We start from the raw sequence: 72,089 nt of genomic DNA on the forward strand, positions 1-72,089 counted from the left end.
CCGTATCCTGCCAAAGAGGTTATGACATCACGTGATGTTATTCGTATGGCCTAAGACCAAACCATTACTGATTTATGGAGGAGGTTTCGTGGAGACACACAAAATGGCAAATTTCATGTATAATGGAAAGGACAGTGGTCTTTCTGACAGTTTTGTCATATTGTGATGATTACTGTGAATCAACATTTGCAATCGTCTTGGGCAAAACAAGTTTCTTTACATGCTAATATTAAGACTGAATCTGACATTTGGAAAACAGGACGGCATGAAAACGCCCAAAACCAGTATTAAATATTCATTCTTGCTGAGGGAAATAATGCTATGTCTACACTTTCTGTATTATATGAAAGATAAATGTTTTCTAATGTCCAAAACATCATTGGATGCAGTTAATAGTTAATGGAATTGCCAAATAAAATCCACGGACTTAAAAGTGTAGGCGAATTAGAGAATCACTCACAAGTAAAAGTATTAATTTAAAAAACTACTTAAAAAGTACAAAGTATTCATAAAAGCTACTCAAGTACAATATTGAGTAAAAGTAATTAGTTACTTTTCCACCCCTGGTAATAACTAACTCTAGTATCCACGAGTTCTTCTTAACTTGGGTTGTATGAGCGCTGTCATTCAATATGACACGTTCTCTGTGTGTTAGCTAGCTTCGATGACGGATACCTTATTTGTTAGCTAGGTAGCCATTTAATGTTAGCTAGTGTTAGAACCAGACAAAAGCTAAAAACCTATACAAAAGTCAAAAATGTATGCTAAAAAAATAAACTACCCTACACCAACCTACAAAAAAGGAAAATATATATTTTTTGAAAAAATTCGCTACGTTTAAATCTCTCTCTCTCTCTCTCTCTCTCCTTCACCACAAACTGTCACCCACGAAGTAAACTGGAACTCGGCATCCGTATATAAACAATGTCGCACGAGCTTAAGAATCATATGAGTCAAGGGGGCACGAGATGTGGATGGCGTAGCAACTGGACAGGACACTGATGGTTATGTACACATTAATAGGGGCTGACAATGGAGGTAGACCTGTAATTTTGGTTTGGTGTAGATAGGTGAGGTCAATCAATGGAGGCTGCAATCTTTTCTTTTTATATGGTATGCCCCCTGGTGTTATTAGGATAGCCTTGCAAGAGGTGGACTCAGCTGAGTCCTAGGACAACTTGGAATGAACTGAGAGAGTGGAGTGAACTTTCTGGCTTGTTTGGTCATTTCTTGTTCATAGAGCTTGTACTTTTGTCTATTGCAGCACAACGCCTAAAATGGAGAGGGAGAGAAGGAGCTACAGCAGGCATCCTGTGAAGCTTTTCTCTACTAATATGAATGAAAATCAAAGGTCAGCCAGCTCCCTCACACCTATACGGTTGCCAACTCCCTGGGGGGGGGGACAAGGACACCCCTCCCCACACTAACGATTTTGCGTTATCAGTATCATCTGCTCTTTTAATTTTGATATTGAAGTTGGAATGTTGGTTTATGTATTATTTTATGGTTTTCCATGCACACAGCCAACACTGACATGGACCTCACTGCTGTATGCTAGCACTGAGGAATACCAAATAAGCAATCAAAACACAGTGATATGCTACAACAGCAAGAAAGCTTTTAATACACTTATGATAACATATACAGTGTGGAAATGTATTTCAACTCATTTTATTCTAATGTGATGCCTTACCTCAATTTTTGTTTCCTCCTCAGAAAATGATCTGTAACGCCATTCTACGGATCCAATTCCCCTTCAACTCCAGTGGTCAATGACTGTTGCAGTAGGTCGCTCCACGAGGACAACTGCTGCAGTGGGCTGGTTCCCCCAAGCACCACTGGATAGGCTAGCCCTCCTCGAAGACTTTCCAACCTCTTTCACTCAGTTGACATGACATTCGGGCCGAGCAATAAAGGATTGTTCATATGTATTTGATTTTGTACTTTGTACTACTGATCAGTTCAAGGGAATGTGAATGCAGCAAAACGCCAAATTTAACATACCCGTACCGGTTACTGTTCACACTTGATACTTTGTCATTCCCATTGGCATGGAACTTTTTAGCATCACAAAGATTTTTAGTTATTTATTTCCAGTTTCAATGAGCAGCATAGTTGCAGTACCTTTTTTTGACTATTTCCTGCACAGTGTACATTGGACTTGGCAGTAGATCAGTGCATGAAGATGAAGAAACAGCCCCCTTGTTAAAAAAAAAAAACCTGAACTTTTAAGTTTTTCTATTACTTAGTTTTCCCTGGCCCCATCACTTTATAGCAGGGCTGAGCAATTACTTTGGCCCAAGGGCCACATTGGCTTTGGATTTAAAAATTGTCTCAGCTTTATAGTAAAGGTAGTACATTGACGACAATTACCTACCACCTTTACTGAGTAAAAGGTGCAATTTGTATATTTGTATTTGCCTAATTATGGGGGGCGGGGGGGCTCATATAATTTATGATTCAACTGCACAATAGACGTTATAATCATGGTGGGTACATGTCTGTGACTGCCAGTGTCTTGCCCCCCCTCATGCACCATACAGAAACTTCTTTAACAGGTCATGACAAATGCCTGGTACAGACAGTGACAGGAGCAGATACCCTGTACAAATACCTGTACCCTGCATTAAATTATCATACTGTATACACTCAACAATTATTATACATTTTTTAAACTTACATTTTTTTTTAAAAAAAAACATTAATTCATGTAATTATAGGCTTTGGAAAGGTATTTCATTTCATTATTCAGTGTCAGCTCGAAGCCGTGGTTGTAAAAGGATAAAGGAGGTAGTAAAAAGGTGATCAAATTTGACATAGGAATATCTGTAGGCACCCAGTGTTACTTTATTAGTAAACCCTCTGGCAGATGGAATTTGCAGCATGCAGTAAGTATGGGCAATAGAGTTCTTCAGCGGAAGCGGAAGCATGTAGTAGATTGTAGTCTTTCATGTTAGCATTTAAGGACGTCCTGGTTCCTATCGGCTTCCGGCCTCCATTGGGAATGAATAGGGGTAAATTTCAAATAAGCTCCGAGTGCAAGCACGCGCTTAGCGAACCCCCGCAAACTGTCGAGGGTGTTAAAAATAGTCTGTAGGTATGACATGGTTGATCATTTTGTGTCAAACTTCGACATAAATACGATGTTGCGTCCATATGCTAAACCCGGAAGCTTTTGGCGACTACAGAAACGGCGCCAGTATCTAACGGCATGTACGTGCGGAAGGTTGTACCCATGGCAACCAAAGGAAAGTATGTAGTTCGGAAGTTTTAATGATCAGAAAGGGGTTAGCAATATTGAATTATAATCGTCATGATTTAACATGTGAATACACCAACATGATTATACGATCCGTTCCACTAATGAGAAAGGGATGCGGGGACACGCTAATGTTCGTTGTTGCCGTGCAACTTATATTTTTGCCAAACCTGAACCTCTATGGCGTTTTGCAATGTAAAAAATCGCCAGGGAACCGGTAGTCCAAACGCCGCATACAAGTTGACGTCAACGCTGAAGAGCTCTATTAAGTGGATGCCCGGGTTTTTTTTGTTTGTTTGTTTTTTGGTCAGGGGTCATGTGACTAAACGAAACTAAACTGAGTAAATCAGCAAAAGGCAACAATTGTTTGACTACGTGTAGCAGGTGGTCTGAGCAAGTGAAACCCTCAGTAATCTCCACGTTCGTGCAGGACATTTATTTTCCATGAAGTGGGTAAAGCAATGTGGTGCAAACAGGGTGAGACAACACTCAATGCCAATGTATTGAGCATTAGCCGCGTTGAAAGTTTGTCGGGAAAACTGGCGATGATTCAGCGCTGTATGTTCGACCTTTGCTGACGGTCGGCAGAACAACCTTAACCCACAGTGATTAAAACAGCGTTTATTCGACCTTCCACGGCGTTAAGAATTCCACGTCTCACGGCGCCTTTTCGGCGTTGTTTTTTTGACCAACGACGGAAAACGACCATTCTGACCAGAATTCATCGCCTTTTCAACGTCCCTCTGCTATCTGGGAGGCCACGTTGTGTTGACTGAAAATAGATCGCTGGGTTGCTTGTAGATTTGTGTGTCGTGCAAAATGTTGAAGTAAGTGAAACCGTATGTTTATTTCGTTTTCTGTTAACAGTTTTACAGTAAAGAGAAGTGTTAAGAGATGTATTGAGATTGGAAGTGCAAGTGTACAAAGTGAAAGTGCAAGAGAAAAGTCAGTAAGGAAATGAAAGAAAGAAAATAAAAGGACACAGTTACACTTCAGCTTGCCTTCTCTTGAACTGTTCGCTAGCTGTCTAGTTCTGCACCAGTAACGCAGACCGAGGGCAGCATAGTTGTCTATATTAGTTCTTGCTTTTCTCCTGATTTGCTTATGGGTTAGCAAATCGGGCATTATGCCTACTGCGGTGGTGTCACATGCAGACCAACACATTTCAAGTCAGGACTTGTCAACTTGCCAGGTGCATAACTGATTAAGTTGGATGATATATACACATTTTATAACGTGTCCATTCGAATTTCGTGTGTAGGCCGAGAAAGTGTTCTATGGTGGTCAACACACTCATTTGAGGGGGCAGCTCTGAATACAAGATTGCCCCATTCGCTGCTGAAACCTGGCCGAGGCGGAGTAGATGCTAGTAGGCCTACTTCTAGTATTTTGATGTGTTGCTCTCAAACTGAATGACTCGAATGGACTTTTTTGTGATTGTGCATAGTGCACCAGCAGTACCAAAAATATATACTATAGTGGACATCCATGTCATCACTCCTCTTTTTTGGACGTTGTTAACAGACACAAAAGACACAAGGCATCTGTGATGTGAGTGTCCGCAGCTCTCAACCCCTGCGCTTGGGCGCGATGTGAACAGTGAGAGGATACTGCTGTTCTGCACCAGGACCAGGAACTGGTGTGTGAGCAGTGTGTGAGAGAGGAGCACGAAGATCATGTCACCTGCTCCACTAAGGAGGCCGCGGAGGACCGTAATGAGAGAGAGAGAGAGAGAGAGAGAGAGAATGTTTTTTTTATATACTTATGAACATTATAATTTTGAACCATCTGCCTTCACGTTAAAGCTGGTTGGTTTTAATGAAATATCAGGAAGACATCAAAGTGTACGGCTGTCGTCTTCTCAATGTTGACCATTTCCAAGACAGCGCTTCAGTTTTGAGTCTACACTGTATCACTGTATGTTTTCTCATGATGATGATGCGTGTTTTTTTTTTACTGAGGTCCTTCAAGGATAAGCTGAGGGGTTTAAATGATGAGAGAGTTAGGTTCTTTGTAATGGAAAGACACAGCGTCAAATCATGCATTAAGTTATACATTCTACTGACATGAATGAGTTAAAACAAATAAACATAGGGTTTCTCGTGCACACCAGAAATGTTCTTATGCCCGCCTGAAAATTTTCTGGTTCACACGTGCGCGTCACTTTCCCCTGCGCACCTGAGATTGTAGTTTCTGGTAGGCACGACGTTTCTGGTGTGCATGAGAAACTTTCTAGTAAGGTATTTTTTAAAGGCTTTGTTACATTGCCATTGTACACTACATGCACAAGTATTCCCAGTATTTGTGAAGTCACAAGTATATGAATATGTCAACTACTAAGATGATTGTGTAAAATCATGTGTCTTGTGTGAGCAGAAGCAGTCCTAGCACGCGGAGCGTCTGGTGAAAGCGGAGTTTGAGAAGATCCACCAGTTCCTATGTGATCGTCCTGAAGGAGTAGGAGGACCAGAAAAGCCGCAAGATGAAGGACACCGTGGACAAACTGTCTGGTGACATGGCCTCCCTAATGAACGCCATCAGCACCATAGAGGAGGCCATGGATGCGGATGACATACTGTTTCTGAAGGTAGGGACAGTGTGTATTATTGCATTCCATTATACTGTATCACTATTGGCAGACATTTTTGTCCAGGAAAATGTTACAAACCCTGGAGCAATGTGAAGTTAGGTGCCTTGCTCAAGGGCACTTCAGCCATGGTGAGATGTGATTGACGCTAGATCACGCTAGAATTCTTACTGGCCGGACAAGTGGCTGGCTGCATTGCAGAATACCGGACATTTAGAATATCTAACGGACCTTCCATCATATAGCCAAACACACACTCCCTAATGGGTCAAAGTGGCTAGTAAATTGGTCTTTTCTACCAGCAAAACTTAAAATTCATTAGCATTGGGCCAGTTGGCTGGTGTTAAAGAGCCAGCTGCTTGTATGCATGGGGAGCAAAAGCGCGCTCTCTTTCATGAAACGGTTTTGCAAGCGCAATGCCCTTTGTGTTTACTGTTAAAATACAAAAAAAAAAACCTGAATTGTTCCTTGACATCAGCCAGCTGTGTGAGTCAAGTGAAAGGGAAGCAACTTGATTGGGGAGAACGCCGTGGGGGACGAGAGCGCAAGCAACACTATTGCGTGCTGTTTAGACTATTACACGTTCATTTACATAGGCTATTCATAACTATTTTCGTCTTTGTTCAGTTTCATATCACTGGTGTTTTGTGTAACATTCAGTGTTTAAAATGAGCTAATATTATTTACTGATTAATTTTAGTCCTTTTTTTGTCTGACATTTTGGCCGGTCACATTTTATTTTGCTGGTCATTCATGATGCAAAACGGCCAATGTCCGGCCACAGCCGGCTAACGTGAACCCTGCCTACGACAATCTGATTCTACAAGGGGTGTCACGATAACCGGTAATCAGCCACGTTAAAAAGTGCTGACAATAATCATTACAGCTTGAAAAAAAAACACTGTACCGTACCAGATAACCATACTGTACACCATGACACTGTGAGCTTTTTTGACCTCTCCAAGTCTGCTGATGTTGCCACAGAGGCACACTTTGTTGCCTAACACCTAATTTCAAAGCTGTAGTCAAAGTGAATTGCTGAACCAATAACATGTAATTACATACTGTGATCATTTCCTCCTCATAACTTCAGAATGACAAGCAATTCATGTATTGTGCCTTAAAACATAGGGGTTTTCAGCTTGTGTAGGACTATCAATGCTTTTTGTTCAACTAAATTTTTCAAAATTGCAACATAAGCAAGGCGAGCAATGGAAGTAATTGGCTTTGTATTGAGTCGAAGTTGTATTGAGGCAATTAGCGTGACGAGAGCGACAGTTTGTAGTTGAACTCATAGGAATATTATTGCCAGTCCGGTAAAGATAGCTGAGTATGTCGGGTAAACTTCACCGCGAGTTTTACCTCCTGTAAGATGGTCTGGAAAAATTACCTCTTTAAAGTTTCAGCTCATGTTAATCACCCACCCCTTGCCGAGTACGGAGGGTCCTATCGTGCATGTGGTTATGTTTGACTGAATATAGCATTGCCCTATCATGCTCATCCCCCGCCAATCGTTTCCCTTGACGACAGGCCCTGATGACCTTTGGCCGCAACATGGCAGGTGGCTGCATGGCGGTGTCGGACGACCTTCTGACCGCGCACTACACAGAGGACTACCAGGAGCAGCAGCTGCCCGACAACACAGAGCGACTACAGGTATGTAGGGGTGTCACGATAACCAATATACCGTAGCCCGTACACCATACTTGGATCCATGCTAATTTCACATTCAGTATTTAGGAGTCATTCTTCCTTTATGTCATTTCTGTTTCACTTTCATGAAACCACACACATGCATATAGATTACATGTAATTACTGATTTTTTATTATAATAAATCCCCAAGAACCACTTGAACATCTTCAAGTGTGCATTCTTACCGTTACCCCTCAGTGGCCACAACTTTCCGCAAATAACTTATTCATCATATCAAGTTATATGTATTTGTAAACTCCCTGACAACAGAAACATTCATCCCCAGAAAATGACTGCTGTATGTTTTCTGTGTACCCAGTAAATGTTGATGATGGTGCAGCTCCTGTGTGGACATGCTCTGTTACAACAAGACAACACAGAGCCAGAAGACGAAGCCGTAACATAGGCAGCAGGTAAGTAATACACGTGATGGCAATATACGTTCATTAACTTCACAACTATGTGTTTGTGTTTAGTTATGGGTTCCGAATAACATTTAGAAACATATTTTTCACAATCGTGTGTGAATGCAGCCACCTCTAATTCTAGTTCTATAGCATTTGTAGGGACCTCAGTAAATGTATAGCCTATTTAGCCATCCCATTCGTGTAAAGGGAGTCAGATAAAGTAAAGCAATTCAATCCGCTGTATCTTGTCCTGATCATCACTATTATTCTTACTCTACATGTTCTAAACAGGCTGCAAGTTGCCTTTCCTTCCCTGTAGAAGCACGTTACGGGCGGCTATAAGCAGTGTGCACAATGCATTCCAAATAAGAACACATTTGACATAGAAACCATAGACTAATCTGCTGTTATCAGAAGTGGTGCCAAAGTATTCTATTGAAATTAACCAAATGCTCAGCAAAATAAAATTAATTATTGCCATTAACATAGCACAGCACGTTTAAAGGACCAGTTCAGTCAATTTTTTTTAACATGCAGTTGTAATGCTCACACTACCTTGGACTTGTCAGTACCTGAGGTTTTTTTTTCTTCTTCCGAAATCTTGGTCATTGTAATGGGGGCAGTGCTTTGTTTACATGTAAAAAAAAAAAAACCCAAAAACATCCGAAAGGTTATACAACATCAGCAGACAACTAGCAAACAGCGGTACCTTTCGGGGAAATGTTTGGAGTAGTCTTATGCAAAAAAACCATTTTTTTAAATGTAAACAAACGCTGCCCCCATTAGAAAAGCTCATCCCGGATAATAATCATATCTCGTGGCATCACCGAGTACTGACAAGTCAAGGGTAGCGTGAGCAATACAACAGCATATTGAAATTGACTGAACTGGTCCTTTAACCCTTTAGCTACCAGAACTTTTTTTGAATAGGCCGGAATTCTACCAAGAATTCTAAGAAAAAAGCTGCATTTTGGTCATATTTTAAATAATGTCAAATAACTTGAAAAGACATGAAAAGTGTCAATTACAAGTTACTTTCATATTAAAGTAGAGAAAACACACTTTCAAATGGTATATCATTTATGGATAATTAATTGTTCAGTATTCCCATAGAGTGCCTTTGATGTGGATTAAATGATTAAAATGTGATCAAATCCGATATTATCTAGGCCTATCTATCTATATATCTATATATTTAGGCCTATCTATCTATCTATCTATCGATCTCTCTATCCATCTATCTATCTATCCTTCGTCTATCCATCCATCCATCCAGGGTCAAAGTTGAACAATGATCATGTGACGACAACAAATGTCGTTCACCACCCAAAAGTCCTGTTTTCAAGCGGTTTCAAGCGGTGTAACTGTAATGGACTACACTAGCTTATAATGTTTGAACTAAACCATGCCAAAGACGTGTAAGGATAACCGTAGAAGTGTCAGCGATAGCAGCCAGGACATGAATGGAGCTGTAAGGAAGTTTCCCCTCCCAATTTGGCACAGGTAAGACGCGCCAGGCATCACCGAGTAATACGGAATTGAAGTGCTACAAACACCACGTTGGTAGGCGATTATTGGAAGTTAGCATTCAACTCAACGTCTTCACGCACATTTTTGTGAAGGACACAGTAGTAACAGTCCTTGACTGCTTTGCCAAAGCTGACACGCAAAATGAATAGCCTATCATGCTGCGCTTCCAGATGCGCTGTTACGCAGAGCTGTCGCATCGTTGTTCCAGGAAACTAAGATAGTTGGATACCAACATATGGTTTGACTCTGAAAACACACCGAAGACGGTTTACATTTTTAATATGTAGCGTGTAGACATCGGCTGGACAGTTGTGTTTGCTATTTAGGACCATGGCAGAACTCATCACAGTTGAACACCATCTCATAAGCCTAATAAAACAACATGATCTAAAATAGCCTAAAATAGTCATAAACATGTGCTGTTGACCATGAAAATAGATCGAAGAGGGTTGGAAGTTTTCATATATTAGGGTATATTGGTTGTAGAAACAGAATGGTTGTGTTTGTAGCCATCCAATCTCGGACGGCCGTCATTTGAATTGAAGGCAGATTGCCAAATCGCATAAAGCGGCGCATCTCGTAATAAAATCTAAAATACTGAAAAATAAAATAATATAAACATATAGTTTTTATACTGAAAGTATATCGAGGAGGGTCTATAATATTGAGCTAAAGTGTTTGAAAGCTGGAAAAACTGCATGAAAATATGAAAATATATGAAAATTCATATGAAAATATTCCGGCCGGCCGCGGCCGTTATGGTACAGATCCAGCCGGACGTTCACGGCCGTTATGGGAGCTAAAGGGTTAAGCCTACTTGCCCAAGAATATGGCAATAAGAGTACTTTCATCTGTGTGACAGTGACCTATACATATTCTAGATATTGTGCTATCCTGCAGTTATGTTATGCCCATTCACTTTCATTTGATTTTTAAGTGAAAACGAAAGGATGTACGTGGTCTACACTTCTGTACACAGACTCGTGTGCACAAACAAATCTCAAGACAACCGATCACAAGTTATCTGTAATTGCCAAAAGCGTCTTGGGAAAGACAGCGGGCAGAAGTGATCGTCTGTTTTTAACCCCTTAAGACGCGGCTTTATACATTTGTTGTTACCAGTATGGTAATGACCAAGTCGTGGTGCATTACTAAAGGGCCTGTGTTGTGTCATGGTATTGTAGTGCTATGGTAGTTACATTTCAATGACTATTACAGCGTGCCTCTGGAGGTACGGCGCGCATTAAGGGGCTACATACAGCTGATATAAACTGTCCTGACCTTAAAGGGACACTGTGTGAGAATTTTAGAGGTTTATTTCCAGAATTCATGCTGCCCATTCACTAATGTTACCCTTTTCATGAATACTTACCACCACCATCAAATTCTAAGTAATCGTTATGACTGGAAAAATTGGAATTTTCATACATGAAAAGGGGGATCTTCTCCATGGTCCGCCATTTTGAATTTCCAAAAATAGCCATTTTTAGCTGCAAAAATGACTCTACTTGGACCATACTAGAAAATATTAGTTTATTACTCAGTAAACTTTCATGTTAAGATCAAATTTGGCAAGAGGCAGCCCAGTTTCAATGAGCAGCATAGTTGCAGTACCTTTTTTGACCATTTCCTGCACAGTGTCCCTTTAACCTTAACGGAGCACAGTGGAAGTTGTCTAAACTATATTTCTCAACCTAACCTTTAACTGTCAGTTGCTTTGGTTAAAAGCGTCAGTAAATGTAATGTAATGTAATCTCTCCCCCACTTTCAGTTGCTGTTGAATGACCGTGCTGACCTCCAAGCTGAGCTATGGCAAGGCAGTGAACACATCAGTGGTAAGCTTCTCCATACACCTTCATTGTCTTTGTCCTCACCCATCGAAATTGTCAAGCTGTTTGCTCATTATTGCTGAGCATTGTATATTCCTCATAACTCATCGATACATGTTAATGCCAAAGCCCTTTTGAAAAGTAACATTTTGAAAAATACTTCAATAAACACAAAATATATCTCCACAATATGCACAGACTATGTTTAATGCAATATCTGTTTAACAGACAACATAAAACTAAGTTCTATATTAAAACTTTTATATTTTATATATTTCTAACTGTTCATTGACAGAAATTTCTGATCTGCCAATGACATGGTGGCAACTCTGTGAATTTAGGCAAGTACACATAGTTGAGATCACCTGAGTTCAAACCGAGCATCAGAATGGGGAAGAAAAAATATTTAAATTACTTTCAACATGACATGGCTGTTGGTACCAGAGGGTCTTGGTTGGGGTATTTCAGAAACAACTGATCTACTGGAATATTGAAGTTATTGTGATACACATAACTTACTAAAATCTTATTCTGTTCTCCAGGTTTTGGACCAACCAGCTCTCCAGCTGCATCACTGAATCGGTGGAACTGCACAAACTACAAGTCTGCTGTGCCTCATGCATACTCCCGGTCGACCACAGTGCAAGATTTAACTACTTATAACAAGGGACAACATGGCATCCCCCACATCCTTTCCCATGGTGTTGTCTCAATGTTTTTGAAGTATCTGGTTTGTGTGTGTGTTTAAGTTACTACTTCTGACCACGTACTATCAATAGGTGTCTTAACACTTCAGAGTAACAAGAGAAAAATACAAATCAGAGCAGGCCAAATTATAAGTAAAGTTCATAAAGGTTGGAGCAGGCTTCACCCAACAATTTTTCTCTTCTTTTAAGGGTGCTGACTAAAATATTGTAAAACTGAAAAATGAAAAAAGGTTGCATCATGCATAGGTTTCTTTATTACACAGACGCGTTTCGGCGTTCTGCCTTCCTCATTGTAATAAAAAGACCTATGCATGGTGCGACCTTTTTTCATTTTTCAAATTATAAGTAGCACATTTACACCCTACTATAGTATCACAAGGGATTGGTGACTTTGGTGAATAAAATAGGAAGTAAGTATATTTCAGCCCTTAAGACTCAGAGAGAGAGGAATTAGTTAAATGCGATTTAATGAGAAGATAATTGACTATGCATTTAACAGAAGGTAGACAGTCTTTGGTGTAGGTCCAATCATCAGCCCGGGTCTTCTTGCGCCAGTAGAGCCTGATGTAGCTGTGCAGCAGGAAGCGGACCTTTAACCCCGCAGACAGGTAGACTGGACCAACCTGGTGGTGGTGGGGATGGAGGAGCAAATTTTTAACCACCCGAACCTGCAACAGCAAGAGTTAGACATGTCACTATAAAGGGAAGTGGTGGTTGCTGATTGGCTCTGCAAAATGACATGTGGCATTCGAATCTTACTAGCAGAACTAGCGCTGGCTACTCTCCTCTAAATCAACACAAAATGTCAAGTTATTGTGTGCCTTAATAATGCAACATGTGCAAATGTTCAAGATGCCTTGCCTTGCATTTATTTTTAATAACATGACTTTTCAAATCACAATTTTATGCAACAGTATGTATACATTTTATTTTTAAATGATTGAATGAATGAATGATAGCTTGAGTTGTGACTCCTTGCATTTTGTTTTAAAAACAATTCATTCTGTTAAACATTCTTATGCAAAGGACTTTTCCCTATTTGAATGTCATACAAAATTGAAATTAAACATTGAGTGTTTGCTCCTTATTTTTTGTTTTGTTTTGTTTTGTTTTAACTCAACACGAGCCATTTGTTAAAGGTCTCACGGTTTCCCCTCTTTGAATGGTATACATTGTATAGTAGCAGTAGGATAACATTATCTGTAAGTTTTGACTGATACGCCCAACCCAAGAACAACGTGGACTGGAGCTAAGGTGGGTCGTCCAAAAAACAGAGTTCATGGTGTTAAAGAAAAAAGCAGAGGTTCATCAATTGGCTCTGATTTTTTTTCCCCCATTGTTTTCATGGTCCTCTATAAACACATTCGTGGGGGAGGGGAATGTGTTGTAGTTAGGGGATTGACACTATTTCACCCCTGAGCGCACTGTTTGATGAACTGCAGTCACTATAGCAGGGGAGGGGAACTTTTTTTTCATTCAAAGGGCCGTTGAAGTCCTCCAAGGGCCTCATTATTAACACGAACCAGGATTTCCCCCGACCCCTCTCTAAGCCCGCCCCTTATATATAACTGAACTCTATTGCAAACGTAATTGGTAAGAGTCCTTTACAAAATGTGTTATATTTCATGTGAAGCGGCATAACATTAAACTCATGTCGGGGGCTGGATAAAACAGACACAGGTTCCCCACCCCTGCTGTAGGCCTAGGCTACAAAATGTATTGAACAAGCTTGCTATTGAAAATTAGAAATTAAAATGTTGGCTGAGCATGGAGCAGCAAACTAGGCTGTGCAATTTGCCACAAGCCATGACGTGAATTCCATTGCCATAGTAGGCTACTGAGTACTGAACATTGGGTTTTTTTGTTGTTGTTCTTGTTTAACAGTGGTTCCTTCCAGAAGCTGCATGACATTGGTAGGGCCCATGGCTTGACCAACTCGGCAATGCAATACATGCAATTATCTATGGAAGTGCTAGCTGAAGCAATTGTAGCCTCCCCCCATGTCAGTATCAATGACGTCTAGGGGTCTCTTCTATGACTAGTCCGGTTTCAAAAGATTGGAGCTTGTTTGAAAACTACCTAATGCAACATAGGCTAACTACTTTCCAAGCATACAGTTTAAAGGTGCTTGGACACACACAGGAGGCGTCAGGACCCTGTTGCTGGGTATGTGTGCAACAGACACGATGCCAAAGAAGCTAAAAGCACTAGTAAGCCACAGATAATTATGTTGCCAATACTGGACTTCATAAAGGGACAGAGGGGGCAAACCTTTCGGCAAACTTCGCACCTGATTGTGTGTGACTCCTCCATATCGGTCTTCACAAGAAAGAGAGATTGCGTCCTTCTGCTGCCTGCCTGTGCTGTGGTTAGATCCACGTTGTTTTCAGTCAGTCCTGGCGAAGCCTGATTGGTTGGCAGTAAGCGATGTTTTGATTGGCTCTCACCCTATGACCCCACCCCCCGTCAAAAGAGGGCCAAAATTCGTAGACTTGTAAAAGCGATCCACACTTGTGTGCTTGCTGCTCCGAGCAGGAAGAGGTTCGCACAGCATGGCAAAACAGATTCACATTTGTACACACTCCTACTGACATCAGGGGCGCTGCCAGAAATGTTGGGCCCCATGAAAGATTCGAATTTTGGGCCCCCTTAAGGGCCCCTCTCAGTGCTTGAGCCCTCTTAAGGGCCTCTATCAGTGCTTGGGCCCTTGGAATCTGTACCACTTTTCCCCCCCTAGCGGCCCCCATGGCTGCCACACAACTACAAAACATTTATACAGGTACGTTTTATATTTTAGGAGATGCAAAATATGTGTGCAGATCTACAAAATTAACCTGCAGATGCAAGATGTTTTTCCACAAATACATTGTATCTGGCACGTATGTGAAATTATTCTGCACATCTGGATTGTATTTCTGCAGATACAATCTTTTAGGCCTTGTTCTAGTTCCATACACGTACTTAATGCATTTACCAGCTATCCACAGCATAGACTCCAGTAATTCATCATCAGATGTGTAGGCTTTGTATGAGTAGGCCAATTTGAAGTGCCACCAGAAATCTTGATGTGCCCTGTATTTAATTTCTAGCCCACCACACACAGTATCCTGACGGTGGTGTATAGTAGCTTAACAGATATGAAAGGTCAAACACACTACTGCTAAATCGGTGTCAGAAAATGCAAATGTACAGCTATTACAAAGATATTTGTAACTAGAATTACTGAAGTAGAACATGAAGTGACATTGGAGTGAATTACCTTTATGTGCAACGGTTGTTAAAGCATGTATGACATTTTTGTGTTTGTATATGCTTGAACATCCCACAGACAAAACAGCTATCCAGCTATTTTCATACACCATGGTACCAAAGCTTCCTGATTAAAACTTCCTGGTTTATTTTCTTCATATTTGTTCATTCAGATGGGTGTGTGGCGATCATGAAGATGGAACCTGCCAGCGAGCTCCAGCCCTTTATCCTCCATTTTAATAAGTCATTTACATTTCATGAAACGTACCTGATGTCTCAACCAATATGACTTAAGTAATACATAGTACTGCTTTCAATCCCTGAAGCAATGTGGTGACCAACAACACAAGAAGAACCCCCATGTACATGTACGTCATGAATCGTGTTGATGTTTAACTCATTTCTTTTTTAAACACTTACTATTATCATCCCAATGTTTCTTGTGCTTGAGACCTGTATATTAACATGCTTTTACCATTTGACTTCTCATAATGCTGAACAGAAAAGGCCAGAACAGGTTTTACGTATGTGTAATGTATTTTTATATAGTGCTTAATACAAACGCACACAGGCATTACTTAATAACTACTTACAATTTCAGGATTTAGCAGTACAAATTGTGTAGTTTATTTACATATTGTTTTGGTTTGTATAAACCAAATAAAACAGTTTTTGATTGTCCTTGCAATAACCACAGCAACACCATGGAAGGCCCGTCACAGCAGCTGATGATGGGCACCCTGTCAGATTTGGTTTGTCCATGTTCTGAAAAGAGCAAGAGAAAGGGTTGACAAATTATTTTAGACAGTTCAGATAGTCAGGTGTCAGAACAAAGGCCCAGTGGCCTCTGAATAAGAGGCTTAGTTCTGCCTGTTGTAGCTAATTGTAATATGATGTTATGGACCAAAAGCCGTGAAAGACAGATGAAACTTACGGGCGACGCGGATGGTGTCCTTGCCAGCTCTTGGAGGTCCTCAGGTGGCTCTAGGCCACACACAGTAATCAGTAGTCCGCGGGGCCGTGGAAGTCCTCCACCTGCTGACAGGTCACGTTGATCACCACCTCCCACATCTGCTGGCCTGAAACACACAGCATAGGATATAGTACCAGTTATATTTTATTACTGTACACAAACCTATGAGGGTGATCGCTTTACTCTGGAAATAGGTCTTAGGTATAGAATCAGGAAGTATAATGTAAAAAACTTACATCTAAGTGTAGGCCTAATTTCAGTCTCACTTACTGATGTGTTAGGTTTGTTATGCTTGGGACATCATACAGATCACTTGGTTACATTTTGTTTATCTTCGCCTCATAAGAGCCACACAGCGCAAGGCTATGGATTGCTAGAACCAGGCTTGTGATAATGACTCACGTGTGTAATATAGTGTAGAGATGGCAGTCGTGGCAGTGGCTCAAATCCTTATCCAGGAGTGGTCCTTCTCTGGTGTGCCTGCTGAGGTGTACTGTTCAGAGAGGTACAAAAAAAGGCACATGGAGGGTAATGAGAACAATATCCATTTTGTATACAAACAACTTTAATAACTTGTATATTAGTGGCAGGTTTTGGGGTTTAGATACTGTATGAGGTATATTTCATTGAATGGCACTCGGCCTGTATGCTACAGCCATGGATATGGACAATAGTCTTGTATTTTATTAATTATAACAATAATAGCTGTACAGAGGAATTGGATCTCAGGTCTAGGATCAGGAAGCATATTGTAAAGGTAGTATTTGGAAAAATTACTAAAGACCACATTCATAAGGCAATTTACAGTACCTCCTAGGCTCTTGAGTTCCCAAGGAGAAATGTGCTTATCCGCAACAGAGTGGTACTGTACATGTCATAGCATTAGCACAATCTGGGTAGGCCTACTTGACTGGCAACAGTCACATTAACAGACTAAAGCTGCACAATGTATTGATTGATGTAAATTTGCTATCTTATACTGGGAGTGTGTGTACTTACATGTGGTAGCCTACTGGCAGATTGTTGGGACATCGCATCTGCAATGACAGAAAACAACACAAGGGAGAACATTACTCCTAAGAGGAACGATGGCATGTAATTGGCCTCCATAGTTTTAGAGACAAAACGGTACCGTCCACATGCAGCACAATGACAAATATCTAACTTCAGCATATGGGTATCAAACATTCAACTTTCACATGTCAACAGCCTAAGCATGAATATGCACAATATTAAGACGACAGATAAAACATTAAACTATAATCTCCCGGTTGCTCGCGCAAAATTTCGCGGTATGAAAATGACCTCCGCGAATTATATTAAGCAATGTCTCAACATAAATTCTGCTAACTGAGTCACCCTACAATATGAACGATAACTGAGGAATGCTGCATTTTGCAGGTGTACGCCACAAACCTAGAACTATTCTAGTTTATGTACTCAGACTATCCGCTGAAATGAAATTATAGTGAAATGATGACAAGCAAAACTATCTAACCTGTCACCTGTGCAATGTTACGGTTTTGCTATTTAACTTCTAGCTAGGCTTGGGATGTGAAATAAACAAACCCAGTCAGTCAGGCAAGTCACCTGACGCCGAAGTCCTGGTTGGAAATTATGTTATGCCACCACAACTTCTACAAACAAATAGTATGTCAGCAAACAATCCACCACCACCAATGCCCTGGATTACTAAATGAGCTTGAAATTTACCTTCACCAACTTTTGTGTAAAGTCTGAGGTGCATATTAGCATGCTGAGGTGAATTAGTTAGCATAGACACGAACCAAGGATGTCTAAATAAAACAGATTTGCACCTGCTAGTCTGCAGTAGAGGAACTGATTAAGTCTACACTAAACCCAATGTACGTCAAAGAAACACAGTTTGCTTATATACTTACATACATTCATGTTAGAAGTTACTTACAGACCGACAGATGCCAGTCACTTTAATGGCATGTTTGATGGAGACACGATGCAATAATAGAGCTAGTCTTAGCATCATTACACTCAACATGTCTCGCTGACAGCGCTTAAAAAACAAAAAAACAAAACTTGAGGCACATGCCACAATGTATTTGCCCGCCATATTATGGCTATTACTATGACCACAGTGTTATTTAAAAGTCAATGTAATTTGCTATGCAAACAAGTTTGTCAGTCATGTTGGTCAAACAACTGTAATAAAATGTTTCATTTTACTTACCTAAACATCAGCGCTCCAGCTCAGAGTACCGATAAGTACACCCGACTTCACAAGGAGATGGCCAAACAATGGCAACAGTAGATCAATCGATCGAGTTGATGTTCAAAGTTTATGAAAGTAATATCAGGAGCAACACACAGATAGACAAGATTTCCCAGTCCCAGGCACGCCACGCACAGCCAAGTAGTAGTCATGACGACGGCCCTCTTGCTCAGCGTGCGCCTGACTGAAAAGAATCCCAACTGTCAATTACACCATCTTCTGATGCTCATTGGTCAATTCAACTTTTAATATCTCTCTAAAATAAAACTTCACCACAAAAAAAGACCACCCTGGTAAGTTGGAGAGCAAGGGGACCTACTAGTTGAGCGAAAAATGATCCCCCTGGAGTGGCATTTAAGGGAGATACAGGGTTTTAAGTCTCCCATAGGAATGAATGGGATTTGGCCATTTTTTGGTCTTTTTGGGTCCAACCTTGGCTCCAACTTGGCTTCAACAATGAAATAGAATTTTGGCCTCCATTCTATTTACTCTCAATGGTTATGAAACATCCTCGCCATACTGTCTTTCAGATCGAAACGATTGTGTAGAACTAAAGGCAGTATGGGAGTTCCCAGGCTAGTGTAAGTTGGGGCCCCAAGTAAAACATTTGAATGAACTTTCTTTTGCAACAAATCGAACCTACTATGGTGTAAGTCACGGCCGTAAAGTATACCCCCGCAGCCCCCGCGGTGCGGGGGGGCCCTGCTCGGGTGGGGGCCCCTGGCTGGGGGGGGGAAAGTAGATTTAGACATTTAAGGCGGGGGCCCCCTTACGCGAGACAGGGCCATATCTGTGTCGTCAACACTGAGCCGATGGACGCTGCGTATGAATCAACGCTCTCTGACATGTTCTCTGTGATTTAACTTTTAATTGTAAAATCCGTTAAATAAACGGTCTGCGCACACAACCTCCGCAAAAAACGCTCGATTTCGCTAATTGTCCGAGAGCGTCGTAGGGTGGGATTGCACAAGTTATCAATGTAAGATAGGGTCTACAGAACAGCGTGCGTCTTTTCCCTCAAGCGCAGCTCTGTCATAGCCTAGCCCTAATGAGACCACGCGCTGGTTTGTATGGGGTGGAGACTCAAGAACAAGTCAGCAACACATTTTGCAGTATTCAGAAAAAGAGAAACTACCAACCGGTGCGTTGCTGCACAGCTGATTCGGCGACGTCTTCTGCCTCGTAATATCCTCACGTTTCTTCATAAACGTGCGATTCAAAAGTTACTCACAATAATTCTAACCTACTGAATCTTTATCTCTTATAGTTTCCCAAGAGTCCCAAACATTACACTCTTTTCACCTTTTTCCTTGATACTGGAAAGTTGTCCGTGTTTGCAACATGGCCGGTGTGGTAGCTTTTGTGATATGCACCGGAATTCTCATCCGCCCTGTATCTGCTTGTAGACCGAGTAAAGTTAAGTACAGGGTACAGTTGAGGTAAATCAAATATACCTGTGTAACAACAAGACTCTGATCTAATTCCAAAGTGTAGGCATAACATAAATGACAGTCCCAAAACAATTGCTGACCATATCGAAGATTGTGTAGGCCTTTATGTTGACATTCGCTTCCTGCCGTACATTTGTCCCACATCGCTTGCCATAACCTCGTACAAGCAGATGTACATGCGGATGAGAATTCCGGTGCATATCACAAAAGCTGCCACACCGGTGTGTAGAGTCTGTTCTCTCGCATCACGTTTACAGATCAGTAACAAGCGTCTTGAAATTACGGTCAAGGGTGTCGGCCTGCATTCATTACAACTCGCAAACTGAAGCCTGATGCATAGTCATACTGTGCTGACTTGGGGTACAGCATGGACGTACTGTCTGCGGGTTGTGTATTCCTCATAGTCGTCCTGTGTGCGCATGCAGGAAAGGGCGTGATAGATATGGTCTACAGAGATAGGGTCTACAGATCAGCGTGCGTCTTTTCCCTCAAGCGCAGCTCTGTCATAGCCTAGCCCTAATGAGACCACGCGCTGGTTTGTATGGGGTGGAGACTCAAGAACAAGTCAGCAACACATTTTGCAGTATTCAGAAAAAGAGAAACTACCAACCGGTGCGTTGCTGCACAGCTGATTCGGCGACGTCTTCTGCCTCGTAATATCCTCACGTTTCTTCATAAACGTGCGATTCAAAAGTTACTCACAATAATTCTAACCTACTGAATCTTTATCTCTTATAGTTTCCCAAGAGTCCCAAACATTACACTCTTTTCACCTTTTTCCTTGATACTGGAAAGTTGTCCGTGTTTGCAACATGGCCGGTGTGGCAGCTTTTGTGATATGCACCGGAATTCTCATCCGCCTTGTATCTGCTTGTAGACCGAGTAAAGTTAAGTACAGGGTACAGTTGAGGTAAATCAAATATACCTGTGTAACAACAAGACTCTGATCTAATTCCAAAGTGTAGGCATAACATAAATGACAGTCCCAAAACAATTGCTGACCATATCGAAGATTGTGTAGGCCTTTATGTTGACATTCGCTTCCTGCCGTACATTTGTCCCACATCGCTTGCCATAACCTCGTACAAGCAGATGTACATGCGGATGAGAATTCCGGTGCATATCACAAAAGCTGCCACACCGGTGTGGAGAGTCTGTTCTCTCGCATCACGTTTACAGATCAGTAACAAGCGTCTTGAAATTACGGTCAAGGGTGTCGGCCTGCATTCATTACAACTCGCAAACTCAAGCCTGATGCATAGTCATACTGTGCTGACTTGGGGTACAGCATGGACGTACTGTCTGCGGGTTGTGTATTCCTCATAGTCGTCCTGTGTGCGCATGCAGGAAAGGGCGTGGTGTTTTTTTCCCCGCTGAGAATTTAATGACGTCAATTCACCTCCGTGACAACAGGGGGCGAACTAACTCATTCAGTTGAGCCCAGTCCCTAGAATGAATCACAAAGCTAACCAGCTGGCTATCTAAAACGTAATATTCCACTAGTAGCCTACTTCTAAAAGTTGGGGCATAATTAGATGGTACAACATCAGTTTCTTTTTGGTCAAGTATTACATGAGATTAAATGCAAGACAAACGCCGTTTTAAAAGACAATAGACAGCATGAATGGCCATTCACACCTGGGGCCTAGTAGTAGCTAGCCAGCTAAATCAGTCATTACAAACTCAAAGCTAGTTGACTAGCCACCTGAAACGTAATTCTACCACTACCAAAGAGGCTTCTTGCTATTAATTTAAAAAGTTGTGGCGTAATTAGACATGAATGATAGCATACAAGATTCTGTCTTTATTCATATTTTACAGTTCAGGTGGTTAAAATGCCAAACAAAAGCCGTTTTTAAATACAATAGATACATCTAATGGCCATATTAACAGCTAGCTTAGCAACTGTCAGCCAAACCCATTCAAACTCTACAGGACATTAGCGAACCCTGTTTTAATGAGCTAGCTGCCACACTACAAACGAACAAAGAGGCTTCTTTGCTACTACCACACTACAAACATATCATTTTCATGATGGCCTTTTATGGATATTTCTAATTGATTTTTTGGAAGTTGTACTACTGAAATAAAACACAGTTTCTCTTCTCCCTGTCAAGTAAACTCCAGTGATTTCCTTTTCCTTATTCAAACCTCCGCGGTAGGGTAGAAGAATAGAACACCACTGACCTATCAGGGCTGAGTTCCCCCCGGACTGCCGTAAGCGCATTGACCAATCACCGTCTTCAAGCATAGCTCAGCTCACGGACATTTCAGCCTGGGAGAAACATGCGTGCACTGCAGCCAGGGGTCGTTTTGTCGCTGCACAGGGGGGCGTGGTGGCTGCTTTTCTGTGCAGAACCTCCGTGCACGCGCGACTCTGAATCCCCCTTTAGGCCTACAGCTGTCACGCAAACTTAGAGCTGTTGGAGAGGCATTCAAATGTGTGAACTCAGGTTTGCTACACGGTGAATGGATTTGATGAGTGAGAAAGTAACTTCACTAATAGCCTAGCCTACTATTTATTGGTTGATTGATTTAGCTGTAGGCCTATTTATGATTGCAGTGTTGTTTTTTTATATTCATATGAAAAGACCTGTGTGTGTGTGTGTGTGTGTGTGTGTGTGTGTGTGTGTGTGTGTGTGTGTGTGTGTGTATAGCCTAGCCTACATAGCCTACATATAGTATAATATCATAGACATACATAGACCTTTATACATATAGACCTATAATATATAATATATATTATTAGGCCTACATTATATTATGATAATAAAAGAATATATACATGGGTAATAGGCCTATGTAGCCTAGTGGGCACCGGGACACTCTGCCCTGAAAAAAATGGACCTCTACTTAAAAAATGTAGTGGAGTAGGCCGTGGTGGGTGGGTGCCTGTGTGGGGGGTGGGGGGGGGGGGGGGGGGGGGGGTGGGGGGGGCCCACTCTAGTATCTTGCAGGGGGGCCCCAAGTGTTTGTGTTACGCCACTGGTGTAAGTGTTAGCTGTTGTTCCCCATCTAGTGGCTGCCTGCCTAGCCTGGTAACAAGATGCCCCTAGTGCCCCCCCCTGGTAACAAGATGCCCCTAGAACCGCCCCTGGTAACAAGATGCCCCTAGAACCGCCCCTGGTAACAAGATGCCCCTAGAACCGCCCCTGGTAACAAGATGCCCCTAGAACCGCCCCTGGTAACAAGATGCCCCTAGGATCGCCCCCTGCCAGTGGTGACAAGATGCCCCTAGAACCGCCCCTGGTGACAAGATGGCCCTAGGACCGCCCCCTGCCAGTGGTGACAAGATGCCCCTAGGATCGCCCCCTGCCAGTGGTAACAAGATGCCCCTAGGACCTAGGATCGCCCCCTGCCAGTGGTAACAAGATGCCCCTAGGACCGCCCCCTGCCAGTGGTAACAAGATGCCCCTAGGACCGCCTGTAACGCCGCATTATGTAATAACGGTGCAATATGTAATAATGTAACAAATTATTACATAATGCGGTGACAATCGCCGCATTGTGTAATAATTTACGCATTTCGTAATAAATTTCTTGAACGCATTTCGTAATAACTTTTTTCTCATCTTGTAATAAATTATTACAAAATGCGAAATTTATTACGGAATGCGGCCGCAACTTTTTTTTTGATGGAAATGTAATAACATGGTGCATTATGTAGGCCTAATAAACTATATGGATATGTATTTTCTGCACTTGGATTCACTAGGCACAACACACACACATAGTCTCAGTGACATGGTAGTCACTGCCCTCTCTCTCTCTCATTCTTCTCAGTTATCAAACTGCTCGAGAGTCGCGAATGATGCGGTTAAAACCGTTAAGAAATCATTTCACAACGTGTTGCGTGCAACGAGGCCAGCGAATGTCTCGCACTTTCTGCTACATTACACCAATTTACAGCGATATTAAATGTGTGGCGCGAGAGAGAGAGAGAGAGAGAGAGAGAGAGAGAGAGAGAGAGAGAGAGAGAGAGAGAGAGAGAGTGTGTGTGTGTGTGTGTGTGTGTGTGTGTGCGCGCGCACGGAGACAAACCTGGCCCATATTGATCTTAAAGCCCCATCTTGGCTCTTTGGAAATATTCTTACCATTACAAAGGCAAATTTAATATTTTCCCCCAAACAACATGAATCAAACCCCAGGAAAAAACCAATCATTATAAGTGACTCGTGGGGAGCTGTCCATGCTGGTGGTGCTTAATTTTTCCCGATATTTGCCCGTGGAGTAGTGAGTCTTTCATGTCTGCCTACATGACCTTGCGCGCCAGGGTCTGACCATGGTGCTTTTTGCTTTTTAGCACCCGAGAAAAATGCCACTCTTGTTAAAAAAAATACATAGGTATGCTTACGTCCTATTCAATTCAATTGCAATCCACTGTTCAGTAGGCCTATTAGGCTGCAATCAAATTCAATAGCCTATGCTCATCCACATGCACGCGAAAAACAATAACACACACTGTAAAAAATGCCCGTTGAAATTACGGCAAAAAACTGTCAAATTGCAACAGTCAGTGACCGTAAAATGTAAAACAGTTTGTCTCTGTACTAAATACGGCAAGCTACTATTAAGTCAAAAAGCACTACATGACTTTATTTTTGACAGGTGTCATATGTAGAAAATACTGGACTGTTCTCTGTAAACGAAAAAATATTGGAAAATACCGTTAAGTGAAGATGAAATAGTCAAGAAACGATACATAACTTTATTTTTCACTGGTGTCTTATGTAGAAAATACTTAACTGTTCACGGAAAAGGAAATATTTGAAAATACTGTTAAGTGAAGATGAAGTAGTCAAGAAACGGTACATGACTTTATTTTTCACTGGTGTCATATGTACACAGCAAATTTGTCAGAGTTAGATTGATCAGACTGGTTAGACTGTGTTCAGCCAAAATCTAAACACCAAGAGTTGCAGCAAGACTACACAGTGTTATTTGACTCCTCTGGATCGGAGTTGTTGAGCTAAGAGAGCTAGAGAGTTAATGTTTAATTCCCCAGAGAGTTATGAAAACCATGCCTCCTCAAATGTCAAATGTTTTGGCAACATGAGCAGCCATTTTTGTTGAGTCCCCTATAAGTGAACCAAACTCAATCCTCTGTAAGTGAACCAAATTGTGAACCAACAGACAAAGAACTCTGTTCTGCTTTTCTTCACATTGTGTATACTACAAAAAGTAGGTGCTCTTTCTGGTCGTGTTGGGCTTTTTGAGTCCTCTTTTTGTCCAATAGATCTCTTGTGATTGCACTTGTTCCAGGTGCAACTTGTCAAACCACTGATAGGCTGGTTGTAACAGGCAGAGTTTGATGTCAACATGCTATTTGATTAGTAGCCATCAATTAACTTAGATTACAACCCTCTGCATGTGTTCAAGTTCATCCTGCGCAACATTTCCCTTATTGGACTTGGAGGCTTTGCCATCAGAGTTTTCGAGTGAGAGGCAAATTGACAAAATAAACCTCTATAAAATTCAGAATATCCTTATTTACATTCCTCCTACCCAACAGAAAGCAATGGAGGTTATAATGAATTAAATATTAATTACTCCACAGAAAACAGATTGCCTGTCTGCTTGGCTCCAGGTGCCTCCACGTTGTAGATTTGACAACAGTGAAGCTGGCAACTGAATAAACTGTGCAACAGTTAAGGACATTTCGCAATAATTCACTGTAACTTATATATTTCTCTGGTAACAGCCTACAGTTTAGCCTCATTTAATGTGTAAAATATACCTATAGGCTAGTATAATCTGAAAAAGTCTACCTGGGACAGTAATCCCTTGATTCAGTCTCTTAGAAATAGCCCAGTCTATTTTAAACTGTCATTCTACCCCATCCAAATCAATCTATCAATCAATTCCTGACCTCACCTGAGTGCTAAGGGCTGTCATGTAATGATTAACTTACTGCCTGCACCTGCGAAATGCCTCATCACTCGGGTCACATGGTTCACTTGAACATGTATTTAAACCGGGACTGTTGCATTGTGCTATTCACTGGTTGGCAGCTAGCTAGCTAGCTGGCTGACTGGCTGTAAGGCCGGCCGGCCGACCGGCCGACCGGCCTGCCCTCACCTGGCCTGACCTGGCCGGCCCGGCTAGCAGGTCACGTTGTAAGGGTGGCTGTATGGCTGGCTAACTAGCTTGTTTGTTAGCGTGCTTGCCCCGCTAGCTGTGGCCTTCATTTTACTCAAGGTTATTTTCAGGCCTTTTTCAAAAAAGGAATGCATTTTCATACCCTTCAGTGAGTAGAATCAGTCCAATCAGTTGTCTGATTGTAACTCTATAGGACTCACCTATTATGTGAAATTTATGGGAATTCCACTTAAATGCAACACATATAAACTTTGAATCCTACGCCTGAGCAACACAATTGTGCTGCTGGTTTAGCAATAAATTCTGTGGAATGAATAGAGACTCACCTTAAAAACAAATGCTTTATACTGTAAATTGAACAGTCATACCGTCAAGGCATGAATAATTTCTGTTGTTTTAACAGAAATTGACAGTAAAATAGGCAAATGAATGCTGTGGAATGGTTAGTATTTCACTTAAAAAACAACAGGGTTGCATTGTTAATTATACAGCTGTATACCAAGAGCCTACATGAGTGTCACTGTTATTTAAACAGTAACTCCCCTTTATTGTAACATCTTGAAAATGTTGATTCTACAAGTCTTAATTTACCTTACCGTAAATCCATATACAAGATCTCTGTGTTTTATACGGTGAAAAAATGGCAACCACAGCTGCCAGTTTTTCACCGTAATTTTGACAAGAATTTTTTTACAGTGCAAGCGACGGGACTAATTCGATTATATTCCTTCCAAAAATGTCCGAACGTCACAAAAATCAGTTATTTGCATTGTCCGTAATTATACCAAACAAAAAGGTATCAATAGAAGAAATCAAGTCTTCAGTTTCGATAATCCACGTTACAAATCCTCAACAACAGCAAGCATTCCTTCTCTGCTATGAGGCAGGCAACGGAACAAGTGCAGACAGTAGGCTATATGACCACGTTGATGCTGCACGGCTTGAAGGATTCTGTCTAAATTAAATATCTTGGATAGCCTATATAGACCTAGGCCTAACTAGATTTGTTGCAATACAGATTCATTTTCTATAGCCAGAAGTGTTCCATTGGACTGACGAAACCGAACACGATCAAGTTTGCAACTTCTTTCCCTCATGCGCTGTCCGTCAGCACCACCTGTCATTGGACGTCCGATTAGCTTTCATTACGTGCTGAGGGAAAAACTCTCGCCATTAGGCCTATGTGCTGTTGCACTGTTGTGAGGGATATCACCAAATAATTTAGATAAAAGTCAGAACATTATTTTGGCAATGAAAGGCACACAGGTGGCTGGAAGCTCAAGCAGTCTTCAGTCTGTTCATTTAAGTTTGTTGGGTGCTCTTGGATATCGGGTATCAGTTCATGTAGAGAGAAGAGTTCACCCAGGCACTCCAAAATAAGGTGTCCAAACGGGAAGTTACATTAAAAAGCCTTAAATGGTACTGGGCTGGGGTTACATTAAAAAGCCGACATGTTTCGACCTCGCCAGGTCTTCATCAGGGCTACGTTCACCATTGAAAAGAAAGGCCTCCCTTAAATAGTGACATCACCACATGTGACCCATTACGCACTACACACATTTGCGCACACCAGAGAAAACAAAGATTAAAAATAGCCTGGGGTAATAAGTGATGCCACAGAAAAAAATGACCAGAAGTACAAATAAGCATCACAAAAAAAACAAGTAAAATCAATATCCTCATTTAGACCAGGATAGCGCATGGCATCCAGTTGGTGTATCCAAAAAGTCTCCCTCTGATTAAGTATTTTTAGCCTGTCCCCACCCCTCGGAAGAGGTTTGATATGTTCGACGCCCTGTATGCGCAGCAGAGAATCATTTTTACCATGGTATTCATTGAAATGTTTCGCCATGGGATAGTCAAAATTGCCCACTCTGATAGCATATTTATGTTCTGCTAGCCTATCTCGCATGCGCCTTTTTGTGCGTCCGATATAAAAGAACCCTTCAGCGCAAGGACAAGTTAGGCGGTATATGACAAATGTTGAATTGCAATTAATGAAATCTCTCTGTCCGTATTCTCTCGTGGTTTTAGTATCCACAAAAGATTTGGCTTGTGAAACATTTGGGCAGTGAGGGCACTTCATACATCTATAGGTGCCAATGGGTTTACGCAGCCAGGTTTCTCTCTTTTTCACCTGTAGGTGAGAGCGCATTAATTTATCTCCTAGGATGGGTGCACTCTTTAAAGACACCATGGGTGGTTCTGGGAACACCTCACGTAGTTGCGCATCACTTTCAATAATGGACCAATTGTTCTTAATAATTTGCCGCGTCGCTTGTGTAGCCTACTATATGTCGTAACAAAAAAGGACGGGACTGCTGGTGGCGATGATGTTTCTTTTTGGTCAATAACGTGTTGCGTTGTAGGGAGCGCGCTTCACTGTATGCGTTTTGGATGGCTTCAGGGCGATAGGCTCTATCACTGAATCTTTTCTCCATCAGCTCGGCCTGCTCGTGAAAATCATTTTCGAAATCACAGATACGCCTTAATCTCTGGAATTGGCCGTGTGGAATATTTCTAATGAGATGCGGGGGATGGAATGAATCCGCTCTCAGAATGGTGTTCCGAGAGGTCGCCTTTCTGAATAAGGTGGTGTGCAGCTGTCCCTCCGCGTCTTTATATATCGTCAAATCCAGAAAGTTAATATTAGTTAATGAATATTCCAAGGAAGCCATCCAAAACGCATACAGTGAAGCGCGCTCCCTACAACGCAACAGGTTATTGACCAAAAAGAAACATCATCGCCACCAGCAGTCCCGTCCTTTATTTGTTACGACAGTTCATAGATGTATGAACTGCACCCACTGCCCAAATGTTACACGAGCCAAATCTTTTGTGGATACTAAAACCACGAGAGAATATGGACAGAGAGATTTCATGAATTGCAATTCTACATGTGTCATATACCGCCTAACTTGTCCTTGCGCTGAAGGGTTCTTTTATATCGGACGCACAAAAAGGCGCATGCGAGATAGGCTAGCAGAACATAAATATGCTATCAGAGTGGTCAATTTTGACTATCCCATGGCGAAACATATCAATGAATACAATGGGAAAAATGATTCTCTGCTGCGCATACAGGGCGTCGAACATATCAAACCTCTTCCGAGGGGTGGGGACAGGCTAAAAATACTTAATCAGAGGGAGACTTTTTGGATACACCAACTGGATGCCATGCGCTATCCTGGTCTAAATGAGGATATTGATTTTACTTGTTTTTTGTGATGCTTATTTGTACTTCTGGTCATTTTTTTCTGTGGCATCACTTATTACCCCAGGCTATTTTTTAATCTTTGTTTTCTCTGGTGTGCGCAAATGTGTGTAGGCCTAGTGCGTAATGGGTCACATGTGGTGATGTCACTATTTAAGGGAGGCCTTTCTTTTCAATGGTGAACGTAGCCCTGATGAAGACCTGGTGAGGTCGAAACATGTCGGCTTTTTAATGTAACCCCAGCCCAGTACCATTTAAGGCTTTTTAATGTAACTTCCCGTTTGGACACCTTATTTTGGAGTGCCTGGGTGAACTCTTCTCTCTACATGAACTGATACCCGATATCCAAGAGCACCCAACAAACTTAAATGAACAGACTGAAGACTGCTTGAGCTTCCAGCCACCTGTGTGCCTTTCATTGCCAAAATAATGTTCTGACTTTTATCTAAATTATTTGGTGATATCCCTCACAACAGTGCAACAGCACATAGGCCTAATGGCGAGAGTTTTTCCCTCAGCACGTAATGAAAGCTAATCGGACGTCCAATGACAGGTGGTGCTGACGGACAGCGCATGAGGGAAAGAAGTTGCAAACTTGATCGTGTTCGGTTTCGTCAGTCCAACGGAACACTTCTGGCTATAGAAAATGAATCTGTATTGCAACAAATCTAGTTAGGCCTAGGTCTATATAGGCTATCCAAGATATTTAATTTAGACAGAATCCTTTCAAGCCGTGCAGCATCAACGTGGTCATATAGCCTACTGTCTGCACTTGTTCCGTTGCCTGCCTCATAGCAGAGAAGGAATCCCAGGTAGCAAAAACCGTTAAAAACAGTCGGCCTGATCTTGGCGGAATGTCGGCACAGTCGGCTGAGTGTCGGCTCGGCTGGAACACTGGTTACCGTGACTCAGCCAACACTTCATAGAACACTGAAAATAACTGTCACTTCATGCAGTAACCGAGCCAACACTCAGCCGACACAGAAAATAACGGTCAGTCTCATGCAGTAACTGAGCCAACACTGAGCCGACACTGTCGGCATACGGTAATAGGACCATTATTGGGCCGCGGACAAAGCCAGAATCGGACCGACTGTTTTCACTCGCGAAAAAAGGATCGGACCAACAATGGGCCAGATAAACTTTGCTACCTGGGATGGCTTGCTGTTGTTGAGGATTTGTAACGTGGATTATCGAAACTGAAGACTTGATTTCTTCTATTGATACCTTTTTGTTTGGTATAATTACGGACAATGCAAATAACTGATTTTTGTGACGTTCGGACATTTTTGGAAGGAATATAATCGAATTAGTCCCGCCGCTTGGGTTATTGTTTTTCGCGTGCATGTGGATGAGCATAGGCTATTGAATTTGATTGCAGCCTAATAGGCCTACTGAACAGTGGACTGAAATTGAAATTGAATTGAATAGGACGTAAGCATACCTATGTAATTTTTAACAAGAGTGGCATTTTTCTCGGGTGCTAAAAAGCAAAAAGCACCATGGTCAGACCCTGGCGCGCAAGGTCATGTAGGCAGACATGAAAGACTCACTACTCCACGGGCAAATATCGGGAAAAATTAAGCACCACCAGCATGGACAGCTCCCCACGAGTCACTTATAATGGTTGGTCTTTTCCTGGGGTTTGATTCATGTTGTTTGGGGGGAAATATTAAAATAGCCTTTGTAATGGTAAGAATATTTCCAAAGAGCCAAGATGGGGCTTAAGATCAATATGGGCCAGGTTTGTCTCCGTGCGCACACACACACACACACACACACACACACACACACACACACACACACACACACACACACACACACACTCTCTCTCTCTCTCTCTCTCTCTCTCTCTCTCTCTCTCTCGCGCCACATATTTAATGTCGCTGTAAATTGGTGTAATGTAGCAGAAAGTGCGAGACATTCGCTGGCCTCGTTGCACGCAACACGTTGTGAAATGATTTCTTAACGGGTTTAACCGCATCATTCGCGACTCTCGAGCAGTTTGAGAACTGAGAAGAATGAGAGAGAGAGAGGGCAGTGACTACCATGTCACTGAGACTATGTGTGTGTTGTGCCTAGTGAATCCAAGTGCAGAAAATACATATCCATATAGTTTATTACATAATGCACCATGTTATTACATTTCCATCCAAAAAAAAAGTTGCGGCCGCATTCCGTAATAAATTTCGCATTTTGTAATAATTTATTACAAGATGAGAAAAAAGTTATTACGAAATGCGTTCAAGAAATTTATTACGAAATGCGTAAATTATTACACAATGCGGCGATTGTCACCGCATTATGTAATACTTTGTTACATTATTACATATTGCACCGTTATTACATAATGCGGCGTTACACCGCCCCCTGGTGACAAGATGCCCCTAGTGCCCCCCCCCCCCCTGGTGACAAGATACCCCTAGTGCCCCCCCTGGTGACAAGATACCCCTAGTGCCCCCCCTGGTGACAAGATACCCCTAGTGCCCCCCCCCCCCCCCCCTGGTTACAAGATACCCCTAGTGCCCCCCTGGTGACAAGATACCCCTAGTGCCCCCCCCCCTGGTGACAAGATACCCCTAGTGCCCCCCCCCCCCCCCCTGGTGACTAGATGCCCCTAGTGCCCCCCCTGGTAACAAGATGCCCCTAGTGCCCCCCCTGGTAACAAGATGCCCCTAGTGCCCCCCCCCCCCCCCCTGGTGACAAGATACCCCTAGTGCCCCCCCTGGTGACAAGATACCCCTAGTGCCCCCCCTGGTGACTAGATGCCCCTAGTGCCCCCCCTGGTAACAAGATGCCCCTAGTGCCCCCCCTGGTGACAAGATACCCCTAGTGCCCCCCCCCCCCCCCCCCCCGGTGACTAGATGCCCCTAGTGCCCCCCCTGGTGACTAGATGCCCCTAGTGCCCCCCCCCCCCCTGGTGACTAGATGCCCCTAGTGCCCCCCCACCCCCTGGGTGTGAAATGAGGACATGATGTCTTGGTGGAGTATCATTTATTGGCACAAGGACTCAGTGGAGATCATATAGACTAGAGCAGGGGTGGCCAACCAGTCGGAGACCAAGAGCCACATTTTGTAATGTGTCACAGCAAAGAGCCACATCGGCACACAAACATCACGCGGGCATATAAACATGCGCACACCCACCAACATGGGCATCACCCATCCTTCTCGCACCACAGACCAGCATACACAACAACACATGGGCATGAACATCAACCATCTTTTCCTTTCACACACAGACACAGACACAGACACAGACACACACACACACACACACACACACACACACACACACACACACAGTGTCAGTGCCAGATTGATGTTACACTCCGACTTAATGGCATGGCCTGACTACAAGACAATCCTGAATATAAGTTTAACCCCCCCCCCCCCTTTTTTTTTTTTTTTTTCTTCAATTTTTTGGGGGAAAAGGTTTTTTCAAGATAAAAATGTTGTTTTACATAAGAAGACAAGGGTACACAGGTCAAAATTATTTCATCAATTATTTTATATTTTAATAAAACACGTTTCACAGCATAATTTCCATGAGCACTCTTTATAACAGAGCACGAAGTAACGCGACCCAAAGATTCTCCGCCTCTTTAAGCTCATTCGGGAGTTAGGCGCACAGGCACCGCTTTCTTGCGCACAGATGAGATGATCATTGGATGCCTGACGACAACACCATCCGAAATTAACAAGGTGGTTCGTCAAATCACCGTTCATTTTCCACATTAATGTTTCAGCGGGTGCTGAAGGGGAAAAGGCCAAGTTTTCTTTTTGAGACTAAACTGAGCGCGGACAAGCGACAAGTCGATTGAAATTGTTTCCCACCTGCACGCTGTCTGCCCGCGCCGCTTTGACAATGGCTGATAAACCAGGGTAGAACATTATTTATGGCGCTATTCTGTCTATAGCCCGCGAAAATAACCACATTTTTAAACCAAAAACATAATTTCACATTCGTTCAATAGCCATGAACACTCCTCCTATCAGAGCGCAGAGATGACTACGCAGGACAGAGATTCTCGGCACATCTCTGCTCCAGACGCCTTTCTCTTCATATCATCTGCACATTTATAACCGCCATATCCGAGCGATAGAATCTAATATGGACAGCACATTTTGTTGACCTTATTGAGGAGTGATGGCAAAGTCTTTCAGGTTAAAACATTTTTGCCGATATTTTGTTTAGTCAGCGAAAGACGCGGTCACTTTTTAAAGCGCTATTTTTAGAACATAGGCTTAAATCGCGTCTTGTAGGCTATTTGCAGTAACTAATGTCACACATCAACGTGATCATTCAGGACACATTTAGGCAAGGCCTACTACATTACCAAGACCACAGGGCACTTATTTGCCATAGTTCTAATCAACTTTGTGTGTGCAATTTCCGATGCATATTGCCTATGGGACATTAACACAAACTTGGACATGAACGCAAGAGCCGCAAGACACCAGGCAAAGAGCCGCATGCGGCTCGAGAGCCGCGGGTTAGCCACCTATGGACTAGAGGAACAGGATGTGTGTGTGTGTGTGTGTGTGTGTGTGTGTGTGTGTGTGTGTGTGTGTGTGTGTGTGTGTGTGTGTGTGTGTGTGTGTGTGTGTGTGTGTGTGTGTGTGTCATCAAGCCCATGGACTCAGTGGAGATCATATAGACTAGAGCAGGGGTGGCCAACCAGTCGGAGACCAAGAGCCACATTTTGTAATGTGTCACAGCAAAGAGCCACATCGGCACACAAACATCACGCGGGCATATAAACATGCGCACACCCACCAACATGGGCATCACCCATCCTTCTCGCACCACAGACCAGCATACACAACAACACATGGGCATGAACATCAACCATCTTTTCCTTTCACACACAGACACAGACACAGACACAGACACACACACACACACACACACACACACACACACACACACACACACTGTCAGATTGATGTTACACTCCAACTTAATGGCCTGACTACAAGACAATCCTGAATATAAGATGACCCCCCCCCTTTTTTTTTACTGCTTCAATTTTTTGGGGAAAAGGTTTTTTCAAGATAAAAATGTTGTTTTACATAAGAAGACAAGGGTACACAGGTCAAAATTATTTCATCAATTATTTTACATTTTAATAAAACACGTTTCACAGCATAATTTCCATGAGCACTCTTTATAACAGAGCACGAAGTAACGCGACCCAAAGATTCTCCGCCTCTTTAAGCTCATTCGGGAGTTAGGCGCACAGGCACCGCTTTCTTGCGCACAGATGAGATGATCATTGGATGCCTGACGACAACACCATCCGAAATTAACAAGGTGGTTCGTCAAATCACCGTTCATTTTCCACATTAATGTTTCAGCGGGTGCTGAAGGGGAAAAGGCCAAGTTTTCTTTTTGAGACTAAACTGAGCGCGGACAAGCGACAAGTCGATTGAAATTGTTTCCCACCTGCACGCTGTCTGCCCGCGCCGCTTTGACAATGGCTGATAAACCAGGGTAGAACATTATTTTTGGCGCTATTTTGTCTATAGCCCGCGAAAATAACCACAATTTTAAACCAAAAACATAATTTCACATTCGGTCAATAGCCATGAACACTCCTCCTATCAGAGCGCAGAGATGACTACGCAGGACAGAGATTCTCGGCACATCTCTGCTCCAGACGCCTTTCTCTTCATATCATCTGCACATTTATAACCGCCATATCCGAGCGATAGAATCTAATATGGACAGCACATTTTGTTGACCTTATTGAGGAGTGATGGCAAAGTCTTTCAGGTTAAAACATTTTTGCCGATATTTTGTTTAGTCAGCGAAAGACGCGGTCACTTTTTAAAGCGCTATTTTTAGAACATAGGCTTAAATCGCGTCTTGTAGGCTATTTGCAGTAACTAATGTCACACATCAACGTGATCATTCAGGACACATTTAGGCAAGGCCTACTACATTACCAAGACCACAGGGCACTTATTTGCCATAGTTCTAATCAACTTTGTGTGTGCAATTTCCGATGCATATTGCCTATGGGACATTAACACAAACTTGGACATGAACGCAAGAGCCGCAAGACACCAGGCAAAGAGCCGCATGCGGCTCGAGAGCCGCGGGTTAGCCACCTATGGACTAGAGGAACAGGATGTGTGTGTGTGTGTGTGTGTGTGTGTGTGTGTGTGTGTGTGTGTGTGTGTGTGTGTGTGTGTGTGATGTACATATACGTGTGCGTGTGTGTGTGTCTGTATACAAATACGTGTGTGTGTGTGTGTGTGTGTGTGTGTGTGTGTGTGTGTGTGTGTGTGTGTGTGTGTGCAGGCCCGCCCACAAGAGGGGACAAACGGGTATGTTGTTCCGAGTCCAGGAAGACAGGGGGCCATAATTGGGTCCCCATTACATTGTATATATTGGGTAGGGGGCCCTTTCAGATGACTTTGTCATGGGCCCAGCAAAAGCTGCCAGCGGCCCTGTGTGTGTGTGTGTGTGTGTGTGTGTGTGTGTGTGTGTGTGTGTGTGTGTGTGTGTGTGTGTGTGTGTGTGTGTGTGTGTGTGTGTGTGTGTGTGTGTGTGTGTGTGTGTGTGTGTGTGTGTGTGCGTGCGTGCGTGCGTGCGTGCGTGCGTGCGTGCGTGCGTGCGTGCGTGCGTGCGTGCGTGCGTGTGTGTGTGTGTGTGTGTGTTTCCTAATGCATGATTCATTCATAGGAAAGAACACCTTCATCATCTTCCTCTTCTTCATCCTCTTCCTCTTCCTCTTCCTCAGTGGCTGTGTGAGGAGCTTGGCAGGGGGTTCAGGCCCACCGACAGGGGGGGACAAAGGTGTGTGTGTGTGTGTGTGTGTGTGTGTGTGTGTGTGTGTGTGTGTGTGTGTGTGTGTGTGTGTTTCCAAATACATGATTCATTTATAGGAAAGAACATCTTCCTCCTCCTCTTCATCATCTTCCTCCTCTTCAGTGGCTCTGTGAGGAGCTTGGCAGGGGGGTAATAGGAGAAAAGAAAAGGCACAAGACCGCGCAAGAGAGAGAGAGAGAGAGAGAGAGAGAGAGAGAGAGAGAGAGAGAGAGAGAGAGAGAGAGAGAGAGAGAGAGAGAGAGAGAGAGAGAATGAGGGAGAGATCTGAAACACTGACAATAATAGAGGGCATGTAGGCCTATTGCACTTTGACCTTGATACTGATGCATGCACAAGGTCAAGGGTTGTTTCCATGGGGACGCTGAACAGATACTGTAGGCAAAGGATCAGCGAAAACAGGCTGAAAACAGCAGAACAGCGTTTACCAAACTTACCTGCAGGCCTACGTGGCAGCTTTGCCTGCAGGCAGCAGTCTCTCTCTCTCTCTCTCTCTCTCTCTCTCTCTCTCTCTCTCTCTCTCTCTCTCTCTCTCCTCTCTCTCTCTCTCCTCTCTCTCTCTCTCTCCTCTCTCTCTCTCTCTCTCTCTCTCTCTCTCTCTCTCTCTCTCTCTCTCTCTCAATGTACCACTGATATGCATAGGATTGAGAGGTAGGCGGTGGAGGAATATGAACTGTGCTATGAAAGAGTGCAATGTGTTAGCCTGATTATCATCGACTTTCAAATCTCTTCGAGACTTGGTCTGATCAAGAGCATAACAATTAACAATTAACGGCATGGTCAACCCAACTCCCTTGGTTTGCTGATGGTTTTATGCTTCTCGACAAAGTCTGAGGAGTTCCCAAATTAGCTGACACTTTTATCCAAAGCGACTTAGTTCTTTTTGATACTGGGTATTGGTTACAGTCCCTGGAGCAGTGTGGGGTTAGGTGCCTTGCTCATGTGGAAGTGCACTGAAAGAAAAGTTACTTCAGATATACATGATAATATCATGGACATCGGTTGCACATGTTATTTTCATGTTTCCTAAAAATAATGTATTCATGTCATTCAAACATGATATTGGCTTATAGAACAAACATGATATTTTCATGTTAATATTTTATGTATTATTTCAGTTCTTATTTCATGTATAATACATGTTTCTGCTTTGCAAGAAACATGTTTTTTTCATGTTTCATTTACATGATAATATCATGGACATCGGTTGCACATGTTATTATCCTGTTTCCTGAAAATAATGTTTTCATGTCATTTGAACATGATATCAGTCAGTTTACAGTGTATGACAGTATATGAATGTCTGATAAGTAGCAATATATATGGCACATAAAAACATGATTTTATAAAATATATAAAACATTTACATAAACACAATTTCTGTGCTAACTTAACACAGAAATTGTTTTGATGTAAATATTTTATTTTTTGTATAAAACCATGTTTTTATGTCCTATATATATTGCTACTTGATCAGACGCTCATATGCGGTCATACACTGTAAACAGATATATCATGTTTATATTGTTATATACTGCTACTTGGTCAACCAATATTTACATGCTTTTATACTTGAGAATGAAGAGACTTAAACTGACTTAAAACTGCAGGTTTTTTTATTATGATTATTTCATCAAATACACTTTCCAACGGTACTCAACAGCTTAACTCATTCAGTTAAAAGTGACTGACACCCCCAATATGCCAAGTCATTTTGGAGAGAGAGAGAGAGAGAGAGAGAGAGAGAGAGAGAGAGAGAGAGAGAGAGAGAGAGAGAGAGAGAGAGAGAGAGAGAGAGAGAGAGCATTAAATGCACACACAAAACTACATCCAACAAGATAAAAGGCACCTTCATTTCAAAACATTCATTATGATTGTACCAAAACATACAAGCACTTGCCAACAGCTTTGAGAGAACAAAAGGAAATGTCAATGGGGAGCTGCATAGATAGATAGATAGATAGATAGATAGATAGATAGATAGATAGATAGATAGATAGATAGATAGATAGATAGATAGATAGATAGATAGATAGATAGATAGATAGATAGATAGATAGATACACAAATTCTGTAGACAGTAGTAAAGTTTTAGTTCAGGGACATAACTTTAGGCTACTTCACAATGAAAACTCCAATGTATTTCCAATTCATTTTGAACAGCCAGATCATGAAAGACCCTTCAGGTACATTACGTAGACAAATGTTGAAAATGAACTCTTGTCAAAGTATCTAAAAAGCAATGACCTCCTAAATGCACACAAATTCTGTAGACCTTAGTCAAATTTTAGTCCAGGGACATGACTTCAAGCTATTTGACAGTGAGACCCAATATGCAAATTGAACTTTTCCAACAGAACACTTAGCCAAGTCATTCATTTCGTTCGGGCTTGCTCTGCTCTCTCAGTCTCTTCCAGTATGATTGTGTGTGTGTGTGTGTGTGTGTGTGTGTGTGTGTGTGTGTGTGTGTGTGTGTGTGTGTTTTGAATGCTTGCTCTGAGGTGAGGCTCAGTCTCTTCCAGTACGAGTGTGTGTGGGTGTGTGTGTGTGTTTTGAATGCTTGCTCTGAGCTGAGGGCCAGTCTCTTCCAGTACGAGTGTGTGTGTGTGTGTGTGTGTGTGTGTGTGTGTGTGTGTGTGTGTGTGTGTGTGTGTTTTGAATGCTTGCTCCGAGGCTCAGTCTCTTCCAGTATGTGTGTGTGTGTGTGTGTGTGTGTGTGTGTGTGTGTGTGTGTGTGTGTGTGTGTGTGTGTGGTGTGTGTGTGTGTGTGTGTGTGTTTGAATACTTGCTCCGAGGCTCAGTCTCTTACAGTACGTGTGTGTGTGTGTGTGTGTGTGTGTGTGTGTTTTGAATGCTTGCTCCGAGGCTCAGTCTCTTCCAGTACGAGTGTGTGTGTGTGTGTGTGTGTGTGTGTGTGTGTGTGTGTGTGTGTGTGTGTGTGTGTGTGGTGTGTGTGTGTGTGTGTGTGTGTGTGTGTTTTAAATGAGTTGGTTTTTCAGTACCTGAACCTTTTTGGACAGCATGGTGCCTTCCAGCTCCATGATAATTTTCTGCAGGACTTCAAAAGTGCGCTTGAGGCCGTCGGGGTAGTTCAGATTTAGGGCGTAAATCAATCCAAACAACAACGCGACAGCCAATGGCACATTATCCACATCCTGCAACACCTGCTGGCCTTCCAAAATGATGCCAATGTCATCTGCTTTGCTGGTGGCATCTGCTTTGACGATGTAGATCCCTACAGTCGTTTCCTCCATTCCCTCTTGCACTTGGATTTCGTCTTGTGCCTGCAGAGGGAACAGTCAAACGAAAGAGAAGATCAAACAAAAGAACAGTTGTTCAGTTGGAGTTTGTTGGGAAAATGGGTTAGTGTTTGGAGTTGGTGGTTTATAGAAGGAACTCCCAACATCCCTTTCATGGAAAACTCTACTTCTACGCCGTACCCTGTTTTTGGGCAAAAGGGAACGTAGCCCCTGCGGATGGGGTAGGCTGCAGGCCTGCTCACTTTTTGCTGAAAGTACTCAACTACCATAACATTGCAATGACAGTAGCGAGAGCCATAAGTAACAGATTCAGACATAACCATTACAATTTCAGTGACAGTAAGGTTAAAACATAGGCTCTGCGCTATGGAGGTTAGAGAGAGAGAGGGCACAGAGAGAGACAGTGTGGCAGAAGAGAGACAGAAATAGTGAAGTGTGAGAGAGGGGAGAGAGAGTGAAAGAGCGAGAGAGAGGACAGAAAGACAGAGAAAGGGGAAAAAGACTGAGACGGAGAAGGGGCACAGAGAACATCATCACCTTGCGACATGCACAGCACACTGCTTGTACTCACCACAAACGCGCGAAGTAGACATTTGGGGTCTTCATTGAGGTACACACACAACGCCTTCAGGATGCATTCACGTCCTCCATCAACATCATCCTGCATCAAGGAAGGATACATTATTTTATGGAATTTTAACAAGGAACACACACAATGCCTTCAGGATGCATTCACGTCCTCCATCAATGTCATCATCATCCTGCATCAAGGAAGGATACATTATTTTATGGAATTTTAACAAGGAACACATACAATGCCTTCAGGATGCATTCACATCCCCCATCAACATCATCCTGCATCAAGGAAGGATAAATTATTATTTCATGGAATTCTATGTCAACACTAATCAGCACTATCCCAAAATTCTCAAATTCTCTTACCTCAGTCATGCAAGCCAAAATGTTCTCTAGGCGTTTGTCAATCTGTCCTCCTCTGTTTTTGAACAGCTTCAGCAGCTTGTCAGACAATATGTCTAGCTGGGACAGGAATCTCGACTGCAAGGGCATTGTAGTTATTCTCTTGAATTCAGCATTTATCTGAAGACACAAAAGAGACAAATCACATACAACTTATAATGCCAAACTCTATGCTAACTTCATATAGGACAGTGGTTCTCAAGCTTTTTTTTGAACAAACGCCCCCTTGGCCTCATCATAAGCCTGACAACACCCCCCTTAGTATTAAAAAAGAATGCCCCCCAATAGCAACTAAGCACCTCTCCCTATCGGCTGTATCCTTCCCACCGCCCCCCTAGAGCTCCCTACCGCCCCCGTTGAGAAACACTAATATAGGGCATAACTCGTCTACTTCAAAAATCGAGAGAGAGAGAGAGAGAGAGAGAGAGAGAGAGAGAGAGAGAGAGAGAGAGAGAGAGAGAAAGAAAGAAAGAAAGAAAGAAAGCGCGCAAGAGAGAGAGAGCAAGAGAGAGAGATAAAAACAGTCAGTCAAGTCTCTGTTTTTGACCAACTGTTGCATGCGCACAGTGATGCAAAATTAAAGCATTCCATGTCTTAAATGTGCATGGACATTCTGAAAACATGCATGAATACCTTGCAGGGCGACCAAAGTCCCGAGTTTGCGCTTCTAATGGGTCAGCAAATCGCCTTGCTGTCAGCAAAATGCCTTGTTGGAACGACTATGAGCGCCCCTTACAACGCCACATTCACCTGAGAGAGAGAGAGAGAGAGAGAGAGAGAGAGAGAGAGAGAGAGAGAGAGAGAGAGACAGAGAGAGAGAGAGAGAGACAGAGAGAGAGAGAGAGAGAGAGAGAGAGAGACAGAGAGAGAGAGAACAACAGTCAAGTTTTTCCGTGTTTTGAATTTTTTCACCAACTGTTTCATGCACCGTGATGCAAAATTAAAGCATTCCATGTCTTAAATGTGCATGGACATTCTTAAAACATGCATGAATACCTTGCAGGGCGACCAAAGTCCCGAGTTTGCGCTTATAATGGGTCAGCAAATCGTGACTTGTTGGAACGACTATGAGCGCCCCTTACAACGCCACATTCACCTGAGAGAGAGAGAGAGAGAGAGAGAGAGAGAGAGAGAGAGAGAGAGAGAGAGAGAGAGACAGAGACAGAGACAGAGACAGAGAGAGAGAGAGAGAGAGAGAGACAGACAGACAGAGAGACAGACAGACAGAGAGAGAGAGAGATGAAAACAGTCAAATCTTTTTGTTTCTGATCAACTGTTGCATGCACTGTGATGCAAAATTAAAGCATTCCATGTCTTAAATGTGCATGGACATTCTGAAAACATGCATGAATACCTTGCAGGGCGACCGAAGTCCTGAGTTTGCGCTTATAATGGGTCAGCAAATCGTGTCTTGTTGGAACGACTATGAGCGCCCCTTACAACGCCACATTCACCTGAGAGAGAGAGGGAGAGAGAGAGAGAGAGAGAGAGAGAGAGAGAGAGAGAGAGAGAGAGAGAGACGAAAACAGTCACATCTTTTTTTTCTGACCAACTGTTGCATGCGCACAGTGATGCAAAATTAAAGCATTACATGTGTTAAATGTGCATGGAACATTCTGAAAATGTGCATGAATACCATCTACTTGCTGCACCCCAGTACCATAATCAAGCAAGGCTAACTTACCAAACAAGACCAAGTTTAGTACAATCACACAATACATACAAAATAACGGAAAGATAATGACATTAAGTAATGTGCATTTACCTGCTACAAGACAGAACTACCGTTATGACATGCATGTCCTTGGCAATTACGCGCCATTTAGCTAGCCATGCTAACACTGGTGAATGTTCATTTTAGCCAGCCTTCGCTGCTAACACTGTATTACACAATATGGGGCACTGAACCTAATGTTCCCTCGAACTCAACATTTCGGATTTTTTTTTTTTTAACTTTACCTTGCAAATAAGTATTTCACTCGTCTTTTAATCTCCGAAGTGAAAAAAGTTCTTCACGATGCTAACAGACATAACTACCGTAAAGACTTGTACCGGTATGTCCTTGGCAATGATGAGCCAGTTACATTGAGAGTCTCAATGGCCAGTTAGCTAGCCACGCTAACACCGGTGAACGTTATTTTTTAGCCAACCTTCCTACTGACATCGTGTTACACAATGGGGCACTGAACCTAATGTTCCATCGAACTCAACTCAAACTCAACATTTCGGAAAGATATTAGTAATTTTACCTTGCCAATAAATCCTTCCATCGTCAAATAATCTCCGAAGTGTAAACGTTGTTCCCTCCACAGCCGATTCTGTAGTTACTCTTGTCGAGGCAGATGAGAAAGGAAAGATGGTGGGTGTGCACTCACGGCATAAGTGTGCTTAGAATCATCTTTTTTCTTCCAACTGTCAACTGTCTTCCCACAAATGACCTCTTGTACAAGCAGGAGAGAAACAGAGAAATTGTGGATCTACTTCGCCTGATTGCCGACCATAGCTGAAGCTGAGGCAATTTCAAAAGCGTTGCGTCACCGCTAGGGCAGGGCCCAGGCAGCATCTCAACCTCGTTTGAGTTTTTAATGACGTGTTTAGAATCAGATTGGGCGGAGATTAAAAAAAAACCTAACAATTTCATGTTTTCTCAGCATGAATTTATCTAACAAATTGTTCACCGTCCTGAATATAATAGTTCTACATGATTTATACATGTTTGGAGAAGGAACATGAAACAATCATTTTCAATATACTAAATAATTACTTAAACATTCAACAACCCCTGATTTCCATTCTTTTCAGTGTGGAAGAGTGGGATTCAAACCTGCAACCCTCTGATCTAAATCCCTTCTCCTTAACCACTAGGTCACGGCTGCCCCTTCTCTCAAAAGAAAGTTCACTTTGATTTTTACATTGAAAATATTAATAATAATGATAATAATAATAATAATAATAATACTTAGTAAAAACTGATTTTTATATAGCGCCTTTCAAGTAAACCAAGATCTTTTTAGAAAAGGAGATGGGGCAGGGGAATAGAGGGGAGAAGAGAGGGGGATAGAAGTGGGGTTGGGGGGCAGGGGTGGTTAAGGACCATAGGCCTCAGTGAATAAGTGTGATTTTAGGTGCTTCTTGAACGTAGCCAGTTTGGGGGCTTGGCGGATATAATAGGGAGAGGTCATTGACAGTAAATAGAATGGACGCCAAATCAACGCTATTTGCCATTCAACGCTTTGAAGCCAGATTTGGGAACATTCCAACTTACATTCCACCTTAGCAATGCCAAACGCAGGTGCTGATTGGACAACAACAAGACTTCTAACGGTCAATCAAACCATGTTCTGATGCTCATTGGTCAATTTAACTTTTAATATCTCTCTAAAATAAAACATCACCACAAAAAATCACCACCCTGGTAAGTTGGAGAGCAAGGGGACCTACTAGTTGAGCGAAAAATGATCTCCCTGGAGTGGCATTTAAGGGAGATACAGGGTTTTATGTCTCTCATAGGAATGAATGGGATTTGGCCATTTTTTGGTCTTTTTGGGTCCAACCTTGGCTCCAACTTGGCTTCAACAATGAAATAGAATTTTGGCCTCCATTCTATTTACTCTCAATGGGAGAGGTAGACTGTTCCAAAGGGTGGAGGCATCACATACATTTCAAATCTGTTGGCGTATGCAGCACACTTCTGTATGTGAACATAGCCGTCACTATCATTGAGAACACAGAGGTCATATCCTCTGTATTTTTTTCAGTCCGTATTCATGAGTTGAAATATCCCGACCATAGACTATTATCAGAATAGCAGTGCGCGCGTCATGGATACACATTGCAAGGAGAGTGTTTGTCAAACATTCCGAGGCGCATCCTCAAGGCAGTGATTAATGAAAACGAGTTTGAAGCATTCTAAATGTACAGTATGCCGTACAGCGTGCAGTATTTGACCTCTGTATTTGAAAATGTCTCGTTACGTTACGGCCCTGTATGTGGAGTGCAAAAAGATAAAGTGCAAGTGAGTGAAATGTTCAGAGACTTTTTTACACATGTGCTCTAACAGTAAATGGGTAAAGTAGGCTATACAGAAAAAAAGAGTTAGAGACTGTGGCACTCCGGTTTCTTATTTATTTACTTTTCTCAGTCTATTTGGCTTTGAGAAAAAGTATATAATAAGACACCGGTGTGCCACAGTCTCTTGCTCTTTATTTTCTATGAATGAAATGTTCATTTGAGTTTCATTGTATTCAGCGCCGGTGGAGATGATGGTTTTGTGGGAGAGAACAGGTTGTAACTCAGGAGCTGTTCTGCACACGGCACGCGGCACCACATGCTGGGTAGCTAGCCTAGCGCTTAGCTGCTGGCGGCAGCAGCCACGGGCGGCACGTCTATATTAGTAGCAGTATCCATGGCGATGAGGGGGCGGCTTTTGTGGCATCTAGAAAGACACAGTAATCATACACACAAACACATGCACGCACACACGCACGCACACACACCCTTAGTTATTTTTAAGCAACCAGAGATTGCGCACATAAGATGTCATTAACATATGCCTAATTTAACAGCGGTGTGACTGCTTCCATAATGTCCTTGCGAAATAAAGCTGTTTCACTTCCTCCACTGTTGCTAAAGCAACCTAGCTCAAAGCAGAGTGGCTGGATATGGCTGCAGCCTAAGGGCCCAACAGGCTGGATATGGCTGCAGCCTAAGGGCCCAACAGGCTGGATATGGCTGCAGCCTAGGGGCCCCACAGGCTAGATATGGCTACAGCATAACCCCCACACGCTAGATATGGCTGCAGCCTAGGGCCCCCACAGGTTAGATATGGCTGCAGTGTAGGGCCCCCCACAGGCTAGATATGGCTGCAGTCTAGGGATCCCAAAGGCTGGATATGACTGCAGCGTAGCATCCCCTGACCACCCAGAACAGAGGTAGATCACTATAGTCTATATACTAACCAGTTACTCAGTGCAGTTCGGCCTACTTGATACAACATACAAGATATTTTATTTGTCATGTGTATATATATATATATGAAACATATATATACAATGAAAAGCTTCCCTGCTCTGAGAGTCCCAAAAAAAGTTTAAAAAAAAGAAAGTAAAACGGCAAAAATAGAAGTAGGAAAAAAGTTGAAAGCTGCATTCTTTTTTAAGGCAGGTTGGAGAAAGGGGAGATGTGATGAGTGGATTCCTTCCTATGTTGATGTTTTTGAATTCAACAGCCTGATACATTGAGGGAAGAAGCTGTCCCTGAGTCGGCTGGTGTGGGCGCGTATGCATCTGTATCTCCGGGCAGATGGTAGAAGGGTGAAGTGTGTGTAGCTGGGGTGGTGCGGATCAGCTATAATTCGTTTGGCCCTCCTCAGACACCGCTGATTGTAAAGATCCTGGATGTTGGGTAGGTCTGATTTGATTGTCCGTTGAGCAGATTTGATGACTCGCTGGAGGTCCCTTCTGCCTTGGACAGTGGTGTTATCATAGGCCTACTGGTATCGAATGGGTAAACAAATAAATATGACTGGACATGACTAGACTCATTAGCCTACACACAAGAGCCACCTGCAAGAGGAAGAGGAAAATCAGCAAGGCAAAAAATAAGAAAAAAAAACACACTCTCTCTTTCACTTCCCCCATAGCCTAGGCTACACGGTGTAGCCTACACCCCCTGACCGTAACAGTTTTGAAGAGGTACCAAAGCTTTTGCGTCTTTCGCAACGGCCGCGGAAGAAGTTGAAATCACATGCCTACTTTGACACGGGCAGGTCTGTTGCATTCGTCGCCTACTTCTCATTCGGGTAAGTAAGTAAACTATCGGCTACTCTATTATATTCATATTATCTATCCAATCTTGGCTATTATTCAGCTTACCGCTTCCAGCACGGTGCGTGGCACCGCATCTTAATTAAAGGACATCGCATCTTAATTAAATAGGCCTAGTTCAACGGTCAGTAAAGTTTGCTGGAGAGATGCGTTTGTGTTAAATATTATTTTAAAATATGCCAGGCCTAATAGATAATCGCCAAGGCGTTTGACATTTGGATAGGAGTAACGGGTTGTCTTCAGAGGCGTGTGTGTCGCCGTGTTAACGTGTAGGCCAAGGCTGTAGATTTCTGAAAGGTGCATCCTAGTCGGTGCTGCTGACAGCTTTGGCTGGGCCCAGGACAAAGACATCTGGAAGGGCCCCTCATCCAATACATAGGATGTAAAGAGAACCCAATTCTGGGCCCCTTCTGTCCCTGGGCCCTAGACAACTGTCCCCTTTGGCCCCCTGACAGCTTCCCTGGGCCTATAGTTATAACTACATGGACGAGGTGGGGACTGGAAACGAATCGGGGTGATGGCAAGATTTTGCTGTTTGAAAGTTTATTAAGGCTTTTTAACAGGCCTATAGCCCTATTAATAGCATTTAAGAAAAACAAACAAAATAGGCTAGGTTATACTGCCCTTCAAAGGCAAAGTGCAGTGACTACGCCAACACTGACACTGAGAAAAATACCTCCAAAGCCTTGATATTAGGTTAGATATTCTAGTTACTGCAAATTTGTCATAACAGTATCTCTAAAACGGGACACAAGATACAAGAGGTGTATATATTCAAGTAGAGGAATATATTATAGATAATTTCCAGTCTAAACTCAATTTTGGCAAAATATGTAGTTACTGCACTTTGCGTTTGTAGGGCAGTATAGGCCTACAAGATTATAGCAAGTGTAAAATCGGGGTGGTGATGGCAAGATTTCACTGTTTGAAAGTGTATTTATTTAACACAGGCACAGCGTATCACTTTGAAGAAAAATGCAAAATACAGCCTAAGCCTAGGCATGCTATTCTGTTAAAAACAGACACATGCTGGACAAAATCACACACTTAGGTTGTGAAATAACTGGAACAGAAGTTAAAAGTATCAGGCAAATCTCTGAGTAGCCTACACTACCTGATTGGCATTAAAAATAGCAGATGATGTACTCCCTCCTCCCATCTGGACTACAGGTTACCCTTTTTTAAAACTAATAGAGGGTTAACATCTATTAACTTTGTGCCCAGAAGCATCCAACTGTTAAATAAGTTAAGTGCAGACAGAGTTAATGTAATACCTTTAATTTACTGAATCTGTAGCCTAGTATATAGGATTTTTTATTTAATTTAATTATTTCTATTCTGCCAGGACTTTTTATTTTTATTTGAATACTTTGTATGTTTTGTTTGTTTTTCAGTCTTGTCCTTGTATAATGTCGTAATTGTCTGTATGTTCAAGTGTTCCCAAAACACAAAACAAATTCCCCCTGGAGCAGTAAAAGGTGTATTCATATTCATGCAAGTGTAAAATCGGGGTGGTAATGGTTAAGAAGTTCTAATGCCAATGACGAAAGATGCACTTTTGATAACCAGATAGCCAACATTGGACTTCAAGGCCAACTCGGTGCATATCATGTTTCTGTTCAATGCAGAATCCGAAATTATTCTGGAGTATCATGTGTCATTTGTTAGTTTTGGTAGAGAGTTGTCTGTGTTTTTTTTGTGTTTTTTAAGTGAAAAAAGAGTCACGTGCTTAGGAACAGCCTAATAGAAGGCTAACTGAGAAGTAGGGTAAGATATAAGAAAACATCTCTCTCTCTCTCTCTCTCTCTCTCTCTCTCTCTGTCTCTCCTAAAGCACACCTCATCTTAATTAAAGCTCATCTCATCTTAATTAAAGCACACCTCATCTTAATTAAAGCACACCTCATCTTAATCGGACAGTTCAAAGGCTGTAAGGGAAGTTTCCAAATGTGCTGCAAAATGCCATAGTAAGACGGTCAGTAAAGTCTGCATTAATATTCTTTGAAAATAGGTTAGATTAGGCTATCGCCGGAGGTGTCTTGGATTCTGTTTTTTTTTTTAAGTGACTTGAGTGGAAACCGTTGCGTTGGAGACTAGACGGACGTCAGTGGGCTACTGAGAGTGCGTAAAAACAAGAGTCACGCGGTTCCCCAGGGGCCTGATTATCATGACTTTCAAAGCTCCTTGAGACTTACTTCCCCACCGACTGCAGAGCCCGTTCCTTGATGGGGAAGTGCTGCTCTAGGACAGCAGCGGTGTTGTAGGCTAATCTATAAAGTATTGAAATCTCATATTCAAGTACAAATATGGGTGCCCCTCCAAAATATGACTTTGGTAAAAGTAAAAGTCACTGACTGAAATGTTACTTGATGTCACGATACGCACACATAACTTTAGCTATGCAATACAGAGCTCTTTGAAGCGTGTCTTCATTAACTTGTCCAACTAGTATTCAACTAGTGACCGGAAGTACGTCACCGCGTAAAGTACTGTAATACCTAACGTCAATACATCATTACATTACACTTGAGTTAAAGTCTTAAAGTATCTGACAATTCGTGTACTTAAGTAGGCTATGCCAAGTAGGCCTAATGTAAAAAATACTGCAATCAAGTAGGCTAATGTAATGAAAAGTAGGCCTACAAGTAAAAAGTAAATAGGCCTAATGCAAATGCAGTTTGAAAGACATTTTTTGTATTTTGGTAAACTTTCAAAAAAAATCAAAGCACTTCAAATATGTACACACAACCAATTTCAGTCTAAATTTAGACAAGGTTTAGAGAGAAATTAAACTTGACTACCTACGCCCGGAGCCAGGCATCATGTCCTCATTTCGTTGCAGTAGGTGGGGTCACAGGGTTTTTTTTTCTCTTTTCTCTCTATTTTTTGTAGCTAGTAGGCCTAACTAAACTGAACATTGAAAATGTAGTAGGCCTAGGCCTAGAGTAAAAGAATGCAATTTAGTTCGGAAATGTAGTGAAGTTTAAAAAAAATAAATAAAAAAAAACCATAGACTGCTCTCTTTCGCTTCCCCCACACACCACACACCTCCTGTCCTTAACAGTTTTGAAGAGGAACCAAAGATTTAGCATCTTTCGCAACGGCAGCGGAAGAAGTTGAAATCACATGCCTATACGGGCGGGTCTGTTGCATTCGTAGCCTACTTCTTATTCGGGTAAGTAGGCTAAGTAAACTATCGGCTACTCTGTTATATTTATATTAGGCGATCTATCTAATCTATTATTTTATTTGCCTACCGCTTTAACCAACACGATGTGTGGCACCGCATCTTAATTAAATAGTTCAAACGCAGTGAGGAAAGTTTTTTAAGTTGTCAAATTTCAAAGCCGCGCCATATGACGGTCCATAACTTTGCAGGAGAGAAGCGTTTGTGTTAGGCCTAAATATTATTTATATGCTAGGCCTTATAGATTATCGCCAGAGGCGTTTGACATTTAGATAAAAGTAACGGGTCGTCGTGTTAACGTCTATTTCCGAAAGGTGGATCCTCTGCCGTAGAGTCAGGGCCGCTGACAGCTTTACCTGGGCCCAGGACAAAGACATCTGAAAGGGCCCCTCACCCAATACATGGGTGGTTGACATGACGCCCTGTTTTTACGTAGATAACATTAGTTAAACACCTACAAAATTGATATTTTTCCTCTAGAAAACAAATGTAAATGAAAGAAGATGTGGTACATCATGTTTCTTATTAGTCTTAGATGTGAAGAAACATTTTTGTTCAGATTTATGGAAAGGTTTAAATGTCAAATGTCCTGTGGTGTGACTGTAACATTAATACAACCTGGAATATATACAGCTATAAAATAAACCAACAACACTTTGAATCATTTATAAAGCATTTGGCATGATTGCATAAATATTAAGTTAACCTTATATTAAAACATATGAATGTGAAAAAAACTCAATACAGTTGTGTCCTGCGGGGTGACATGTAAGTCAGGTTTGTGGACGGGCAGCTGCAATGCAAACTACAAGGGTCTTAAAGACAGGCTCCTAACCAGTTATACCTCAGTTATTGGGGAGTGGTGTGGAAGTTTAAGGTGACAATTAACCTCTTAATATATCTACATATTGCAATGTTTCTGTCACACAATGCTTAGGTTCATTTATAGTGTCCCGTGGTGTAACTGCTCTTATGGAAGGAAAAAAAGTGTTTTATGAGTGAAAACATATTAAGGTTAAACACAATATCATTATCTAGTTAGCATGAGCTCTGTAGTCAGTCACGAATACAAAAGGACTAAAATGGCCACTATGCAGTGAATTTCCTGTGGTGTGACTTAATGCCCTGTGGTGTGACATGCTTAGGCATTGTGTTACTCAATCCTTACTTATTTTTCATGCATCATGCAAGGGTATAAGGATACCAGGAGATTTATTTGTCACATTCACACAATTATTACAAGTAATACCATGCAGTGAAATCACAGTTGTCTGCCTGTACGATGCATAGGCGTGTGTGGGTGGGGGTGGGGGTGGGGGTGCAGGTGGGCAGTAGTGTTTGTGGGGGGTGGGGGTTAAAGGAACAATAGCAGAAATAACATTGGGGATATGTTTGTGCAGATTATTAATCATTTTATTGTATCTTACAGAAATATCACACCAATGATGTCACACTGCACGACACATTTTCCCAAAAATTAGGCGAAGTTCCACGGACCACATCCCCATTTTTTTTTTCAAGTTTTCCACCCATTTCGTCAGGAATTGGAATATGTTTCCTCCTTTAAGTGTGTTACGGCCTTAATAGTGCAGTAGTTAACTGTCAAAATAGCCCAGAATAGTTCACTTTGGTATGCAAGCATGGAAATTGGTACAGATGTTCATTAGAATGTACTCTATCAGCTCAAGGCGTTGGCCACGCAAAAATCCAAGATGGCCGCCATTTTTCAAGATGGCCACCTTCTCCACTTCTAAATAAGTCTAAGAATACTTAAATTAGTGATGCAAGCATGTCATTTGGCAAAAATGTTCATTTGAATGTACTTTTTCAAAATATGGTGTTGGCCGAGCAAAATCCAAGATGGCCGCCATTTTTCAAGATGGCCACCTTCTCCACTTCTAAATAAGTCTAAGAATAGTTAAATTAGTGATGCAAGCATGTCATTTGGCAAAAATGTTCATTTGAATGTACTTTTTCAAAATATGGTGTTGGCCACGCAAAATCCAAGATGGCCACCATTTTTCAAGATGGAAACTCTCGCCACTTGCAAATAAGTTGAAGAATAGTTCAATTAGTGATGCAATCATGTAATTTGGCAGAAATGTTTCTTTGTATGCACTTTTTTAAGAAATGGTGTTGGATACACAAAATTCAAGATGGCCGCCATTTTTCAAGATGGCCACCATCTCCAGATGCAAATAAGGCCAATCATTGTTAAATTAATGATGCAATCATGTAATTTGGCAGAAATGTTCATGTGTATGCACTTTTTTGAAATATGATCTTGGACATGCCAAAAATCCAAGATGGGAGCCATATTCCAAGCTGTCCACTCTCTCTACTTTTAAATAAGGCCAAGAAAACGGAGTTAGCTTTATGATGCATATATATATAGAGAGAGAGCACTTTCTCTTGTAAACCCCAAACAATTGGTGCCTTCTTGGCATTCTCCAGAGCTGGTCTGTAAATGTGAGAATGAGTATGTGCTCCACAAAGGCAAAGTGCAGAAGGTATTACTAGTGGAGTCTGTTCAGGGTTTTACCGTTACGGAAGTGACAAAATCACCAAACTTTGAATGGTGTTTCTTTAGGGTATATGCTGTAATTCTAGCCTAGGAGCCATAGGGGAAAAAAACTTTCTACCATGTCATATAAAATATGTCATGTTGTGTAATGCATTACATTGTTATTACATGAAATTATACTTAGCTGACAATGTTAATATAGTCCCAAACACAGCAGAGATGAAGCAAGGGCAGTTGTAGCCTGCTTGACAGATTGATGAAACTACAAAAACGTACATAGTGTGAAAGTATGGGTGAGTCTGTGCGTAGCCCCTTAATGCACGCTGTACCTCCTGTGGCAAGCTGTAATAGACATTGAAAGTTAACTACTATAGTGCTACACTACTATGACAGTGCATGGGGCCTTCAATAATACATTACGACTTGGTCATTGCCATTCTGGTAACAGCTCATTTATAATGCCGTGTCTTAAGGGGTTAAATGCTTGACAGCAAATGTAACATTGTGAACGATTTGAGAAGATTCTTTGTTTGAATTAAAATGAGCATTTCCCACACTAAAACTATGGTGAGAATAGACTGCTGCTAATGCTCGCTCAGCAGCATCTGAATGGGGAAGTGTCAGTGCAAGATGATGTCCAAGGTAGCAGGTTCTCCATCCTCAAATGTCCTTAACCGATATTGTTTATTTGTATGAGAGAGGGTAAAGGACAGGACCTCTCCATATGTATGAAGAACCCATAAGATCACCTAATTATTTTCACAAGTAGCATTGTGCACATAGTGAGTGCACTTCAGTCATCTTTAGAATGGCATTACGGATTGCTCAATATACATGTAGGCCACATTATGTCCTCAGTTCAAATTAAATGGAAATGATTTCTAAGTAGGTGTTGAGTAAGTAGGCAGAGTTAAATTGTTTTTTTCAAGTCCTCACCTAGTACTTGTGTCACAAGTTGTATTACAGTTAGCTCAGTAATCATTGAGTACTTCAATTGCTACTTCAAAACTGACAGCTGATGGACAACATGTACCATAGGTCTTTGCCACCCTTACCCATAGGAGAAATATCTATATAAAAGAACAGTTCTCATATGGTATATAGCCTACTATAAAAGTAAATCATTACTGGTACTCATTACTCATTTTCTTGATATGCAAGGCACACAAATAGTCTGGGAGGAAGGATAGTCTACCATAGATTTTGAGTGGTAATAGTAACACAACTCATTCCCACTACACCATTTTGCATCATATTGTACATGACCTCAGAATGCTCCACATGTGTCAGTTCTACTATGTAGTTGTACAGTACAGTGCAGTACAGTGCAGTGCAGTTCAGTTCACAGTACAGTATACTACAGTAGCATACAGTACGGTGCAGTATAGTAAAGTACAGTACAGTAGAGTACAGTTCAGTACAGTACAATAGCATACAGTACGGTGCAGTACAGTACAGTAGCATACAGTACGGTACAGTAGAGTACAGTACAGTATGGTATATCACATTACATTACAGTAGCATACAGTACGGTGCAGTACAGTAAAGTACAGTACAGTACAGTAGAGTCGCATGCAGTACGGTGCAGTACAGTACAATAACATACAGTGCAGTGCAGTAGAGTAGAGTACAGTATGGTATATCACATTACAGTACAGTACAGTACGGTGCAATAGAGTACAGTACGGTATATCACATTACAGTAGAGTACAGTACAGAACAGTACAGTAGCATACAGTACGGTGCAGTAGAGTACACTACGGTACATCACATTACAGTACAGTACAGTAGAGTACAGTACAGTACAGTATAGCAGAGTACACTACACCACAGTACAGTAGAGTACAGTATCTTGATGACTTTTAGGCTAATTTGACAGCTGTATCCCTCCAAAGCAAATGGGATTTCCACATGTTGTTGTTTTAAAGTTTTTGAAAGACTTTTTGAGTGTGTGAGAGAGGGAAGCCAGGCTGACATGTTTTAAACAAAGGACCACACCCACAAATAATAAATAATGAGCAATCAATAAATCAAGTGGTTAGGTAGCCAACATATCATCTAGGTTTAAGGCCAAAGTAGAACAGAAAACAGACATGTTACCATTTTGCTCTCTTAAAACATAAAGTATTTGTCAATATACTGTATGTATGGTGTATTGCATATTGATTATTCATAATTTCCTAAGCATAAAGGCCCCCATCTCTCCATAGTACACTTATACATATCTGAACACAAACCAGCATACATTTTATTTGTAATGGCCTTATAGAGGTAGATCATCCAAGCTGTCACTTGACACTTGATATGTACATGTATTCACTTGATTGATATACAAATACAAATACAAGTGGCTCCTAGGCTTATATCATTGATCAAATATCAAAGAGTGCTTTCTGGTGAACATTTGTGGAAAATTGCATGATTGCATCCCTAATTTAACTCTTCTTGGCTTTATTTACAAGTTGAGAGGTGGCCATCTTGAAAAATGGCGGCCATCTTGGATTTTGAGTGGCCAATGCTCTTTTGTGAAAGAGTGCATTCTAATGAACATTTGTGCCTAATTGTATGATTGTATCATTCATTTAACTATTCTTAGCCTTATTTACAAGTGAACAGGGTGGCCATCTTGAAAAATGGCGGCCATCTTGGATTTTGAGTGGCCAATGCTCTTTTGTGAAAGAGTGCATTCTAATGAACATTTGTGCCGAATTGTATGATTGTATCATTAATTTAACTATTCTTAGCCTTATTTACAAGTGAACAGGGTGGCCATCTTGAAAAATGGCCGCCATTTTGGATTTTTGCGTGGCCAACGCCCTTAGCTGAAAGAGTACATTCTAATGAACCTCTGTGCCAATTTCTATGCTTGCATACCAAAGTGAACTATTTTGGTCTTATTTGCTCCGCTATAAACGTCAACCACCCACATACAATGTAAAGAAATCCCACCCTCTGCCCCTGGGCCTGGGACACTTGGAATGGGCTAAACAATTCAATGTTAGGCTACTTGTCTTGACTACTTGACTTAATAGCCTACAAAACAGCAGCCACCTACAAGAGGAAGAGAGACGAAAATCAGCAGGTCAAGAAATAAGAAAAGCACCCCGCCCTTTAGTTTGTAGGAGGAACTGCGACGTCTTTCAGTCACAGTGCAACAGACGCGGAAGAACTTGAAACCGAAAGTAGCCTAATTAGACACGGGCGCGTCTGTTGCATTCGTCATTCTTATTCGGGTAAGTAGTCGCTAAGTAGGCTACTCTGTTGTATTTCTAGCTGTTACTGATTTGATGAGTGGGATAGCATCTGCATCTTAATTAAAGAGTTCAAAGGCATTGTTTAAATGTAGGCTATGTATGATACAGAAGCGGGAGGCTACAACAAGAAGTGAAATTACAAAGCAAAGTGTCCAGTCAGTAGCCTAGGCCTAAAGTTTGCTGGGGAGAAGCGTTTGTGTTTGTCTTTGAAAACAGGTTAGATGAGCTCCAGATGCGTTTGACAAAAGTAATGGGTCGTCTTCAGAGACGTTTTCCGTCCTATTAACATTAATATATGTGCTAAACGTGGATCCCCTTCCATAGGCCTCGTTACTACAACCACATAGACAAGGTGGGGACTGGAAACCACTCCGGGTTTCTCTCCGGGCAAGATTATGCTGTGAGGTTAGAACTATGAAGTTCAAAAAGATGCACTTTTGATAACCAGATCCTATATTGGACTCCAAGGTCAAGTCGCTGCATGTAGTTTCAGATAACTGCTACAGAATCCGAAAAATATTCTGGAGTATTAGGCCTATGTGTAATTTGTTAGTTTTGGTAGAAACGTGTTTGTCTTTTGTTCGTTTAGGGACTTGAGTGGAAACCGTTACGTACAAGACGGATGTCAGTGTGGGCTACTGAGCGTGCGTCAAAAAGACTCGGCCCGCACGCACGAGTTTTATTTTAATTTTGTGTCAGAATTTCATCTCAAGACTTGGCGTCTTTTGATAACCTTCATACGATTTTTGTTGGGAGATGTCTATGTCAGAAAAACAAACAACATTAGCACACACACACTCACACGCACTGTCACACACACACACACACACACACACACACACACACACCGTAACACACACACACCTCTTTTATTGTGTAAGATGAAGTATCTACAAGGGTACCCCCTTCTCTCTGTGAGTTCACACACACACACACACAGTGTTGGGCAAGTTACTCAAAAACTGTGTTACTGTCTTTTCAAAATAATCTTACACTACAATATTACTATATTTAAAATGTAAGGCATTACACGACTTTTGCATTACTTAAGTTACTTTCGCCAAAAGAACTATAGGCCTAAATATGGATCTGACAATTTATTACCGTATAAATCAAGCTCATGAGCCATGCTTTTTTCACCTCCCATTCAGGAGGTGTTTTGGCAGCATGCAGACTAAAAACTGCCAGGTTCAGGAATAACGTCTTTCTGACCCACCACACTAAATGCCACTAAAATCCAGGTCATTGTAATGCAATTGTAACTGAAGTTATGTAGCATTGTAACTAAGTAAATAGGCCTACTACAGATTTTTGCCCTGTAATGCCTTACATTACTGCATTGCAGCAGCAAGTAATGCATTACAGTAATTAACTAGACCTGTGCTGTCGCCTTAGACTGCTTAAGTTCTATCCCCTAAACGCGACGCTTCCAGCCCCCCGTCATTCCTACCACTCCTGTCCACCTTTTCATAAACGTATATGATAAATACAAAATATAATATTTAATATCTATACATAGATCAATGACATGCATAGGCTTAAAACCAAACGACTATTGTGAAAATGAAGCAAAAAAATGGGGCAAATGGTAACACTGTTTTAATGGTTCACTATTACAGTGGATCTACCACATTAGGTACAGTGTAATAACCAGTGTAACAATATTTAATACCATGTAATACCAGTGTAACATAACGTACCAATTTTGTACTTACATCATGTATTTGTGTGTAAGTGGTATTACATGGTATTGTTACACTGGTATTACACTGTACCTGGTATTGCATATTGTTACACTGGTATTACACTAGTATTACCTGGTATTAAATACTGTTACACTGGTTATTACACTGTACCTGGTATTGCATGTTGTTACACTGGTATTACACTAGTATTACATGGTATTAAATATTGTTACACTGGTTATTACACTGTACCTAATATGGTAGATTCACTGAAATGGTGAACCATTAAAATAAGGTGTTACCGGGCAAATCAATCCACCCAGTCAGAAGTTATTGGCCAAATGAAGATTCTGCCATTTTGAGAGTGTTGACCTCCAAACTCGAATCAGTTCATGAATCTACCCTAGAACATTACCACAGCAAATCTAGGACAAATCCATCCACCTGGTCAGAAGTTATGGGACAAACACAAATTCGGCCATCTTGAATTCAGCCATCTTGAAAGTGTTGACCTTCAAGCTCAAATCAGCTCATGAACCTACCCTAGAGCATTCACACACCCAATCTGGGACAAATCCAACCGTCTGTTCAAAAGTTATCGCGTTAACACGAAAAACCTAACGTGGCGGCACGCGCGGTGGCGCACGCAAAACCATTACATCCCCGACGCTCTGTGTTTCGGGGATATAATTAGGCCTACTTTTGTAATCGTAATGCATCACTGCCCAAAGCTGCACACACACACACACACCTAGAAATAAATTATCGTCTGTACGTGAGGGGGAGAGGGATTCCTCCCATCTATACTCCGAACTCTGGAAAGTTTTGAACATTTTTTTCCATGGTACACATGGTCCGTTTGGTCTGTTTCAGTGTGTAGGGAGACCCGGCCATCTAATAGGAGACCACCCTCTACGGCACATGTGTCCATGGAGATGCCTCCAAGGATCCATTAGGCATTACTTTTAAAGGACCAGACCAAGGACCAAGGCCATTTTCTGAGTGGTCTGCAATGTTTTAGAGTCACCGTTTATTTCATGTTTGCGGCAGTCTCTGTTATTTGGCTAATTTGGATTTTATCTCAACCGGCTTTAGAATGGCCGTCTATGGGCACCTGCAACTCTGTTCTTAAAATCACAGATAGCTACCATAGCCCTTCCTGTAGCTACCATACCACAAGGTGAAGGGGTACAAAGACAGTAAAAGAGCCTCATTGCAGGATCATTTAGAGACGAAATCAAATGCAGAGCCAAAGCATCAATGCAGGCAGCACGATCATTAGGAAACTATTACAGATAGTCTACGGTAGGCGACATGGGTTGGCATCCAGACATCTTGGTAAGCTAAATTCAAATGTCCAAATCATAACACAAACTTTTGAATTCAAATTTTGTCATTTATGTCCATCACAGAGCTCCCAAAATCACATATATTGTCCATTGAAGGGTGTAGATTCGAAATATGACATTTAAATGCAAAAACGTATTTTTACGTTTTGGTATACAACACATGGGCATGAAAAACGTGTTATTGTGTCGTAGGTACTCAATGTGTTAACACTCCTCTTTGGTTGAGTTGTTATTCTTAATTCCTAGCTTGTAATTATGAGACTGGCTGTCTGTGTACATTTGTCACGAAATTTGGCCTCCGGGGGGCCCCACAGCAACCTGTTGCCTAGGGGCCCCAATGCATCTTAATCCGGACGTGCACACACATACACATGCACGCACACACACACGCACACGCACACACACACACACACACACACACACACACGTGCGTTATTGTCATCATTGATCTCTGTGACCAAAGCATACATACATGTAAAGAACAATGGCATAGAAATGGCATGGAGTAAGTCGTGAGTAGAAAGTCATTTGTTGGAACAGTGTGGAGACATTTAGAAAGGAATGAAAAACATTCATACTTTCAAACTTGTAAAATTAGGGATAGAAGTCTATTTGCTATTTGCTTTTTACCTTTACAACAGTCAAATTAAATTGCTTTGAAATAGTTACATTTCAAATGGTTAATGTTGACTCATTTTTGTTCCCTGTCAGCGGCCACACACACGCACGCACGCACGCACGCACGCACGCACACACACACACACACACACACACACACACACACACACACGCACGCACGCACGCACGCACACACACACACACACTCATCATTCTGTTATTGTCTAGGTTGGAGGAGTTTGTCTCTGAGGGGAGACCACCCTCTCCTGCACCCTCCTGTGTGTCTATGAAGAGTCATGCCTCCAAGGATCCAACAGGCATTAATTTCAAAGGACCAGACGCTTCACCTCAACAGTAAGACAGGGTGTCCGCGGGGTCTAAAAAAGGCTAAAATTACACATTATCCATTTTAGGCCTAAACAAGAAAATATAGGGATTTTTTGCACTTTAGTCTAAAATTGAGTTGGAGTAATTTAAGACCTACGTTTCAATGCAAAATATCGACAAAGGATTACTGTTCATTTGTTCTGTTTTGCTTTGTTTTTACGTCCTTTTCCACACCGCTTATTTTCTGGTATTGTGGCAGTTATGGTCTGTGTAGTTCTACATGACATGTTGCTGTTTGCAACGTACAATAATAAAACTACAGATGTGATACGGAAATGTACTGTAGCTCCTCCTCCCCTTCCACCGCGCAGTCTGACCAAAGATTCTCTGTTCTGACTACTAGCCCACGTTAGTGGTGCTATATCGAGACATTGTTTATATCTAGACGTTGTAAAACGATATTGGCGTTGCGGTGACCATACATTAGATAACTAGGCTACTTGACTGTCTTAAACACCTGGAAGAAGTTAACTAATGAGGGAAGTCAGTCACCACCTCATTGGAAAAGAACGGATTTCTATTTGGAAGGAAAGGTGTCGATTTAAAACAGAAGACAAATGTGACAGTGCAAGCCAAGGGAATATGTCAGCACCAGTGTGAATCGTTGCAGGCAAGAAGTGATTTTTAGTTCTTGCGGTGGTGATGGAATAGTCAGGTGTTGGCCGTGGCTTAGCAGTCTAGCATAGTCGTTAGACTCAAAGTTGGCAAAGCTTGATTGTGTCTGTGCGAGCGAAAGAGAGTAGCGACGGTGTGTGTGTGGCTAATCTGAAATTATGAGCGAGTTAACAGTCGAATTCCCATGGAATTGCCTTTATTGTAGGCCTATTCTGTTTGATGCCTTGGTATTTTGTAGGTCCTACTGGTTCTGTGGTAGCAATTTGCAAACTGGTGGGCATTTGAGCTGTTACGGTCATGTCCACGCACAAACGTTTCGTGTGTGCTGTCACATCAACATCTCATTAGCTCTAGGTCCGTCAATGTTTGAAAGACCTCAGGAGTCAAAGCACATTAACATATTTTGCAATGGATAAGATATATGCTATGTCGATGGATGATTTAGTTGTTATAACCCCGTTTTGCGTATTCTTTGCCTGCTGCTTCTGAATTGATCACCATTTAGCTTCACATTATGCTGCTTAAAATATGTTAATGCTACGTCTAGATCAAACGAGCGCTAGATTTTGAATACTGTAGCCAGCTGCGCATACACCGACTCTCATGCCGTGGCAGAATCTTTCTTGCGTCGCTCTCTCTTGAGCTGTCATGCAGGTTACACTCTCGCTTGCAACCCCCCTAAAATGAATAAGGCATCTTTGGATTGAGTGGCAAGGGCTGAGCTGGTCAACATTTCAAACTATTTTGTTATTAGTATTAACTGTCATAAGACGTTCTCTTGGACACCTCCAATAGATGAAACAAATAAACAAATAGGCTTGCACATATGGCATTCTTATTCGCATTTAAAAACCTCAGTCAGTGCAATGTAAAGACAGGCTGTTCACAATTGCTGGCTTTGATCATGAAATTGTGAAAGCGAACATTGCACCTTCTCACTGGTAATTTATGATCAGATCTCTTTATGCTTATAATATGCACTATTGCTTTCATTCAGATGCACAGGTGTGTGTGTGTGTGTGTGTGTGTGCAGGGCCACTGACGCAGCACACACACACATATGCACGCACGCACGCACACACGCACGCACGCACACACACACACACGCACACACACACATTCATCCTTCTCTTATTGTCTAGGATGGAGGAGTCTGTCTCTGAGGGGAGACCACCCTCTCCTGCACCCACCTGTGTGTCCATGAAGAGTGACCAGTCCATGGCTTGCCTCATTAATTTCAAAGGAGGAGACTCTTCATCTCAACAGTAAGATCAGCACTCTGTTTTATTGTCTCTGTCAGATTCAGATTCAAATCTGTGTTATTGTCATCAGTGTATCACTGTGTCAAAGCATACATATAAATAACAATAACATCTCGCTCACTAGCATGAACATAAAAACTTTAACACCAGTAAAGAACACACACACACACACACACACACACACACACACACACACACACACACACACACACACACACACACACACACACACACACACACACACACACACACACACACACACACAAAGCGAGAACGAAAATAAGTAAGTGTATCTGTTTTGGTCCTACAGACAGTACAGTACAAAAACAGAAAAGAAAACAAAATTGAGTACAAACAGTAGACTAAGATGCACACACTCACTCACTTACTCACTGACATTGACGTTTAAGGAATGTTACTATTATTATCAATATTGCATTTAATGTAGCCACTATGAAGTAAACCATTTTTTTATTATTATTCTCACATAGGAGAAGTTTTCCAGGCGTTTTGAAACCCCAACAGATATTCCAAATGATATGCCATTAAAATACTGTATCTCTATACTATAATCTGTAGATTTATCTATACGGCACCTTGGTTAATAAATGAGTACGCTGCTTAATGAAAGAGGGTCATTTTCTTCATTGACACGTGTTGAAGAAATATTTTCAATAAATAGTAAATAACACTGCACACACACATCTCTCTCTCTCTCTCTCTCTCTCTCTCTCTCTCTCTCCTGTCTCTCTCTCTCTCTCTCTCTCTCTCTCTCTCTCTCTCTCTCAATCTCTCTCTCTCTCTCTCTCTGTCTAGTTATTTTTCAATTGGTTAATGTTAACTCCTGTTCGTTTGCTGTCAGCAGGCCACCCTCCACACACAAGCGCACACATGCACGCACGTACGCACACACACACACACACACACACCAAACACACTCATCCTTCTCTTATTGTCTAGGATGGAGGAGTCTGTCTCTGAGGGGAGACCACCCTCTCCTGCACCCACCTGTGTGTCTATGAAGAGCGATCAGTCCAAGGCTTCAGGCATTAATTTCAAAGGACCAGACTCTTCACCCAAACAGTAAGATCAGCACTCTGTTTTATTCTCTCAATGATTCAGATTTAGATTCAAATGTGTGTCATTGTCATTAGTGTATCACTGTTACTAAAGCATACATATACAAACCCCATAGAAGTTGAGAAACTAGGTACATTGTGAATAATAACAAAATACTGTTTTCAAAATGTCTGATTCTTACATTTGATGGAGAACGGTACAAATAAAACAATAGGATATGTCCCCTGTTCTCTGAAGGAGAATGAGAGAGACTACTCTCTACAGGAGGTCATCTTCGTAGGAGACATCCACCGAACAACATAACATCACCGATGACAGGAAAAAAGGCTGCTAGGCCCCAACATTGCCACTAGAACTACCAGGATTTTTCTGCCTACCTAGAAGTACCAGAGAGGGGTCATTTGACCCGGTGGCTTTTACCTAATACACTAATCACTCATTTTGTTATGGTAATGAGGCTGTTAGGGGCCGTGTGTGGGGTGAGGGGTGAGGGGGTCACACCTTAAGGGGGATTCATACTTGGCGTGACTGGTGTAAGTCTCCTTCATACTTCACTCGCGACCTCACTCGCGCCATCACGTGACCCAAAATGACGTCACGCCGTGGCGCGAGCTGCCGTGTCGAGACGTCGTGCACCCCACATTTTTTGTAACATGTCGTGCGCCACCAGCGACCATGCAGGTAGGCAGACAAAGCAGGAGTTGCGAAGAGAGGCTACAACTACTGTAGGCTACTACAGAATGGATCCTGCACCATTTTGAGGATAATAAAATGTCATAGAGAGTTATTTTATCTTCTCTCTTAAATGTTGTTCAGTGAAACAATTGTTTACTTTGTTCAGAAGCACGTTGTGTTCGGCGATATATTTAAAAATTCTGCCGCCGGAACAATGCTCTCACATGGTCTTGGAATGATCTGGCAATGTAGGCTACAACAAAAAAAATATATGTTTCAATGTGGTAAGTCACAAGTCAGACGTTCAGTAGCCCTACAGCAGCCGTGTTTGGCTTTCTATTTTATACATCCGTGGAACTCACGCTGCCGTTTCTCTCATGAACAGCAGAGGGCACTTCCGACAATGCGAGCGAAAGCCTTCTGAAGTATGAATAGTCTGTCGCAAGTGATGACGTCATTAATGGTTCTCGCGCCACACGCGACAAAATGCGCACGTGAAGTATGCAGAGCCCTTTACAGTGGTAACAGCCAAGACAAACAGGGACAGACAGCTTCTTCCCAAGGGCTGTCAGCCTCCAAAATCACCACAGGTAAATAGCAACTTGCATGAAGATATCAGTAGCAAAGACAGATAGCAAAGTTTGGCGGAGAGTGTGTTACAGTTTTTCTCCATTGGTTTGGCTCATTTCTAGAAACTGAGATGTCATTCTCAAAACATGGACAAATCCCAAAACTAATTTGCAGTTCCTCACAACAGAATGGAATTTATCATTGCTTTCATCAAATTTCAAATGCTTTTGTACATGTCTCAATCATTTAGTACATCCTTGCAAATTGCTATGTACAAGTATCCTATGTTAACACAATCAGCTTACATTTAGTAGAATTTTCAAATGAATGTACCTTGCTGATCTATCCCAATTGGTTGATTCTCAGTGTAATGATTGTCCTGAAAACATGTCAGCACATTTTCTTCATATAAGTCATCAATGAACGTGTGAATGTCCCATGTGATCATGACGAATCATATGACTGCAACCAGATAATGGTTGAATTACAGTTTTTCTCGATTGGTTTGGCTCATTTCTTGAAACTGAGATGACATTCCTATAACCATTGGGTCATTTGGCCAAACATTCTTACACTTCTGCACAACAGTTCAGATAACTAGCAAAATGTCATATACCTCCCAAAACACCTCATTCTTGCATCAGCACTAAACCATCTCACATATAAATAGTCAGTACCATCAAAATGGCATAGATGCTTCTCAATTGCTTTGGCTCATTTGCATTCATTTAGTCCTTCTGTCAAAATAAACTGGATGGTTCAGCATAACTACATGGATCCTCATCACTCGCTCATATCACCCCAAAAACAGTTTACCCATGTGTCAAAACTAAATTTCTTCCCCACGTATATCATCAGTACCCCCAAAATACATTGTCCCTTTGCCATTGTGTAAGCACTGCCAGTCAAAATGGTTAGGTGTTTTATCTACGTTCAGCTAACAAATTTCGACTATGTATAAAAATGAAAAAGTGAGTGAAACCATTGAAGTTTGACAACACGGATAATTTACCAAGGACATTTATCAGTAACTTTCTTTACTGTAAATTCATATACAGAAAGTAATGCCCATATATCACAAGTTTCTCATGGGTTTGGCTCATTTCTCAAAACAGAGATAACATTCTCAAAATAACATGGACAAATGCCAAAGCAACTAGCAATTGTTCAAAACAGAATGTTGTTTGAAAAAGTGTCATGAAATTGGCCAAATAACAGAGGAAACTGTAGTATACACGGTTGTAAAATTATTTTCTACTAACTAGTAAAGTTACAATACCATCTGACCTGTTGAACACTGTCATGAATTTACTATGTAATGAAATTCTTAAAATATTGCGTAGACCACTTTGCATATGATGACTTACACAATGAAATAATGCTGACGTGTTTTGGAGAGGGCAACCATTAGACTGAGAATTGTCTAATTCGTTTAGATAAGCAAGGTCAATTTATTTGGAAAATGTGCTAAATGTATGCTGAATGTGTCAACTGAAGGGTATTTGTACATATCCATCTGCAGAGATGTACTTAACATTTGAGACATGTACAAAGCATTTGATATCTGATGAAAGCAATGAAAAATGCCATTCTGTTTTGGGAAATTGCAAGTTGGTTTGGGGATTTGTCCGTGTGTTGTTTTGAGAATGTCATCTCAGTTTCGGAAATTAGCCAAACCAATCGAGAAAAACTGTAACGTGTGAATCTCCCATGCCATGTGACCATAACGACTCATGTGAATGTAACCTGGCAATTGTTAGATGGATAAATACCAGTGCATGTGTCAAGAATTTTGTGGTGAAAGAAGCTCCTCTCCATGGAACGAAGATGCAGAGATACAGCACTCAACAGGCATTGGAAATGATCCACACGCACACACACACACACACACACACTCTGTGTCTCAAGTGACAGCTGTGAGCTGCTAACAGCCACATTTCCACAACAAAAGGAGTGTCTGCAGGGGGTCCAAAGGGTCAAATGACCCTCTTGTGGGGCTTTTAGAAGGAGCTTTTCCAGAAGCAGAAGAGATGAAGATCAATCCAAGATGGCAGCACACTGTTTGTCGCGTCTGACCTGCTGACCTAATTCTGGTCTGCATTGTCGTCCCGTTTGTCTAATGTTACATGTTTATACATTTAGTGACATTTCAATATTCCTGCTCTTGTTTGGAACTCTGGATAAAATCATACCTGCTGAGATGGACTTGTAGACACCTGAAACCTGCCGCGTTGGGAGAAACTAGGTGTGGGCTACCTGTGGCATTCCACCTCCACCATCACGTAGCCAGCGCACTCCAGAGAGCGTTTTCCTGGTTGGAAACCGGCGATTGGAAAGTCGTTATTGTTCCTGAAACATCCTTGTGGATTACGCCTGGAGGTTGCAGTTTGGTAGTGAGGTCGTTGACTCGCCGTCCTTCCCGGGCCTGTGGGCTGCCTGCCACCCAGCACCTGGACACCTGCATTAGCCGGCTACATCATTCCGGAAAGCGGATGACGGCTGGCGACTTTTGATTGGAGAGTAGCGGCTGTTGTTGGGCTTGCCGAGATCCACGGGTCCTCGTAGCATCGGGAGTAGGCCTTTGCGGTTCCCTTCTGGGTTCGTCTGCTCTCCACCAGCTTGTCTGTCCAGCTTCGTCTTGCACTGCTGCTGCCGCTGCTGACCTACCGCTGCCCCTATGACCAGGTGGAGGGGGTGTCTGTACGACCATAACATCACGGCACGAGTTCCAACATCACTGCGGAATCATGAAGATGCTGCTTTTCTGCGTAGTTTTCCACATGTTTGGACTAGGGTATTCTCCATGGATCCCAGAAGACAATGTAATTGCAGAGGTGCGTCTCCATCTTCACTTGCCATTAAAACACACAGATCCCCTCTGCACATCTCGACTTGTTGATAGTCCCATGTCATTAATTATCTTGCCGGAGAAATCCCTAATGTTCGTGAATATGACTGAGGACACATCATTCCCACATGGGGATCAAAGAAGTACCCCCCTTCTAAAACAAGCCAGGAAACGATTTCTGGTAGTACTGTTGCTATTAATGGCCGGATTAAGCCCAAACCCTGGCCCAATTGGAACTATTGCAACTCCTCTGGATTTTTCGAATCGGACAGGCCTGGGGATTGTGCATCTAAATGCTCGCAGTTTACTACCAAAAATGGATCGAATAAAAATCTGGGCCAGCACGACCAAAACAGACATTTTGGTCATCTCGGAGACGTGGCTAAAAAAATCCATATCAAATCGTGACATTGCCTTGGAGGGGTACAATTTATTTCGAACGGATCGTAAAAGTAAAGGGGGCGGGGTTGCAGTGTATGTTAAATCAAGCTTGCATGCATCTGTTCTTAAATCAGTTTCTATCCCCAAGCAGTTTGAACTCCTGGCTATTGACCTGGAATTTGGAAAAAACTGTCACTTATGTCTGGTCGGCTGCTATAGACCACCCGCGGCTGTCGGTGGTGCTCTAGCCTCGTTGACTGCTGCCTTATCGGATTTATTATCCATGGACATTGTTCTCTTGGGGGATCTGAATTGGGATTGGATGTCGCCAAGCTCAGATCAGTTCAAATCTTTCTGTGACTCTGTGAACCTCACTCAACTGATTGATTCGCCCACACGGGTTAACCATAAGAAATTAAGTAAGTCCACTTTATTAGACATAATACTCACAAATAAACCCCATAAATATACATATGCAGGGGTGTTCCCAGATGACATTAGTGATCATTGCGCAATAGCTGCTGTAAGAAATTGCAAAATTCCTAAAGCAAAACCTCGAATTATCACAAAGAGAATTTTTAAACATTTTGATATCCAAGGCTTTTTGCATGACGTGTTCTCAGTTGACTGGGACAGGTTGATGTTAATACCTGATGTGACCACTGCATGGCAGTATTTCCACAGCTTATTTATGACAATTGTGAATAGGCATGCCCCTATTAAGAGGTTTAGAGTAAAAGGGCGTGATAACCCCTGGTTTTCAAATGACCTATCTGAACTTATTCATGCAAGAAACTTAGCTTGGGCCACGGCCAGAAAATCGGACTCTGAAACAGATTGGTTAGCTTTTAGAGTCTTAAGAAATAAATGCACGGCACTGATACGTAAAACAAAATCAGAATATTACTTAAATGAAACTTCACAAAATATAAATAATCCTATCAAATTTTGGAAAACCATAAAGTCGCTTTCTCCATTAACCTCTTGTAATGATTTCACTGATCACATTGTATTGAATGATCAGCGCATCACAAATATGCTTGATATTACGAATAGCTTTAATAAGCATTTTGTTTCTTCAGGATCAATTTTAATGAATCCTCTGGGAGTGACGTAACAAACACGTCTCCTCCCCTGAGAAGAAATGGTCCAACATTTAGCTTTTCTGCCACCACACGAAACGAGGTCTTAAAGGCCCTAAAAAATCTAGATTCCAAGAAGTCTGCAGGGCCTGATGAAATTGAGCCGTATTTTTTAAAGTTAGCAGCTGAGATTATTGCTGGACCTCTGTCTTATATTTTTAATTTATCCCTTGATCAGAATATTGTTCCAGATGTCTGGAAATCTGCCTTAGTTGTTCCCCTACTTAAAGGTGGTGATCCAACCATCTTGGATAATTATAGACCAATATCTAAGCTGTCAATAATTGCCAAAGTTCTTGAAACTATACTCAGTGAGCAACTAAAGGATTATCTGGCTAGGAAGTGTATTCTTTCAAAGTTTCAGTCTGGTTTTAGAAAGAACCATAGTACAGCCACTGCTACTATGAACGTTTTAAATGATGTTACCTATGCGTTAGATAGTGGAAAATCTTGTGCTGCAGTATTTATTGATTTGACTAAAGCCTTTGACACTGTCAATCATTGCATTCTTTTATCACGTCTGCGCAGTATTGGCCTTTCTGATTCTACAGTAGGTTGGGTCTCTAACTATTTAAATGGGAGGACCCAGAGTGTGCAAATCAAAGGCTCCCTTTCTGACAAGTTAAATATTGATACTGGAGTGCCGCAGGGGTCCATTTTGGGCCCTCTGCTATTTACAATATATATTAATAATCTTGGTGACAGATCAGATGCAGATATTCACTTATATGCAGAGATACGTAAGGGTTAACGTTCGGCGAGAAGGTCGCTACCGTGGAATAGCAGCACGACAGAGAGAATCTTTAGACCCCGACGCGGAGCGGAGGGGTCTTGTTCTCTCTGAAGTGCTGCTATTCCACAAAGCGACCGACTCGCCGAAAGTTAACCCGCTTATTATATGGATATACTTAAATGATTCACACATGCGGGGACATTGCTTTAGACCTATTTAATGTTAAGATTGTTGCTGCGCAAAACAAAACAGTGCCGTTGTGGAACACCGCTAGGCAACAGCTAGGTAGGCTAGCCAGGACAACAGGTGTTGTCTATCACAGCAGCTGATTAGAGTGACAAAAGACCGACCCCCTGCGGAGTGATATGAAACATTCGCTTTAGCCACTGACTTGTATACAAGCCAGTGGCTTTAGCAGTGAACGTCTTGTTGCCATTGACAGCGGTAGCCAGGACAACGGGTGCTGTCTATCACAGCAGCTGATTAGAGTCTTGTTGAAAAGTCGCTTTAGCAGTGAAAAGTCTTGTTGCCATTGACAGCGGTCTGTTATAGACCAACCCGTCCGTTATCGAAAAATAACAGACGTCCGAACGTTGGGGAGCCCCGTTGAAATGAATGGAGCATTCGACAGATGACGTCACAACCATATAATAATATAATATATTGTTCTGCACCTTCCATGGAAAGCTGCATCTCAAAATTGCAAGAAGCATTTGAAAGAATCCAGCGCAGCCTTTTATCTTTAAAATTAGTTTTAAATGACAAGAAAACCAAATATATGATCTTTGCAAGGAGCCGAAGGAATATCCCTATTCCACCTCTTCTCACCTTGCAGGGCAGCTCCATCGAGTTGGTTTCCTCTTATAAGTACCTAGGTTTTATGTTAGAGGAGGACTTGTCTTTTAAGCTTCATGTTAAGCAATTGGTGTCAAAACTAAAATTAAAGTTGGGGTTTTATTACAGAAACAGTGCTTGTTTCTCACAATCTGCAAGAAGGAAGTTGGTTGAAGCTACATTTTTACCTGTTTTAGATTATGGGGACATTTTTTATAGACACACCACCAAGGCACTTTTACAATCACTTGACTCTACTTATCACTCTGCTTTAAGATTCATCACTAGAAGAAAGCATTCTACGCACCATTGTGTGTTGTATGACCTAGTAGGCTGGCCATCACTAGATTTTAGACGTCATAAACATTGGCTTTTATTCGTATACAAGGCCTTAGTTGGCCAGCTCCCCTTGTATATACAGAGCCTTTTATCTTTTAGCAGTCAAGGATACAACCTACGCTCAAGTAGCTACATTGTTTTAAATGTCCCCATGATAAAAACAGAATTTGGTAAAACTGCTTTTATTCATTGTGCCCCAACTCACTGGAATGAACTGCAGAAATCTCTTAAGCTTGCTGTTTTTATGTCTGTAGCTGAGTTTAAAACCTATCTTAATGACACTTTTAAATCTGTCTGCACTTGCTTTTAATATTCTAATCTCCTTCTAATGTTGTTTTATGTTTATTATTTTATGGTTTTTATTGTGTAATTTTATCTCTTTATCCATATTGATTTGTTCTGTTTTGTCTGTGTCCTGTCTGTAATGTAACTGTTATGTGTGCTGCCGCCTTGGCCAGGGCTCACTTGTAAAAGAGAATTTTATTCTCAATGTGATTTTATTTCCCTGGTAAAATAAAGGTAAAATAAAAAAAATAAAAAAAAAATTTTTTAAAAAAAAAAATTTAGGTAAAAAGGTCAATTGACCCCTGAAAGAGGGTCATTTTCTTCATTGACACGTGTTGAAGAAATATTTTCAATAAATAGTAAATAACACTGCACACACACATCTCTCTCTCTCTCTCTCTCTCTGTCTAGTTATTTTTCAATTGGTTAATGTTAACTCTGTTCGTTCGCTGTCAGCAGGCCACCCTCCACACACAAGCGCACACATGCACGCACGCACGCGCGCGCACACACACAGACACTCACACACCAAACACACTCATCCTTCTGTTATGGTCTAGGATGGAGGAGTCTGTCTCTGAGGGGAGACCTCCCTCTCCTGCACCCACCTGTGTGTCCATGAAGAGTTATCAGTCCAAGACTTCAGGAATTAATTTCAAAGGACCAGACTCTTCACCCAAACAGTAAGCTCAGCACTCTGTTTTATTCTCTCGATGATTCAGATTTAGATTCAAATGTGTGTCATTGTTATTAGTGTATCACTGTTACTAAAGCATACATATACAAACTCCATAGAAGTTGAGAAACTAGGTACATTGTGAATAATAACAAAATACTGTTTTCAAAACGTCTGATTCTTACATTTGATGGAGAACGGTACAAAGAAAACAATAGGATATGTCCCCTGTTCTCTGAAGGAGAATGAGAGAGACTACTCTCTACAGGAGGTCATCCACTGAACACCATAACATCACCACTGACAGGAAAAAAGGCTGCTAGGCCCCAACATTGCCACCTTCCAAGAGCGTGCCTGCACAATTCCTCTTCCACCATGAGATCACTGAGCTTTCTGGACAAGAAGGGAACGGTAGAGCGCAGTCTTTGGGAACACACAAACGTCTCTCATCCTTCTGTTATTGTCTAGGATGGAGGAGTCTGAGGGGAGACCACCCTCTCCTGCACCCACCTGTGTGTCTATGAAGAGCGATCAGTCTAAGGCTTCAGGCATCAATTTCAAAGGACCAGACTCTTCACCTCAACAGTAAGATCAGCACTCTGTTTTATACTCTCGTTCTCTCTCTCTCTCTCTCTCTCTCTCTCTCTCTCTCTCTCTCTCTCTCTCTCTCTCTCTCTCTCTCTCTCTCTCTCTCTCTCTCCTCTCTCTCTCTCTCTCTCTCTCTCTCTCTCTCTCTCTCTCTCTCTCTCTCTCTCTCTCCTCTCTCTCTCTCTCTCTCTCTCTCTCTCTCTCTCTCTCTCTCTCTCTCTCTCTCTCTCTCTCTCTCTCTCTCTCTCTCTCTCTCTCTCTCTCTCTCTCTCTCTCTCTCTCTCTCTCTCTCTCTCTCTCTCTCTCTCTCTCTCTCAGATGTTGCATTGTCTTCAGTTGCCAAAGCATACATACAAAGAACAAGAACATATCTATCTATTGCTCTCTGTATCGCTACCAGCTTCAACATCCAAAAAAATTTAATCGGGAAAGTATTTTTCTCTACAGCAAACCTTATGGCAGTTCAAACAAAGGATTGGCTTGCTGTAGGATACGCGTGCGCGGGCACGAGTTCAAACAAAGGATTGCCTTGCTGTAGGATAAGCGTGTTAGCTACTGCTGTTTAGTCAATGTTCCACAGGTAACTAATCCCTTAAACTTTTCACGTAAAAGCAAAGTTTAGTCAATTTTTCCACAGGTAATTTAATCCATTGAACTTCTTATGTAAAAGGAAAGTTCAGTCAATGTTCCACATGTACAGTAAGTATATTTTCAGGTGTATTCCACAAAACTACAAAGGTATTTCTCAGTTTGGTTCTCCAACTCCAGACTGACTCTTGTTTAGGGCGGCATAGAGCCGTGCCGGTGCCTAAAATCAAACTTTGTACAAGTGTACTTAATATACTAAAATCATACTTAACTTTAAGTACATTTCAAATATACTTTCTAATACCAAACTTTAGCACATTAC

At 41.9% G+C, this 72,089-nt stretch overlaps 5 long non-coding RNA genes across 6 annotated transcripts; 3 read left to right on the forward strand and 2 right to left on the reverse strand.

The window, feature by feature from the left end:
• The first annotated feature begins 915 nt into the window (after positions 1-915).
• LOC134443091 (uncharacterized) lies at positions 916-1,931 on the forward strand. Its single transcript, XR_010033569.1, has 2 exons — positions 916-1,351; positions 1,717-1,931. It is a non-coding gene; the product is annotated as an uncharacterized LOC134443091 (long non-coding RNA).
• A 5,612-nt stretch (positions 1,932-7,543) lies between these two features.
• On the forward strand, positions 7,544-12,000 carry LOC134443077 (uncharacterized). The gene is made up of 3 exons (XR_010033565.1): positions 7,544-7,953; positions 11,249-11,312; positions 11,849-12,000. It is a non-coding gene; the product is annotated as an uncharacterized LOC134443077 (long non-coding RNA).
• A 463-nt stretch (positions 12,001-12,463) lies between these two features.
• Positions 12,464-14,512, reverse strand: LOC134443050 (uncharacterized). Its single transcript, XR_010033549.1, has 2 exons — positions 14,304-14,512; positions 12,464-12,681 (listed from the first exon to the last, which is right to left on the reverse strand). It is a non-coding gene; the product is annotated as an uncharacterized LOC134443050 (long non-coding RNA).
• Positions 14,513-15,732: 1,220 nt separating this feature from the next.
• Positions 15,733-18,615, reverse strand: LOC134443057 (uncharacterized). Of its 2 annotated transcripts, XR_010033553.1 has the most exons (5): positions 18,442-18,615; positions 17,235-17,272; positions 16,638-16,728; positions 16,197-16,341; positions 15,733-16,027 (listed from the first exon to the last, which is right to left on the reverse strand). It is a non-coding gene; the product is annotated as an uncharacterized LOC134443057 (long non-coding RNA). The 2 variants fall into 2 exon arrangements; XR_010033556.1 differs by lacking the exons at positions 17,235-17,272; positions 18,442-18,615 and adding an exon at positions 17,046-17,214.
• Positions 18,616-61,993: 43,378 nt separating this feature from the next.
• LOC134443098 (uncharacterized) lies at positions 61,994-71,169 on the forward strand. The gene is made up of 3 exons (XR_010033570.1): positions 61,994-62,111; positions 70,476-70,598; positions 71,060-71,169. It is a non-coding gene; the product is annotated as an uncharacterized LOC134443098 (long non-coding RNA).
• Positions 71,170-72,089: the final 920 nt, after the last annotated feature.

Source organism: Engraulis encrasicolus, chromosome 2 (assembly GCF_034702125.1).
Source record: "Engraulis encrasicolus isolate BLACKSEA-1 chromosome 2, IST_EnEncr_1.0, whole genome shotgun sequence".
Lineage (NCBI taxonomy): Eukaryota > Metazoa > Chordata > Actinopteri > Clupeiformes > Engraulidae > Engraulis > Engraulis encrasicolus.